The 71,538-nt window shown below is 39.5% G+C and overlaps 5 protein-coding genes and 2 long non-coding RNA genes across 9 annotated transcripts in view; 3 read left to right on the top strand and 4 right to left on the bottom strand.

Annotated features, from left to right (window-relative positions):
* Positions 1-1,141, bottom strand: part of LOC5512343 — a 2,817-nt gene extending 1,676 nt beyond the window's left edge. Inside the window, exon 1 of the mRNA XM_001632635.3 lies at positions 986-1,141. The gene's annotated coding sequence lies outside the window, so the exon portion shown is untranslated. The remainder of the gene's footprint in view (positions 1-985) is intronic.
* Positions 1,142-4,245: 3,104 nt separating this feature from the next.
* On the bottom strand, positions 4,246-6,692 carry LOC125570184. Its single transcript, XR_007312552.1, has 2 exons — positions 6,406-6,692; positions 4,246-4,598 (listed from the first exon to the last, which is right to left on the bottom strand). It is a non-coding gene; the product is annotated as an uncharacterized LOC125570184 (long non-coding RNA).
* A 12,122-nt stretch (positions 6,693-18,814) lies between these two features.
* LOC125568999 lies at positions 18,815-21,412 on the bottom strand. The gene is made up of 2 exons (XR_007312391.1): positions 19,408-21,412; positions 18,815-18,923 (listed from the first exon to the last, which is right to left on the bottom strand). It is a non-coding gene; the product is annotated as an uncharacterized LOC125568999 (long non-coding RNA).
* Positions 21,413-36,151: 14,739 nt separating this feature from the next.
* Positions 36,152-42,602, top strand: LOC116618239. The gene is made up of 8 exons (XM_032381735.2): positions 36,152-36,885; positions 37,405-37,667; positions 38,162-38,276; positions 38,676-38,913; positions 39,271-39,299; positions 39,613-39,920; positions 40,970-41,021; positions 41,255-42,602. The coding sequence occupies exons 1-8, from the start codon at positions 36,594-36,596 to the stop codon at positions 41,362-41,364; spliced, it is 1,407 nt and encodes a 468-aa protein (XP_032237626.1). The 5' UTR covers positions 36,152-36,593; the 3' UTR covers positions 41,365-42,602.
* Positions 42,603-46,709: 4,107 nt separating this feature from the next.
* Positions 46,710-54,013, top strand: LOC5512319 (fibrous sheath-interacting protein 1). Its single transcript, XM_001632601.3, has 13 exons — positions 46,710-46,776; positions 47,023-47,101; positions 48,230-48,278; positions 48,413-48,432; positions 48,559-48,882; positions 49,051-49,303; positions 49,954-50,135; positions 50,254-50,355; positions 50,854-50,945; positions 51,755-51,863; positions 51,982-52,015; positions 52,354-52,469; positions 53,293-54,013. The coding sequence occupies exons 1-13, from the start codon at positions 46,754-46,756 to the stop codon at positions 53,593-53,595; spliced, it is 1,686 nt and encodes a 561-aa protein (XP_001632651.2). The 5' UTR covers positions 46,710-46,753; the 3' UTR covers positions 53,596-54,013.
* Positions 54,014-58,363: 4,350 nt separating this feature from the next.
* On the top strand, positions 58,364-62,361 carry LOC5512321 (5-hydroxytryptamine receptor 4). Its single transcript, XM_001632603.3, has 3 exons — positions 58,364-58,429; positions 58,786-58,919; positions 60,817-62,361. Exon 3 carries the CDS (start codon positions 61,014-61,016, stop codon positions 61,854-61,856), a length of 843 nt encoding a protein of 280 aa, XP_001632653.3. The 5' UTR covers positions 58,364-58,429; positions 58,786-58,919; positions 60,817-61,013; the 3' UTR covers positions 61,857-62,361.
* A 401-nt stretch (positions 62,362-62,762) lies between these two features.
* LOC5512346 (creatine kinase, flagellar) lies at positions 62,763-71,019 on the bottom strand. Of its 3 annotated transcripts, none has more exons than XM_032381738.2 (7): positions 70,846-71,019; positions 70,471-70,504; positions 69,681-70,159; positions 68,227-68,517; positions 67,749-68,002; positions 64,316-66,080; positions 62,763-63,763 (listed from the first exon to the last, which is right to left on the bottom strand). In XM_032381738.2, the coding sequence occupies exons 1-7, from the start codon at positions 70,871-70,873 to the stop codon at positions 63,138-63,140; spliced, it is 3,477 nt and encodes a 1,158-aa protein (XP_032237629.2). In that variant the 5' UTR covers positions 70,874-71,019; the 3' UTR covers positions 62,763-63,137. The 3 variants fall into 3 exon arrangements, with proteins under 3 accessions (XP_032237629.2, XP_048584320.1, XP_032237630.2); XM_048728363.1 differs by having other exon boundaries at positions 69,681-70,263; positions 70,846-71,017; XM_032381739.2 differs by having other exon boundaries at positions 69,681-70,043; positions 70,846-71,017.
* Between the last annotated feature and the right edge of the window lie 519 nt (positions 71,020-71,538).

The raw sequence follows: 71,538 nt of genomic DNA, 5'->3' as shown, positions 1-71,538 counted from the left end.
CGTCATGATAGGTATAAGCGTAATACAAAAAAGTGAGGTTTAAACCCGAAGAAAAAAGTAAGAGAGAAGCATGACAGCTAGTAGGACAAGTATATAGACAAGTTTCCAACCGGCGATAGAAACCGGGTCGACGGACAAATTTTCTTAGCTATAAAATATTCAAACGTCAGTTCTCTTTCTCGCTTTTAATTTTCCTGATCTAAATAAGGAGAGAGTGAGTTTTAATCAAACCAGAGAGCTGAAGAAACTAACATCAGCCAAATCAACCAAGGACCAAATATTATAATTGACATCAACAGAAACAAACACAAAACTGCTTGCGAGTGTGTTTCCAAATTGGCAGATCTAGCACTTTCAGTTTTACCGTTCCTTGGTGCGAGAAAAATAACAGATTGTGTAGAGCGAACAGACTATTACTGTTTTTTAACTTTACGGCGAAAAGAGGAAGATCTCGTAAGTTTGAAGGAATAAATCAAGAGTTTCAAATTTCGGCCTAAATGATTTCGCCGCTTGCTTGGACTCAGATGACAGCGACATTGCAAGGACGTGGATCTCGCTGTGATAACACTTTCGCAACCTCAGCTCATTCTAGCTTGAAATAGATTCTTTACTAAGAATAACCCAAAGGCTTATAGAAACATAATAATGAGCACTTAGTTAAGCTAGAAAACACAAGCCAAAGCGACAAAAAAAGTAAGACCTTTCAAACGTACTTCGCAGCTGAAAAAAAAATCTCAACCGATGAAAATATAACTTTACTTTAAAAAGTGGAGGCTAAAACACCGATGTTCTAAGATAATACACCTTGCTTTAAGGCCATTTAATAAGTTTGTTCGAAAGCAAAATCTTTACCGAAAGTCGAGAACCTAGGTAAGTACGTATTGCGTTCGTTGAGAAATGGCAAAAGCATCAATTCACGCGAAAATGGCAAAGGAAGCAAAATTTTCCAAACCTACTACGACCAACTGAATAAAAGATTGCTTACCGTGTTCTGTTTTCGCTTTTAGCCGTGCAGAAGCAGAAAAACTCTATACTGCCTTTGTACGGCGTCCTGTTATTGTAGCCTTCTTGCAACAGATGAGCGTTTGACAAAGAAAAATCTTATTTTATACTCGTTGTTAGTGTGACGTCACCTGTCAATCACTTAGACAAAAGGTTTTAGAACCCTCAGCCTATCATATCGAGGCACAAGTCCAAACAAATTGATCGGTCACGTTTGGCAAATACTGACTGTATATTGAGAAAATAATCATTTAGAGATGCAAAACGTATATCACGAACTCGACTCTTGGACAACGAATCCACACCGCTTAAACTAGAAGGAAAAATTGATTTAATTGCATCGTTTTCTAGCGATTGTTCCAGAACTTTCTAGAAACTATAACCGTCTGATGAAATATTCTGGAGTTTTCTAGAACAGAGCGTTCCTAGAATATTACACAGTCGCTTTTAGAATAAGTAAGTCACAAATTATACCCCAGAGTCGAGTATTTTTTCATTTTTTTTTTTATATTTTATTTTTTTTCCTTTACCGCATCAAAATAATAGCCAACCTTAATGCTATGAGCATAAGATTAACTCTTTTATCTAGATGCCAGACACTGGCTAGAGGTGAGACATCATGTAAAATCTGACGACAATCTCAAAATCCATTCCTGATGGAGTCCTTGTTACTTTGGCCTATTTTGACCCTTGTCTTTGTGTACAGCACGTTCAGCGAGCGATCCATATGACGCATGCAAACCAACCGACACACAGCCTTAGAAATATTTTTAGCACATCTGTCTTGCCCGGTATTCAATCTTAGAAAACGTACCATCAACGCCTCCAAAATAATTCTGCACGACAGTATTCTGTCTCCAATTAATGGCTGCGAAATAAATGTTTTGTGATTATGTGACATTGTTGACGGAAGCTAGAATGTGTGACATGTAATGTTATTCTCACGAATTGGACGTGACTTATCTGATTGATCAAAACGTTAACTCGCTAAATCTATTTTTCTCGAATTTCAGTTCTCACTGTTATGGTATACGCATAAAGTGGCAGGAATAACTGCTAAGGATGTATTTTGCAGGCGTAAATTGAGCTCTATGTAAATTGCAGACCCTTTGGGCTTTGGTCACGTTCGGATGATATTTCGAAGATCATGGCGTCGTGCCATCTTTGAAAACCTTTCAAAGGCAATCAATTTGTTTGACCTATAACGCAACACGATAATGATTCGTTGATCGCCTTTATCTAACGTTTGCCCTTTAACGACAAGAAATGCGCAAGAATTCTCTCAAAAATAAAACGCGTTTTCAAAATGGTCTAATTTTAGGACATAGAAATAGACGTATTGTTGACATGCTCGAACTTGATTTTCTAAACCTAAGGTTATCCATTGTTCATATGGTAATAAGAATCATATGCTCGTCTGTTATTGAAACTAAAGTACTTTATCCAAATGAAATATCAAAAGGAGCGGCTAGAGGCTTGTCCGACTATACAATTGAGCAAAAAAGAACCGTTCTTTCCGGATTTCCGTTTCCGCTATAGGAGTATGACCCCAATATTCAATAACACTTTGTGTCCTCCATAGACTTTCCTGCTCTTTTGACTTTGCTGGCCTTGAAGCATCAAAACAACACTGAATGCATAATAAAGAATTCCAGAATAGACATCTTCTTCTGACAAGTAAAATTCGCCTAAATTTATTTTAAATATGTATGAATTAGGCAAAGGATGGGAGTAGGATTTCCGGTCCCGGGCTTTGTAAAACCTTTGACACCGGAAACCTGCTACAATTTAATTCCGTCAAAGAAAGACCACAGAAAGAACCTGGTCTTTTTTTTTGTTGTTAATTTTTTTTCGCTGATTTATCGAAATACTCCTGTTACACGGAATAAGAGGTCATTACTCAGTTTATTGAACTTGGTAATGGCAATACTCCAATGACAGCCAAAAGATCGCGCATATTATTAATAAATTTGAGAATACCGATGAAAAAAGGTTAATCGATTGGCTAAAGCGATGTGCTAAAATACAATCATTTGCAAACGTTTTTATGTTTCAAAACTTTTGGCATTCAAATTTACGTGTTTATCATAACCAACAAGTAACAGTCTGCGTTCTGCGTTATTCGTTCACATGACCTGGGTTTTTTATTTTTTTCGGGTGACCTTGAGCTTGGTTTTGGACTGGTTGGAATAAATACAATCATCATGCAGAAAAAAGAAGACACAAAAGGCTCAACACAAGAAAACAAAACAACGCACTTTTGTTTGTTAGTTTATTTTTCTTTTTTTCTCAACCATGATAGCGCTCGTTTCATTCCGCCCAAAAACCCGGCGGATAAACAATCTCCGATCTCGTCGGCTGATGCTCTATTTACAGCGCTGAACATCAAATAGAAAAACATACACACAGACTACACTTCAACTTGGATGTTACTAAAACGAGGAACGGGGAACGGGGAGCGGGGAACAGGGATCTGGGAACGAGTGATCAGCGGTAGGGCACAGCGATGTAGCAACCTCACGTGCGTCTCTTTGGCTCTTCTCTTGTTAAAATGGATGGTAAGTGAAATCTCTGACTCTGTTTCTAAGAATTATGAATAATTCATGCGCCCATTGAATCAAATCTAATACGTTTCTCTTATTTTAGATGTGATAGAGATCAAGTCAAGTGAAAGGTATGTTGAAAGGGATAATATGATAATAATGATATAATAATGATGAGCAGCTTTCAACATCAATAATCATAAAAATACTGAAAATAGCACCTCAAATTTGTAAAGAGTGCTTTTCATCACTATGGGATGAGAATTTGAAGTCATGGCAATGTAGGATTGCAGAAATATCCACGGATTCAAAATCTGTTTCCATAAATCTCTTTTCAAGTTAACCATTGCGATTTTAGCTCGCACTAAACTACCCAAGCACACTGTTATCATATTATCCCTTTCAACATACCTTTCACTTGACTTGATCTCTATCACATCTAAAATAAGAAAAACGCATTAGATTTGATTCAATGGGCGCATGAATTATTCATAATTCTTAGAAACAGAGTCAGAGATTTCACTTACCATCCATTTTAACGAGAGAAGAGCCAAAGAGACGCACGTGAGTTTGCTACATCGCTGTGCCCTACCGCTGATCACTCGTTCCCAGATCCCTGTTCCTCGCTCCCCGTTCCACGTTTTACTAACATCCTTCAAGCTTTGGGGCAAATGATAGTTGTAAATATAGAAGTCGTTCAAAAGATCAAGTTTCGCATTTTTGGGCTTCACGATTTCAGCTGTCACACTAGAAAATATTTAACCTTGGCCATGTGACTTTCTCTAGCTAGGTGTCAGTTCTGTGTGCACGTTACTACTAGTTGTCTCAAGATTATTTATTAAGCCCTCTCAAAGCATACGCTCATGTGCAAAGTGGATAGCCCTCTCAAGTTCAGTGTTACGGTGTCTGGTAGGGGGGCGAGGCAGAGGCGTCTTGCGACCTAGAATAACCCTAAAACCAGTTTAACCGGGTTATTTTGCCTGCGAGTGCTGCTAAGTATATCACCTTGGCTGCTGCATTTTAATTTCTGTCCATCATCAGGGCTTTTTATTTCTACGGGAAATGACAAAAATGAAGCTTTGTTGATGCATTGAAGCTTACTCTTCGATTTTCTGAGAAACATTTTTACGATCAACATGAAACGCGCCCTTTATACGATCTAAAAGTCTTTTCTGTAAAAGTAATCGTATGCAAATATATCGTTTCTTTTATGCTCTAGCTGTGCACAGCATCTCTGATGAGTGAAGCAGATACCAAATCAAGGTCAATATTTTTTTTCTTGATTGGGTTTCCATCTATTTCAATTGCTGATGGAGTGTTTCAAAGTAATGCAATAGCCGCATCTGATACGGCGGAATACTACCTTGGTGACGTATTTGAATAATTTGAACACCACGACGCGTGCAAAACTGCACGGTAATGTTATTCTGATTCATTAAAATACACAATAAACTAGTAATCGGCTTCTTTAGGGGTCTGCCTAGAAGCGCTCTTTTAGTTAAGCTTGGAAGTCAAGGGGGGGATATTTTTTTTCGGTGGTGCCATCATTCCTATCTACATTTCAATGAAAATCGGTGGTTACAATAAAAAGCAGTGTAAAAAAATGTTTACACGCTGGTGGTAGCAAGGGAGCAGCTAGTATTAGTAATCAGTGGTGAACAGAGCTTGTCGCACGATTTCGCCCTGCGCCCTTATTTCCCTTATTGGCTTATATCAAGAAATCTTTGATTCTCTAAATGCCAATGGAAAGCCATTATAGTGCTATTGACATTACTTTATCGAACTCAAACTAAATTTTTTCAAATTGCCTTTTCTGGTGTTGATATCAGCTGCACGTAAGTTGTGGATGTATATTAGCCGTTTTGTCAATACTTGCGACTAACTAGTGTAACGAAGCGTTAAGTCACAAGACATTCACGAGTGAATTAGGTTGTGACTTAGAGGTAAATGTGTGCGCGCCATTTATCTAAAAAAATCACGTGAGGTAAAACTATAAAACTACTTATTAATGATCTCAATATATTTTGTAAGAAATATAAGAGATATATTATTCGTGTTGTTTTTATCTGATCCCTCTAGCCATAGTTAGGCTCCCTCTACTAAACTATGCTCTAGCTTGGAAAAACAACGTAAAACAATAGACCACAAAACCTCATCAATACAGTTGAATATGCCTCTTGAAAACAAAAAAGGATGATTCGCTTGATTTGTAGAAGAACAGACAAGGAGCGAATCCAAGGATTACGTCACGTTTATTTGGCTACTACTGTATTGTTTTTTGGGTAGTAATAAGGATTGTGGGCGGGTCACGTTTATCCCTCTTTGAACATGTTGTTGTTGCGTCACAAAGGGCTGGCTGTGGGTTGGTCTTTGGATGCTTTTGACCGTAAAAAGGGGGCTTTACTCAGTGCACGTTTGTAGTGTAGCATAAATCACTCTCTTGATATCGCTGATATCGATGTAGAAACAATCATGCAAGACTCCTTATAGAAGCAGTGTTTGAATAAGATCTAGACAAGTCAGCTATCACATGACTAGGTCACTGGATTACTAATATTTCCTTATACAGAAGTTTGTATTATCACCGAGTAATTAAACTTTCACTCAAAATCCTATTTATTTAACTTTTCTGCATATCGTTTACCAACATGCAAGAACTTAAACTCAGGTACCTGCTATACCGATTGTATGTAAGTCCGCTTTGTAAAGGAGGAAAACTTGCGCACTCTGTTCCCCTGTTCATCCTTTTATCAATAAATACATTGAGAGCACGAAATGCTTTAAAAGCTGCTGCATAAAAGACGGGCACAGCAATGCTATTATAAATTTATATTAATAGTACTATTCCCTGTTTCCTTACCTACTGAGATGTTTGAAGCTTTTTAGATCGAGTAGAGCGTCGCCTTTTTATGGTCCGAGCCAAGCGGGCGGCTTCAAAGGAGACTAGGTTTGCACATGATTACACGAATTCGCTTTGACGTTTTTCTACTAAAGCTTTTAAAATTATTTTTGTTGTGTCCAAAGTTATATCGTCAAGCAAGATTTCGTTTAATTGTTTAATTGAATTGTAATAGAAAAAAAAAAAAGACTTTTCGTGTAGTAGGTGTGAAAACTAAAAGAAACTCATGCAAGATTCCGTGTGTGAAGGTTTTATCAGGTGGAGACGGGACAAACAACAGAACAAAAGGCTGATAATGATTACGATTTACTGTAACAATGGCGCAGACAGCGAATGGGGGATTCTGCGGGTTTTATACAGGTTAATCTACATGACAGTGTTACTTTTGGGACGAAGTAAATCATTTTCTATATATTCTCGAGTGATACGAAGAAACGTAACTATAGTGACAGCCAGAGATCTCGAACAGATAGAATGATTATCATTTGTTAGAATGAAATCATTATATTATTTTTTAGCTTATCACTTAACAATGAAATATAGTAAATACATTGGCTCCTCCGCAGGCATCGCTTTGCCCAGAAAGCAGCAGAAAAGAAACACAGGCGCTCGGGATTCCTGTGGTGATGCGTCGAGCGGTCCACGCGTGAAAAGGGTACACATACAGTGTACGCTTTTGGCATTGTCCCCTACCCCCCTTAACAAAGGAATTTGTCGACCACAGGAATCCCGAGTCTCGGTTTCTAACGTTCAGAGACGCCTGCGGAGGAGGCTAGTAAATACACATTCATGAAGAAATTATAAAACAATTTATTCAAACATGCACAATGCTTGGATAGTCTTTTGGTTCCCCTTTCCAAGAGGGTACAAAAATCTACGTCAGAGCTGGACTCACTTGTTCTCCGGTCCTGGTGATGATGTGGGAGTGTTGCGTAGGGGTAAAAGCCGGAGACAGGATATTGCCACCGCAAGATGTCTTTATGGAGGAGCCTGGGTGTAGGCCGGTGCGCGGTGCGCAGAAAGGGTCCGTAGGGGGTGCGCAGGGAACCCCCCCCCCCCCCCCGCATAAGTGCTCATTCAGTGCTTTAGCTGATGTTCGAGAAGGCGGCCGCCTTCCTCGAGACCGTGTGCCTAACCCAAAGCGGTCATATATAAAGGTTGGAGAGTTTTCCAGCCGTTCACAAATAAAAGCTCCCGCCCTCGAGGCACGACCACAGATAATCTGCGTAAACGAGACGTTGAAGTCCGGGTAAGGCGTGTTGTTCTGTTGATGTGAGTCTAAGCATTGCGCGCGCACTTCTCATGATTAAGAATATTTAACGCCAGCTTTGTCCGACTCTTTGACTAAGGGAAGTATGCGAAGCAGCAGGATGAATGTTTCGCCTTTGCGGTAGATTCTGGTTTACATTGTCATTAGAAGCTTTTAAGAATTCCCAATAGTAGCGAAAAGAGCGAAGACAAAGCGAAGCTGACCCATCAAGCCCCGGAAACACCTTTAAAATAAAAAATAGGGGAACATAGATCAGTTTTAGCAAAAAATCTAAAAGCCTGTGCGTTAATTTCAGGCTAAACAAAGTATGTTATCTCAATAACGTGCACGCCCTAAATGATACAATTTTCAGAGATTTGAACACTCTGGTCCAGCCCTGAGTGTGATATTAATCTGGTTAAAAAATCCTGACCACAAACGAAAATAGTAGTCCGACTGTGTACTTTGGTGAGTGCGTCTGTTTGGAGAAATTTAACGGAAAAATAATGTTGGAAAGAGGGTGACCGCTCAGTGGGGGCCCGCTCAACGCAGTTCATCCCTCCCTCTTCCTATCAGGTTCTAAGCTGTTCTGATTTGAGCAATGAATTCTTGCCGTTGTGACCTTGAACTGCGAGGCAGGCGCGTACCAAGGGTTTGCTGACGGATGGGGGGCGGGGGGAGGGAGGTGCGCAGTCAGGTATCATATGGAGAAAGGATATTATTTGACAAGACAAAGATATTCTGGTCTCTCCTGATACTGAAAGGGCCTCCCTGCTAAACAATGCATTCTATGCTGCTTTCACTGACACTGATACAGACCTAGACCTGCCTTGTGACCGATGCCGGAAATCCCAATTACAGGACGGGGGAGAGTTAAGCTTTTGGCGAGCCTAATACTCCGACTTCTAAAAAAACAGACAGAGGGGTGATCTTCGGCAAAATCAAATTTAACCCTATAGGATAGCACTTTGGGTGTGAACAACATAAATTCTTACCCCTAAGAGATAGCAAATTAGGTGTGGTCGAAGGCATTTTTAACCTTAAGAAATAGCAGAATCAGAAAAACCGTTTAACACCCCCGAGTAGGCATATGTTGATTGTTTTTTGGCGTTTTGAGCAACTTTTCGAAGGACTAGCAAACTAGGGCAACTTTTGCCTTCCTTGGCAACTTTTGAGCAACTGGTATAAAATCGATCCAATCTATCAAAAAGTTCGTTATTTCATCTAAAAATGGTCCTGGACAGTACTTACTCGTCCTACGTCTGCCCACGACATCTGAGCGGTTATATCGAGGTTGCAAGGGACGCTGGGGCAACTCTTTAAACCCACAAGCACATCGATCTCTAGGAAACCTAAAATCTGTGTGAATGAAGGGAAAAACAGGCAACGAAAGAGCTGTCCATAGACCTCGTCAAATGCAACATGCGCTACGGATCGTGTGATAGAGTTTCCAAAACAGCATTTCGTAGCGGAGAAAGGTAGTTTTCGTTGCAATGCGTGTATTGAGACAGGATCGATCAGTATAGGCTGTGAACTTTATCACGGCCTAAATCAAACTTTACTAGAAAATACGTATCCTATCTTATTGTTGAGTTAAAAGAGATTGATTGACAAATGTATTTATATTTTAATGATAAATTTAACATATTTGAATGATTGGAAAAATATTTTATGAAATTATTAAAATAATTAAACAAGTAAAGAAATATTTTTTGAGCATTTATCTAGAACAAACGACTCTAGAGAGGGAGCAACATTTTTAATTTCTTGTGGCAACTTTTGGCTATATTTTCAAAACTTTTCCCAAATTTACTAGTACAATCTACACATCCCTACCCCCGAGGGAATAGCAATTGGTCGAATTTTATACTCTTAGAGATAGCGAATCGGAAAAAAAAACGTTTAAAGGATAGCAGTTGGTCGAAAATTTATACCCTGCCCTACTTTACTGGTGTCCTCCTCCGTCGGGCTTAATCCTCACCAGAAAAGCCTCCTGTAGCAGCTAGCCTCATGCATTGTACCAATATGCCGCTTGCGGAATCACCCGGTATAGTAAAAGGCAGTAAAGATCGTGCCATAAACTACAGTATAATGTTAATCAACCATTATTGTTAATCAACCATTATTGTTTATTATTGAAAATACAACGGTTTATTCGAAAATTAAAAAATTACAATATACAAATTAATTCCGATACGTTATTGACGTTATTGATACGTTATTAATTATTATTTGAAAATATCTTGGTTACCCGCTTGAATTGGGCGACGGAAATAGATTCTTTGACTCACTCGGCATTGAACGGGAGCATAAAATGACGTCGTAATTGGTCTTCGAACTTATGGAACATGTGATTACAAGTCATCATGCACGACATCCTATATCATTTGCAACACGGATTTAGGCATATCTTGCGAGACTTAATTTCTCGAGTTAACAACTGCTCTGCACTCAAACATTGCATCCCGGAAGCAGACCAGCCTGATTGTGATGGACTTTTCCAAGGCCTTTGATAAAGTTTCTTATTGACTACTACTACAGGGTAAGTGGCAACAACCTACTGTGGTTGCCAACTTTCTTTCAAGACAGGAAACAGTAAGTAGTTGTTAAAGGAGCTGAGTCCTCATACTCCCCAGTGCTCTCCGGGATCCTTCAAGGGTCGGTACTAGGGCCAGCTCTGTTTTATATATATTAAAGACCTTCCGGAATACGTGTCATCAAATGCCCACCTGTTTGCAGATGGCACAGCAATGTTGCCCACTATCAACTTTGAGGATGACTCGTGGAGACTCAAAGATGATCTTCACATTAGAAAAGTGGAAAAGTGACTAGAAAAAAAAGTTTCAACCCAGTCAAGTGTGAAGTTCTTAATAAGGTAACACGTAAAAGGGATGGGATGGGATAGGGATTATGACCCTTAGTTGCAAGTATTTAGGTGTTCATATTTACTAAATATCTCAAGTGGAATTACGGCAAAGGGACCAAACCTCTTGGTTCACCAACCTTAAGAGAAAAAAGCCTACAACGCTCAGGGCATAGCCAGGGAGACCGCGCCCCCTTCCGAAGTAAATGTATGAGACAATCTAAAATACAGATGCATTGAAAGGGTTTTTTTGGGACCCCTCCTGTTAAATATCCTAGCTACGCCGCTGAAGCTATCCTAAGGCCAAGACAGAATACTGCTCCTCCATTTGGGATCCGCGCAGGCGTGTACACAGGGGGGTGCGCAGGGTGCGCGTTCACCCCCCCTTGGCGGCCAAAAAGTGGGTAATCTCTTATTAAGGAATCTTTAAATACCATGCTTTTTCCATGTAATACCTATGACTGCGCACCCCCACCCCTCTCAGCCAATCCTGTGTACGCGCCTGCCGCGGGAAGGAGTTGAGGATAATGGCAGTTGCAGGGTGTAAATAATACAGCTGCGAGCGGCGTGATGGGCCAAGAAACCATCCGTTGACAGCGTAACCAGTATATGCTAAACAATCTTGGATGGGACACACTTGCAAAAAGAAAGGCAATCTCTCGCATCGGCTCTTAACAAATTTACTGTAAGACTGAAGCCTACAAACTTTCTTTTTACCCTAGAACTATTTACTATGGTAGAATAGAGCGCTTTCCTTGTCAATCTCTGACATGGGGATTGGTAATTGTGGGGGATTGGCACCTCCTATGTTTCATATAATGAAACACACTAGTTTGGCGGCGAGGAAAATGGGCACTGCCCCACCCACCCCTAGCTACTCGCCTGAATGTACCTATGGCATACTCGAGGAATTCGGAATTGTGGTTTTAGTATTTAGACACTGACTCATCACATTTGCTGATTGTTGAAGTCATCCCCCAGACATAAACAGAACCCCTCTGGTAGGCGGACAGCTCCACATTCGCGCCAAATCGAGAACGTTTTAAATCACCATTCATTATTCGAGAACGTTTTAAATCACCACACACGTCATTTAAACATTCGCGCGCGGACTTGCGCGGATAGTTCCTTACGGGATTCAATAATTTCGTCTGCTTTCAGGTCAGATTTCCTCCTAATATATATGTATTACTACTGTTAGCGTAAATAAATGAACAACGATACAAAAACATGCACGACTGAACCCCCCCCCCCCCCCCCCCAACCTCGTCCCAAGAGCCCTCTCCCTTTCCTGTCATCTGGGTCTTCGGGAAAAGGCCCTGGGATCGGCCGGTCACGTGACTCCTTCTACACCCAGAAATGTAATAATAATAATGGGTGTAATAAATAAGCATAAATTATCCAATGTTTATCTTCAAAACAATATGGCGGCAGAGCTAAGAATTGTATGATTTTTCATCTTTTTGAAGTTAAACAAGGACGCGCCTGAAATGTAAAAGATTTTGAAGCAAAATAGTTTTCAGGTTTCGTTAATTTTACGCGCGCGCTAGACAATAGCGTCATATCAAACGAGCGACCGCTGTTTTTGAATCTTATTTTCAATCACATTTTTTGGCGTTTTTTTTTTTTTGTAGAAAACAAATCCCAACAGGGGCTGATAAGTAGGGGCAATCAACTGTATTATATAAATGTCACAGCCTTTCCTAAGATCAAGCTATTTTTAGACGCGTGCGCACGAACGGGCCAATCAGCTACCTTGACGTTGGTAGCGCGCGCGAGTGACGTGAGGCTGCACGCGCAAATTGCAGTTAGAAAAAATATTTTTTTATCCATCATCCCTCGGTGTTTGTTTGTTTACCAAAAGAATTGCAAGCTAGGATTCAAAGTCATAGGTAGGATTGGATTCATATTAAAGAAGAGAGCAACGAAAGTACCGAAGAGAGAACATAGCTTTTTGTCTGAGACTGCGCGTGCAGTTGAGCTCAGGCAAAACATCAGCACAAAGGTCGCATATGATTGGCTAATCCTCGCGTCTAAAAATAGCCTGATCCTACGAAACGCCGTGACACCTATGAGGGTGTCAGGGATGAGCACCTGATCCCAAGCAATTCTCTGTTATTCCCTTGTGTCAGGGGCTCATAAGTAGGGGCAATCAACTTCCCCACATTCTGGTATTATATAGGTGTCACGGCGTTTCCTAGGATCAAAACTACTCAAACCATCTCGATTGGAAAACTACTCAAACCATCCCGATTGGGAATCTAGTACTTGGAAAGGCAGATGGCTACTATATCACGTACATACTGTATATAACAAATGCTTTTTGCATTCTTTTGTCATGGAGTGAAAAGTTTAGCAATATTTACATTTTAAAAGGCAGGAGCGCACGGCTCACAAAATACGATGTCCTACACGAGACGAAAATGTGATCACTGTTTGTGCGAAAAAATATGGGTCCTTTAGCATTTCATCCAGGTTTTGAGGATCGCGTATTATTAAAATTATATGTGATATATACAAATACCTAAAGGACCCAACTTTGAGCAAGATAGCAAGCATTTAGTGCGAGGTGAAATTGCTGTTACCCACACCAAAATGGTGCCGTGTTTTTCTCACGCAAAGGGTCTATCTACGGGTTTATCTACGACTAGTCTAAAATTGCATATTGAATGCTTGTTATTGATATTTGGTCAGAGCACTGAGAGGACAAAGATGACAAGAAAGATTTGGCGATTACTACATCTCTACATCTAGTGAGACGGAACAAAATATGATGTTTACCTACACAAATATGCCAAAGCAAATTATATCACTGTTTGTGAAAAAAATGTGGGTCTTTAGCATTTCATCCAGGTTTTGGGGGTTACACATTATCTAAATTATATGTAAGCTATATCATATCTAAAGGACCCATCTTTTAGCGAGATAATCAGCATTTCGTACAACTAGTTTAGTATACTATATGATAGCTGCAATGATACCATGTTGGGGCAAGTAATGCAAAGTAAATGGCTTCAAAATTGCAAAATCATTTGAATTATCAATAAGTGGCTACTTTAAAATGCAAGCAGGATATACGTTTTATATCTGTATAAGGGTATATTTACATTTTGAGCCAGCTACCAAGAGGAAAACCACTGTATTTCCACGTTTAATAAAGTTGCAATGTAAAGACGCCGCATGTAGCCAAAACTGTTTTCTAACGCAAATTCACGCGAGCTCTCGCAATTCTCCTTATATGGTGATCATTTCGCGCCAACTCGAGCTTTATCCGTGACGGTCTGGGCAAATAGGTGTTTTACAGACTGGTATATTCAAAAGGCTGTAAAAAATCGGGGATTATGGGAAATCGGGTATTTTTAGTAATAAAGATTTTTCTATCATAGAAGATATTAGATATCGATGGATGAACCGTTTTGGAGGATATTGCTTTTATTCCTTCAGATGCACTTTAAAGATGGACCTGCGGTATGAAACATCGATGTTGTGCGAGGGCGCACCTGCGGTATAAAAGGCCGTGCCCGTGGGGAGATGGCGACTCACTCAAACCGTCAAGTAGTACGGAGCTCTACCAACTTTCTTTCTACCAACTTTTTTTCAGTGTCATAAACACTAAAAATTTTCCAAGAAATATTTACACTTCACCGAATCTGGTCAAAAGTCATCGAACGCGCGAAAGTGTCGACGTGCAATGCCCAGGGCCGACCCAGTGCACCTCGTCCATTCACGCACCACAGGATTACCAATGCTATCAATAGTGCTAGGTAAAACTATGTAGTGTGCAATTAGTATTGTGCTTCATATGCCCTTATTTCACCTAAGAAATATAACCCATTTTCATTATGAAATACATTAAAGGAATCAGTATCCTGCCACTTCAGCTAAACATAAGATGTACACCACAAAAGCTAATGCCCTGACACCCAAACAATGACATCCTAGAACCTAATGTCTGTCAGCTAATGCTGGCTATATCCCTTGGCGTACTATTCAAACTCGAATGTTTAGCAAGAGCCACCCACTGTATAGCACGACAGGAGCAAAAATTAACAACAAGTTACGGCGAAAACACTCGCCCCAGAGAGGTCAAAGGAGCTTGCGTTTGTTGTTTCCCCAAATAGTTACCACGTGCTACTATCATTGACTAATAAAAAGTTGTTTATATTATGCTTTATTCGAGCTTTGATGCCCCCCTTTGATAACGCTACCAGCCGCCATGTTGGATACTGATTAGTATGCATAAAAGGGGGCGGAGCGATCCCTTTTATACCGCGCGTTCGTGTTTAAATACGAAGCATAATTTATAAATAGTCTGGCACGTCAATGATCGCACTCATGTAGCCCACGGAAGCCAGTAGTCTTCGCCGTGTTCATGTTCGGAAAAAAATCAATCTGCTTTAGCAGATTGATTACTAGTAATTACTAGTAATTACTAGCAAGAACAGCCAATTAAGATACAACAGAATACCGTGTCATTTACATCAATGTCAAAAAACTTGTACCAGGACAAGTCTGCATAATGTTTTCATCAATCTGGGATTGGGAGCTGTTAAATTATCATAGTTTGGTTTTTCTTGGGATTTCTGGCTAGGAAATTGTCCTTGTACCAATGAGAGGTTCTCTCGCCATCAACTTTTAATGCTTCCAGAGCTTTACCAGGCTTGTGGTGATTGTAGTAATAGCTGATGATCATCTGCATAAACAGACCTGACTTTCCCTAGTTATAAAAAAATAGGTCATTTTGGTAGATGTTTCAAAGTAAAGGACCGAGCGACGATATCTGAGGGAAGCCCCTCGTTACCCCCTCCCATCCACTGGTAACGTTGCCTATTTTTGTCCTGTTTTTACGTTCAGTGAAATACGATCTCATCAGTCCGAGGGCTTGCTCGCTCAATCCATAAGCTTCTAGCTTGGCGATTATCAGCGTAGGATGTAACGAATCAAACGCTTTGCTCATGTCCGTACTGAGAATAGCTGTCGTGTGACCGTTGTCCCTTGCTTTTCTCCAGTCCTCAACAAGACGTATGAGGGTTGTTTCTCAACTATAAAGTTTCCTGTAAGCAGACATAAATGGGTCGAAAATGTTTTCAAACTTGGCTCCCAGCTGTTTCCCAATAATTTGTTCAAAGATTTTGTCCACAATTGTTAGAATAGTAACCGGTCTATAATTAACTTTATCCTGGGGATCTTCTTTCTTTAATATCGGTATACCCACTCGCCCTTTTTCCAGTCACTAGGCCAAACGCTGTCGCTAATCACTCTATTGAAGATACGTGTTAAGGAGGGCGATATCTCATTAGCAACGAGTTTTAGGAATCTTGGGGGAATGTCGTCGTACCCTGTGGCTTTAAGTGGATTAATGCTCTCCAAGGCCTCCCTAACTTCACTGTTCGTATTTTCAGTCGAACGAGTTACGCGCGGGTCGTTTGGATGATATCATGTCCACACTAGTGTGTTGTTTACACCTATTTCGTTCGCCACTGTTGAGAAGTATTTCGTAAACTCTCCCGCAACAACATGTTGGTCCTGAGAGATTTCGCCATCAATATTTAGGGAGATGCTCGTTTCATCCTCAGTCTTTGAGCTAAGGAAAGGTTTAAAAGTATTGAAAAACTTTCGTGGATTATTATTTAAGTCCTGCGAGACTTGTTTCCAATACTCTTTAATAGCTTTTCGCCTCAAGCGTGTGGCCTCATTTCTCCATTTCTTCATTAGTTCTCAATCAACCTCGCCCTTTTCTTTCCCAAACTTTCTTGCATACATTCGTTTATTCTGGATTGCCGCCTTCCACTCTTGAGTCATATATGGTACGTCTTTCTTTCTGACCCTCATTTTCTTGGTAGGTAGTTTAGATTCCAATACAGAGGTGACCCTTTCCTTCCAGTCTGTGTATAACTGGTCGACCGTTCCAGTGTGCGTCAATGGAAAATCAATTTCTTCAATGTCTTTTTAAAGCTCACTTATGTCTAGGTTCTTATAACTCCTGAACTTAATTACTTTTGATTCATGTTGTTTAACTTACTGACACACAAAAGCGTATACCATTCTGTGAAGCCTGAACATGTCCTTTTCATTTGTTAAAATTACGTCAATCAACGTCTTAGACGTTGGGGTTACTCGCGTTGGCTCGATGATTAGGCACGTAAGTTGATTGATTTCTTCTAAGTCTATTAAGATTTTGCCTTCCCTTTCTCGTGGTTTGAGTCTGTCCAGATTTAGATCTCCTAGAAGCGCCAGAGTTGGACAATGAGCCATAGCCCACGAAGTGACATGATTTAGCTCCTCCGTAATATTCAGCCCCTTCTTTCCGGGGGGGGGGGGGGGGGGGGGGGCTGTATATTCCTAACACCATGACACGTTTTCCGCTAAAGTTGACTTCCAGAGGTAGGACTTCAATCGTTTTATAGTTTCTGCTCGGCTTTATTTTCTTCGATGGTAATGAGGAGTGTACATAAGTTAAGATACCCCCTCCCCCTTTTACTCTATCTTGGCGATAAATACGATAACCTGGTATCTTGAATTGAGCGTCCGGATATGAACTGTCGAGTTTTGTTTCGGTAATGACTAAGACCCCCACCCGCAATTTCCCATTCATTAGCAATACTTCGTAGAATTTATTTTGTAGACTATTGATATTTAGATGGGCGACAAAAACTTGACTAGGGTGTGATCTTCTAGCCGCCGTCAGTTCTTATAGGGGGTCCATGAGCAACTCCACGTCCGGCTCCTTATTGGGCAAAGATGAAATGTCGAGATTATTTTGCCCGTTTAAGGGAAGCTCCGATAGTATGCACCTCGGGCAGGTCCAAGAGCGGGGATCCCGTGCGCGAATGGATTTAGAAATGATAACGGAGACTGCACAGAGTGCATGCGTCAATCCTTTACACAACTCGCAAATAAAGCGTTTATGATTTTGTCTCACGGTCTTGTCACATGTGTAGCACACTCTGTCAGACGAGGTCTTTGTGTTAGAATGTTTTGGTTTCTTTTTGTCATTTACTTTTGTAGCTGGTCCAGGGTTAAGATAGATATCTCCGCCCAGTATTAGAATCTGACGAGTGGCGATCGAGTTGGGATAGTATTGACATGGTGCCTTCGAGCGCTTGGGCTTCCTGTGTACATAATGCTTGCGTGACAAAAGTGACAGACTTGTCACTTGTCACAGCTGAGACTCCGAAATGTGATTGAGAATAGCGACGGAACAGCGCCAAACAGGCCACAATTCGACGTAGTGCAAGATGAGAGTACGGATATTCAATGCCATTTGATGATATAGAAGCTTGAATAAGGCGAGTTTGAATCGCGAGTGAATAATTCGCTTCAGTAGCTTCAAGGAGACTGCCTTTGTTCTGAATTGTAAATGACGAGGAGAACAATTGTCTTCTTGTATTAATTAACGAGATCTAACTTGGATTTTAAGCAAATTTAAAAAGTTGGTTTCTCCACTCCAACCTATCAACTGTTGGCGAAACTCCCACCAGTGTTTGCTTAAGATAACCCAGAAGATATTTCTTGGGAGCTACTTGAATATTGTTTTTGGGCCAAAAGAGCACAGAGCACCAAAACATGTCCGCACCTCATTATGCATCCACAAACACTACCCAGAAGCCTCAATATAGACCCCACTGCAGGAGAAAGCAGTGTTCAAGTATACTCTAACAACGGGAATCAAACTTTTGGCTGCAAGTTCAGCAATTACGGAAAACCCTGACCCAACGAATCTCCGATAACTTTACTGCTTATTGAATTTCAATATTCCTCTTTTTGTAAACGTAAACATTACGAAAATAGACTGCCGATTTTACGGCAGTCTAAAATAAAAGCGCTCAATTTGAAAAGGTTTCCCAAACGATATTTTACTTTCGAATACAGGAACTCATAAATCTAATATCAAACTTGGTATAGAGCAGGATATTTTGCTGTTTTGATCACTTTTTGCGATGCGACGTCTCGCTAACAAAACAAATTCAAGTTTCAAACTCCCCGCGGCCTTTTTGAATAAATGCATAATAAGTAGGTAAATCGATATTATCAAAAATGGTAATGTCTGCACTATGAATTGATCGAGTCTCGTGAGAGGACCTTCAAAAATATAAATCATAATACAAACTTTAGCGATAAAATAATACAATTTACTATTGTACAAACCTTCAGGTCATTTCCCATCTTATTGCAAAAGGGACTAGCTGACCTCTTTTTTTACATCCCATCTTATTGCAAAAGGGACTAGCTGACCTCTTTTTTTACATCCCATCTTGTTACAAAAGGGACTAGCTGACCTCTTTTTTTACATCCCATCTTGTTACAAAAGGGACTAGCTGACCTCTTTTTTTACATCCCATCTTATTGCAAAAGGGACTAGCTGACCTCTTTTTTACATCCCATCTTGTTACAAAAGGGACTAGCTGACCCCTTTTTTACATCCCATCTTGTTACAAAAGGGACTAGCTGACCTCTTTTTTTTACATCCCATCTTATTACAAAAGGGACTAGCTGACCTCTTTTTTTACATCCCATCTTGCTACAAAAGGGACTAGCTTACCCCTTTTTTTTTTACATCCCATCTTGTTACAAAAGAGACTAGCTGACCCCTTTTTTTACATCCCATCTTGTTACAAAAGGGACTAGCTGACCTCTTTTTTTACATCCCATCTTATTACAAAAGGGCTAGCTGACCCCTTTTTTTACATCCCATCTTGTTACAAAAGAGACTAGCTGACCCCTTTTTTTACATCCCATCTTGTTACAAAAGGGACTAGCTGACCTCTTTTTTACATCCCATCTTGTTGCAAAAGGGGCTAGCTGACCCCTTTTTTTACATCCCATCTTGTTACAAAAGAGACTAGCTGACCCCTTTTTTTACATCCCATCTTGTTACAAAAGGGACTAGCTGACCTCTTTTTTTACATCCCATCTTATTACAAAAGGGCTAGCTGACCCCTTTTTTTACATCCCATCTTGTTACAAAAGAGACTAGCTGACCCCTTTTTTTACATCCCATCTTGTTACAAAAGGGACTAGCTGACCTCTTTTTTACATCCCATCTTGTTGCAAAAGGGGCTAGCTGACCCCTTTTTTTACATGCCATCTTGTTACAAAAGGGACTAGCTGACCTCTTTTTTTACATCCCATCTTGTTACAAAAGGGACTAGCTGACCTCTTTTTTTACATCCCATCTTGTTGCAAAAGGGGCTAGCTGACCCCTTTTTTTACATCCCCTCTTGTTACAAAAGGGACTAGCTGACCTCTTTTTTTACATCCCATCTTGTTACAAAAGGGACTAGCTGACCTCTTTTTTTACATCCCATCTTGTTACAAAAGGGACTAGCTAACCTCTTTTTTTACATCCCATCTTATTACAAAAGGGACTAGCTGACCCCTTTTTTACATCCCATCTTATTACAAAAGGGACTAGCTGACCTCTTTTTTTACATCCCATCTTGTTACAAAAGAGACTAGCTGACCTCTTTTTTACATCCCATCTTATTGCAAAAGGGACTAGCTGACCTCTTTTTTTACATCCCATCTTGTTACAAAAGGGACTAGCTGACCTCTTTTTTTACATCCCATCTTGTTACAAAAGGGACTAGCTGACCTCTTTTTTTACATCCCATCTTGTTACAAAAGGGACTAGCTGACCTCTTTTTTTACATCCCATCTTGTTACAAAAGGACTAGCTGACCTCTTTTTTACATCCCATCTTATCGCAAAAGGGACTACCTGACCTCTTTTTTTACATCCCATCTTGTTACAAAAGGGACTAGCTGACCCCTTTTTTTACATCCCATCTTGTTACAAAAGGGACTAGCTGACCTCTTTTTTTACATCCCATCTTGTTACAAAAGGGACTAGCTGACCTCTTTTTTTACATCCCATCTTGTTGCAAAAGGGGCTAGCTGACCCCTTTTTTACATCCCATCTTATTAGAAAAGGGACTAGCTGACCTCTTTTTTTACATCCCATCTTGTTACAAAAGGGACTAGCTGACCTCTTTTTTTTACATCCCATCTTATTACACAAGGGACTAGCTAACATCTTTTTTTACATCCCATCTTATTGCAAAAGGGACTAGCTGACCTCTTTTTTACATCCCATCTTATTGCAAAAGGGACTAGCTGACCCCTTTTTTTACATCCCATCTTGTTACATAAGGGACTAGCTGACCTCTTTTTTTACATCCCATCTTATTGCAAAAGGGACTAGCTGACCTTTTTTTTTACATCCCATCTTATTGCAAAAGGGACTAGCTGACCTCTTTTTTTACATCCCATCTTATTGCAAAAGGGACTAGCTGACCTCTGTTTTTACATCCCATCTTGTTACAAAAGGGACTAGCTGACCTCTTTTTTTACATCCCATCTTATTGCAAAAGGGACTAGCTGACCTCTTTTTTTACATCCCATCTTATTGCAAAAGGGACTAGCTGACCTCTTTTTTTACATCCCATCTTATTGCAAAAGGGACTAGCTGACCTCTTTTTTTACATCCCATCTTATTGCAAAAGGAACTAGCTGACCTCTGCTTTTACATACCATCTTATTGCAAAAGGGACTAGCTGACCTCTGCTTTTACATACCATCTTGTTACAAAAGGGACTAGCTGACCTCTTTTTTTACATCCCATCTTATTGCAAAAGGGACTAGCTGACCTCTTTTTTTTACATCCCATCTTATTGCAAAAGGGACTAGCTGACCTCTTTTTTTACATCCCATCTTATTGCAAAAGGGACTAGCTGACCTCTGCTTTTACATACCATCTTGTTACAAAAGGGACTAGCTGACCTCTTTTTTTACATCCCATCTTATTGCAAAAGGGACTAGCTGACCCCTTTTTTTACATCCCATCATGTTACAAAAGGGACTTAGTGACCTCTTTTTTTACATCCCATCTTATTGCAAAAGGGACTAGCTGACCTCTTTTTTTACATCCCATCTTATTACAAAAGGGACTAGCTGACCTCTTTTTTTACATCCCATCTTGTTACAAAAGAGAATAGCTGACCTCTTTTTTTACATCCCATCTTGTTACAAAAGAGAATAGCTGACCTCTTTTTTTACATCCCATCTTGTTACAAAAGGGACTATCTGACCTCTTTTTTTACATCCCATCTTGTTACAAAAGAGAATAGCTGACCTCTTTTTTTACATCCCATCTTGTTACAAAAGAGACTATCTGACCTCTTTTTTTACATCCCATCTTGTTACAAAAGAGAATAGCTGACCTCTTTTTTTACATCCCATCTTGTTTCAAAAGGGACTAGCTGACCCCTTTTTTTACATCCCATCTTATTGCAAAAGGGACTAGCTGACCTCTTTTTTTACATCCCATCTTGTTACAAAAGGGACTATCTGACCTCTTTTTTTACATCCCATCTTGTTACAAAAGAGAATAGCTGACCTCTTTTTTTACATCCCATCTTGTTACAAAAGGGACTATCTGACCTCTTTTTTTACATCCCATCTTGTTACAAAAGAGAATAGCTGACCTCTTTTTTTACATCCCATCTTGTTTCAAAAGGGACTAGCTGACCTCTTTTTTTACATCCCATCTTATTGCAAAAGGGACTAGCTGACCTCTTTTTTTACATCCCATCTTGTTACAAAAGGGACTATCTGACCTCTTTTTTTACATCCCATCTTGTTACAAAAGAGAATAGCTGACCTCTTTTTTTACATCCCATCTTGTTTCAAAAGGGACTAGCTGACCCCTTTTTTTACATCCCATCTTGTTACAAAAGAGAATAGCTGACCTCTTTTTTTACATCCCATCTTGTTACAAAAGGGACTAGCTGACCTCTTTTTTACAGCCCATCTTATTGCAAAAGGGACTAGCTGACCTCTTTCACAACTATTATTGTTGATGCGCATTGGTTATTTGTTAGACTTTCGCACAGTTCCCCCCCCCCCCCCCTCTCGACTTCTCCGTCATTCCCCCCTCCCTACTAAACACTAAATTTGTGAGATATCTAAAAAAGGGCACGATATCATTAAACTGTACTTTTGTTCTCTCTTTTTACAGGGAAGTTTTTTTTTACTTCAAGTATTTCTACAATTTGTACCCAAAAAAATATTTAATACTGTTCAGCCGAGTACTTCTCCATATCAATTCATGGGCAAATTGAAGAAAATATTTCATAACAGAAAACTGCATTTTAATTAAATTAGCTGCCTAAGCTATGATACCCGTGAATGGTAAAAATTAAATTTACAAGGGTCGGTATCGTGTTTCTCTGATCCGACCTGTGTGACGCGTAGTTTCGCAGGATATGAAACCCTATGCAAATTCACTTGAATCACGGGGAATTTCTTACCGTTCTTCAACTAAACCCCCTCAATTGTATCTTAAAAGTATCTTTCAATACAGTGAAAATTGTATTTTAGAAATGACTACATTCTCATGGAAGTCGGATCTACAATATAGACTTTAGCCCTTAAATTATCAGAAGAATAAAAAACAACACTACACGGTGCAATGTTACGGTTCAACGTTTTTTATTAAAAAAAACATGTGTACCATAAAACATAAGCAGAACGTGCGAATACTACAATACATTGAAAAAATTTAAATAGATTTTATATACAGTATAATATACATATATATATATATTGCCTAGATAGCAACGTATCATAGGGAGAACTGTCTGTGGGTCGTTAATGTTACTCTTTTTCTCTGAAATCGATTCTCTTTGCAAAGTTGTTTAGCCACGGATCGCTATGTAAAGCACAATACTGCGGTGTAATGTTAGCTATTCGGTGCAGCTTTATTTTTTGAAGAGTTCAATTCGTCAAACAGCATTTGCATTTCACTTTTTGATTTCGCGAACACGGTCACGTCCGCTTGGCATCCCTCCACCACATCCGCCACAGAGAGGACAATAACCCGGCCGGAGTCTGTGTTGCCGTTTATGCCCCCAGTGTTATTTATATCATTCGCTTTGGCAATCAGTTCTTCGCTGGAGCAGTTGAATTTCTTCATGAGCGACAAACTGGATTTTGTGAATCCAAACTGAGCCATGTAAGGGGCGAGAAGAAGATGGGTGGTATCCCCGCCGACTCTGGGGTTGAGATCGCATAGGTAACGCCCACCGTCCTCTGTGAAGATCACCTCGATGGTGACGAGACCAAAGTAACCGTTTTCGTGCAGGTAGTCTTTCACCGGGATGACAAAGTCGTCGTAGACCATGTCCTTAAGGCGATCCTGGTCCTCCCATTCGACAATAGCAGAAGACCACTGGAACCCGGTGAACCCTCCGACTGTTGTACCGATCCATGTCACTTCTCCGCTCTTCGATACATAGAACTGGTAGCTGGGCACGTCCACGATTGCGCTCAGGCATTCTTGTAGAACGAACCCCTCTTTCCACTCGGCTTTGTCGATGACTTCAGAGAGTATGGCTTGGAGATGCTCGAGGTCGCTAGCGATTTGTGTACCACGGCCAGACCAAGACTGGTCAATCTTCATCAAGCACGGAAAAGACAGATTAGAGACGTTGATCCTCGATGGGGAGCACACGTTAATTTCAGGAATCGTGCTTTTCAGTTGTAGTCTGTAATGCGTGTCAGGATTGACAGAGTGTTTGTTCTCAGACATGCCCTGCATCGCTCCGGTAGTGACAACAGGGACATTATCGCTTAACCCCTCTTCAATAGTCTTGATCGTCGCGGGCGCAAACGCGGGCAGCCATTTCTTCCAGTGCGCGGTGAGGTTTTTGTCCGGCTGCCTGTCCATGAGTATCGGAACATCACTACCAGCCGTCGCGAGATTTCTCATCGGGAACTGATACTCGAGAAACGTCTGCGAAGGCGGAGGGTAGTCGAAAACTCGGTATTTTTTATCGTTAAGGAACCTGTAGTCTTTTGATGAGTATGTGGACGGCCAGGCAGGAAGAAAGTAAGCCTCGTTTAGGTCCTTTCTTATCAAGCTACTAAGCGTCAAGACTTCGTTCGCTGCCATTGCACACACGATATTTTGCCTCGAACGGCGCCTTTAGCTCTTCTTCGATCTGTCTCTCGAACTCCGTTGAAGTGATCTGTCTAGTTCGCCCTCCTTTTATATGCAAGGCAGCCCGAAATCAGTCTGACTCGTAGACTAAACCGGTTTGACCGGTTGCTACGCTCTGGTTCCATGTGCAGACGAAGACAGCGTGGGGTCATACAACTTGTCACCATATATTCAATCAACGCTGAATCCGCAAAACTAGTTTCTAGACATAACCATACGATAAAAAACCTTTATAGTTAAAGGCTGCCTCGCCCCAAACAAGAGACCACAAGTCGACGGCTATCTATGGTTCATTGTTTATTTGAAATAAACAATCCTACGCAAAACGCGCAAATATTACAATGTATTTAAAAAAAAACTTGTTCTAATATCTTTATTCTTTTCTTTAAAATCGGACTCGGATATTCTTAAAAATCAGTCATAGACATCCGACAAAGCACTGTAAAGTCGGCATTCGTCTAAACAAATATTTTTAACGGATATTTCAAGGCTAAAAGAGACGAAACATGAAGATTGCATAATATATTTCCGATTGACTATGCGAGGTTGCTGATGAAGAGCCATGATTGGTTTATTTGAAAGCTGAAAATATCTTGTTTTTCCTGTTTAGCATAAATAACGTACACGCATACTGAATAAATTTAAAAAAACTGGCTGCATCCGTGTTTTGAACTGGTTATAATAAACATGATTTAAACCGGTCTAAATAACCAAGGGTTTAAACTGGTATTGATATGAAGAAAGCTGAAAATAAGAAATTCCTGGGGGAAAAGCTGGTGTCTAGAACGCGAATGAAGAAATAAAACAAAGACAGATCTAGAAAGCGAAGCGCTGAAAGGAAAGATCGAAGACATCTAGAAAGCGACGAAGAACCAGGTCTTGTTAGGCTAAATTCTGATAATAAACCACAAAATTCACTCAAATTTGGCTGTGAAGTGCCATGTTTTGCGACGCGCTCTCCGTGTTTACTTGGAAAAACCGGTCAAGTTACTGACCTATTACCTCGTGGTCTCTCTAAGCAGCTAAAGTAAGTGCTGGCCGAAAACAGTCAAAACAATCTTTCGCGATTTATTCAAGAATATGGACTTTTTTCGGGGACAGAGCGAGTGAAGAGGTGAGGAACTGTGGTATTTAACCTGCGGAGCAACTTTATAACGTGACCTTGTCAAAAATAGTCGGTGTGTAGATCTTACATTTTAACAACTTCAAATCAAAATTTGAACTTTTGCACTTTTATACTATTTTGTTCAAAACTGGCCATTTTTATGCATTTGAGCATCAATCTTTTACTGTTTCGGTCCTTTTTCAAAATTTATGGCTTGTGTGATGACTGGGATTATCAAAGAACTGGGCCTTTCAATTATTACTTAGTTTGATGAAGAACTGTGCTAACAGGAGTTTTGAAGAATTATGTGAAGTATTTTGAAAAAGAGGAGTGTCCTTTTGACCCAAATGTGTATATCGGGAATGTTTGGGTGGTCAGTAGCGTGAGATGTTCCACTTTACGGCATGGAAGCCAACAGTATGAAAGCTCGCTTTCTACATAGGACGGTACTTTTAATTAAAATTCAATTTGTTAGACTTTATGCATGAAAGCTTCCCTTTAGCGGGGATCGTTTTGCTTGTTTCAAAATACGTGTAAGCTAATCCCTAGATAAACGGGAAAACTGTTTACATTTGATATGCTTGTGGTCAGAGAATGAAATACAAATGAGATATCATTATGGTACTTATCAAAGATTTCTACTTGTCATGGTAAAATATCAGTTTGAAAATGGGACAAATCATGTTGCCGTGTCAATGTGTGCAAATCGACCGTTATTAGTTGATTTTAATTGATGAAAAGTCGTTTTGGTTCCCACTAAAAAGAGCCGAAAACAGCAAACCATTTTGCTCTTTAAATTTTCCCGTTGAATCCATGCTGGAAATGTGATCTCGCGGTATCGCTACCCGGCAGCCATTTTGTAACTCGATAAATTTATCGCCTTGATAAATTTATCGCTAGCCGGCAGCCATTTTGCAAAAGACCTTGATGAACGGTATATTTTAGCACTACTCCTTAACATGTTCCAAACTAAAACGAGTTTTCAAAAGCACAAAATGCCTTAAAGTATAGGCCATTCTCCTAAAAAACTTAACAAATGTCCCATTTGATACTAAATTAATTCTTCTGAAAGTGTATTTTTTCCGTTAACACCACACCAGTTTTCACTAAACCTCAGTGTTTCAGACCAGTAGTCACTCACACGGACATATCATTTTGTTAAAAGAATATTTAGATGGATATCTATGAAAATGCTGCTCATCATAATTCAAATTCTTTTCACTTAAAAGCTTAATTCCCCCCCACTAAACCAATGTCTGGGACTAACAGGAGATCCCAAATTCCGGAACCCAAGTTGCACCTCACAGCTCGCTCGTCACTTCGCAACTCACAAAAGCTAGCTTCGCTCACTACTTTATCGCTCACTCCCAGTAATTGCTTGCCCCCAGAATTTTGCTCGCCCCCGGAGAGATCAACTTGGAGCAAGTTTACAGAATAAGGTTCAAATTAGCTTGCATATTCATATTTCACAACTGAGTTAACAGAACTAATGCATTGCTAAGAAATTAGTGGTTTAATAACAAAGCATGTAATTACCTAATATCCATATATGTTAAAATATATGCAACATTTACGCAGGAATATATGGGACAAATATGTCTGCATATATTTCGAATGCTTGAAATTGGTCATGTATGCAGCATATATGTTGCATATATTCATTATACACATAGTTTGCATATAAATACAGGACATATATGTCATACATGTTACATATATTTTACATATATACACATATTTACTGTTATATCCAAGCAATAAGCTTAAGTCTGATGGATAAATATATTTTATTTAATTGTACAATTCAATGTTGAATACAAATAAAATTGAACTTTCATAATCTCAATAAATACAGAGTTAAAAGTTACAAATTATTTTTGAAGTTATCCGAAAAAATATCTGCATAATAACTCTAACAGGATTGTGCCTGCAAAAGTTTTGCCTGTTTCCATTATTTTATATTTTAAATTTATATAATTTTTATTTTTAGGCTCACAAATAATACACTAGAGACTTATCTTTATCAAGCCTACAATGTCTGATATTGATGCAACAGAAATCCAGGCAGCCCAGCCAAAGCTCTAAGATCAAAATATTAGAAAATTAAAAGTCATAGTCAACAGAGTGAATTGACCATGGAGGTCAACTGAATTGGGCTATTCCAAATTTTATCCGCACACCCCCTGTTGAGGAAGTAGGAATTCCAGGGTGGGCCTTCATGAAAACCAGCTGGAATTCCGGGGTGGGCCCTAAAAACAAAATTCTTGGGTTGCAAATGACGTCACATCCGCCTCATTTGATATGCCAAAGTTGAAGTGGTGGTCAAAACAGACACGTGAAGATTGCCTACATTTCGTACAAGTGCCGTGCACCTGTTAAAAAATTGTCATATTTTGTGCTGTTTTCGAGTGTACAAATCGATCTATCCAAAAAGGGGGAAGGTTTCTTCAGGGTTCTGCGGAAATTTTTACGAAAAGGCGAAAGATTTACAGAACAACGGCGTGAAAGCTGCGAAATTTGTCTATCCAAATTAAAAGGAGCCGAGTCGAAAAACGCGAGAGTTTACAGTAATTAGTTTTTGAAAGGTATGAAAACCATCCCAATATCTTATTAAGATTTTAAGATATTATTCTTTTAAGATATTATTCTTATTAAGATATGTTAGCAAAAAAATACTTTTTGGTGGAAATAAAACTATAGACATTGTAATACTGTGTTTAAGTCTCCCTTTATTTCGCTTTTGCCGATAGAATGTCAGTACAGGCGAGTTTGAAGCCCGCTACGAATTGTATTTTTGTAATGTAAGAAAGCTAGCTGTCAGAACGAGACTACAAACATATCGGGTGTTGAACATGATGTCGTGATAAGAAAAGGTTGTTTATTTCCCTTTTATATACCGAAATGATCACGTTTTTTATTTTACTCATACATTGAAATTCACTCACTTTGACAGAACATGGGCTTCCTCCATGGTAACAGAGGTATCCTTCCAGACAGACATGACTAGACAGACATGACTGGTAATTACATTTTGTCCAAAGGAACTCAGAATAGTGAATTGTGATAACCGCATTATCCGAACAGAAAAGTCGGCGACTCTTTTCCCGTGAGAGAAAAGACCCTTGAGATTTAGAGAAACTTGAGAAACACTGCTAGCTAGGAAGCCTTACCCAAGAGAAATTGATTACACATAATCGATAGACACCCCCCCCCCCCACACACACACACACACACACACACAAATCCTGGCTATGCACCTGTTTGGGGAATATCTAGCAGCTAATTTTACTAGTCCTAATGCAACTTTGTTTAAACTTTCCTAAGTGTGACAGTCTGAATTTAGTATATGGGGCTTCGATGTGATGCATAAAAAAAAATGCAATTACTCATTGATTGGCCTCAAAGGGATATGCCAAGGACCAACACTGCCAATGGATTTCCTACTTGCATTTGGATCTGGAGTCGCAGCCATTATTTGTTGTGCCCTGTACAAATTTTGCAGGGTCTGTTGTCCAAACAGACAAGTCTTATTGACACATGTAAGTCATATAGTTTCATGATGCACATCAATTATATCTAATTTAACTATATCTACTTAGTTTTTTTTTTTACTCTATGTACATCATGGCCAGTATACAGCTCTTTACTTGTATATAATAACAGATAAGAAAGGGCTTAAATGCCTTGTTCATTAATGGACAAATTAAATCGGTGTTCTAGAATAACACTAATCACATTTGCTGTTAATTAAAGTACATTGATATTTGGCTTATAAACATACTTGCCATGGTAATATGCAGTTTCTAAAAAAATATTAGTCTAAGGAACAAGAATGTTCTTACAGAATATTGCACTATAAAAATATTGTTTTTGTTCCAACAGCATCACAAAACTCATTGCTAAAATAAGCAGCTGAGCTTGGATTTTGGTAGAAGTAGGCAAGATCCCTACTTAGTTTTAGCATCATCATTTTTTACCAGACAGGATCATAATAATTCCACCAGGAGACCCAAGATGTGTCACTTGGCACTGAGGTGTTGACCAGTGCTGCAAACTGAGAAATTCTCATATGCTTCACTCATGAACTTTCTCTTGCATGTATATCAGGCGAGTACACAGGAGTCCACATCCTTTTTCAATCCTGGGTACGTGCCTGTATATCATGCTTACAACCATTTCCACATTAAAAAGACGACAATGTAAAAATGTAGATGGTAGCCCTTTTTCTAGAATCCTGCAATACTGTCAAATTTACCAGAAAGTGGAATTATACAGCACCATAGTACGAGGTGGCAGGACATGTAACCCCTTCCCCCTTCAATAATTTTGAAAGCAATATAATTTCTACCTGTAAATAAAGACAATGGCATACCCCCAATATTCATGACTGTACTAAATATATAACAAATATGTGTGATTGATTGTGAATATTGTAATACTTTTGATGACAGAAGGTGAAATTAATTATACCCAGATTTCAGCAAGCAGTACATGTATATTCTGAGAAAATGGACTTTACTTACAGTAATAACAGTGCCTCAGTTGAAAGTCAGGAATGACTATAATGGATAAAAATACTCGAAGTGTACATATTATAAGAAATTTAAAATCGAGACAGCAAATGTACCGACAGAATAAGCTCATTGAGTAAGATATGTACTTAATACAATTAAATCTAGGGTTTTAAAATAATAAATTTAAAATTTGTAACTGATGTAGAGAAGCGATGGGCTTCAACATACTAAATAGCCTTAATAAAGCTTTTTTTCTTGAGTGATAATGCTGGTCCTTGCAGCTTAGTGTGAAGCGGCCATTCTCCCTGCCGTTTTGCAAAGTAGAGAAATCACATTTCCACCCTTTTGCAAAGTTATCCCGTTTTTCATCGAACAAAACAATAAATACACTTACCAGAAAACAATAATTTTTCATCCGTTTAATACCGAGGCCCTAGGGTTTCAATCATCCACAAACAAAAAGTTGTAGGACTGCATGTTTTTGTAAGCTTTCGTCTCGCTTGAAAAATAAAAAAAGGACTGCAAGACGAGTGAAGGATAAAAGTTGAAAATCTTTTGAAAAAAACTACTTTTTTAGAAGGGTCAACTCCGTTACAATATCACATCTTTTGAAAGTAATGCTATCAAATATCTAGACTTAAAGAGCGAAAATAATTGGAAAATACGGGAGAAACCGGGTTTTCGCCTACAGCTCATGTTCGCGCATTGCTGTTTTGACCACCACTTCATGACCGGAAGTAAATTCACACGCCAAAAGTCACGTGACTGAAACCCAAGAATTAGGCCTGGAATTCCAGGGTGGGCCTATAAATATAGCCTGGAATTCCAGGGTAGGCCTCTAAATAATAGAAATTTGGAATAGCCCATTGACAGATTTCCAACAAACAACAATAACAAGGGGGGGGGGGAATCTCATGTGGCATATCCAACATTGAATGAAAACCATGGATCTCACAGTTCAATCTATAACAAATAGGAAAAAACACTTAATTTCAGAGGCACCATCGAAAGCTAATGCTTTTTGGAGAGCAATAAGATCAATCAATAAGATGGCGAATTACCGATCAAAATTTCCGCTTTTTATCTAGCAAAACCGACGAAAATGTGAATTACAAACTCACTAAGGAAACTAAAACATTCCCATAAAGACTAAATTGGTCACTGTGTTCCCCCTTGTTTTCCACGGACTCGTATTTGTAACCTCCCTATATGTCAGGCGCTCAGTTGCTTGATATTTGCGTCCGTATAGGTAATTTTGACGAACGTCCCTATATGTCACGCGTCCCTGCATGACACGTCCCTATATGTCAGGTAGCGCTACGGACCCCGATATGGCCAAAGTTGCGCAATAATCCAAGAACCTTTGCGCCATAGTCGGTCCTTTCTGCATAATTTAAAACTGGGTCATGGCTGCCATCTTTGTTTTTAGATTCCAGCTCTCAGATCCATGTTATTTGTGCAGTTGAAGGCCTGATTCGCGATTTCATTACTGCATATATTACCATAGAAAAACAAGAAAAAAATCCTCTTAGAAATGGTATCTTTAAGGCTCCTGAGGTATTGTTTAGGGTAGCAATTTTTGGTCATGCAGGTATTTTTTAGGGGTTTTCCGACGAGCATCCCCAGCCTGCTGCTTTGGTTTGGTAACTTTGTTAGAGGTAAACATGTCAGTAGCCATGTGTAGTGTAAGATATGTAAAACTATGAAAGTTATTTTGGTATTTTAGTGCTAATTTTTTTGGTATTTTGGTCCTTCCTTTAGATATTTTTTTGTTTTCTTCCTAAAATAAATTTATCCCTCATTGAATGTCATTTTAATTTTATGGAACATTTTCAATGAAATATCTTTCTAGTGCTATGTATATGCTATAATTTCAAGTCTGGATATTCTATAGCCCTCTTCTTTACTGCAAAATAAAAATGTTTGAACAATATGATAGCATAAATAGATATTGTTATTTACTTTGCACTGAAATAAATGAAATAATAAATTTAATCTTAATTAATAGAAACTTAATAAACACGAAGGCGCAGTATAAAAGGGTGCTTTCATTGGAAGCATCGGCTCATTTGTCAATCAACCCCCGTTGAGTGAGGATCAAATTCAAGATGGCGGCAAAAGTCAAGTACAAAACACAGAGGGGAGAGGTTTCAAAGCGCTTCCTGATGTATAAAAATGCCAACTCTACCTTCTAGTCCGATAGAATGTGTAAAAAAGGAAACTCAGTGGAAGTAAAGCTACGAAACCAACGTGATTTATGCAAAAAAGGAGCAAACGCATGATCGGAAAACAACGCTTTCAAACCTCGACAAAAGGTGAGTTTTTTTATGCCTAAAATTTACTTTTCATAGCTTTAAAACTCAGAAGACAGGATTTTTTGCTAAACTCTGTTTTGCTAGAAAATGCATCTTGACTTTGTCCACATTACTGCCGATGGAAATAATGCAGGCCTTCTATAGAAAAATGAATTTATTTTCGGTACTAATGGTTTTGTTGTTGTTTCTTGTGTGATTTTTTGGTCACATGATTCTAGTATGTCCTTATTATGCAGTTTTCGGCGTCACGTTATTCTCGCCCCATGACAGGTTCTCCAATAGGGTTCTGGATTCCAGATCCTAGTGTGTGGATTCCGGATTCCATGTGGGTTTTTTCTCGTGGATTCCGGATTCCAGCAGCATGGACTCCGGATTCCATATCTCATTTTTTCATGGATTCCGGATTCCGGATTACCTGTCATGGGGCGATTATTCACTTGAAGCTTTCCAGCTCACCGAACTAGTAGTGTCCTTAGATGATCGATGATATATATATTTTTATATTATATTGTATATTGACTGCCTATACTGTTATTACTCAATAAACCAAACCAGCTGGATGGCTATCCTCCTTCATGTTGTCTCTCTTATTTCATAGTATAGACAATAAATATTTTCTATTCGGCTGAACGCAGTGAAAGAGAATTAGAAGATGTTGTTTGTAGATCAAATCTTGCTTTCCTCTTGTTCGTTTTTATTTATACATCGCCTCGAGCTCGGACAAGATTGTTTTTGTGGTGTGTGAAGTTTTAATTCTATTTACAAGCTACTATAATAAGTTGGAATTGGATCAGTCCATTATTTGTATTCTAGTAATTTTAACTAAACAGTTTGTCTGAATGAATTGGGGGCCAAACCTGCATGTTGAATCTATTATATAATTTCTAATCATTTATATGATTTCATCCTAGCTATACCCAAGAAGAAAGTCATGGTGACATCTGAATAATCAACTATAGATATATTCCTCTAGAAAAAGCAGATACATAGACATATACAGTATTACATTTTCCATGTGACTTTTAATCATAAACATTCCTTTTTAAAGGAAACATGTTTTGTTGCTATAAGATTGATTGATGTTTTACTAACTGCATTATAGATTATACTTTTGAATAAACCAAAATGCCTTGTCTTTTATCCATTCAGTTCAAGACTTCTCATTCTTACAGTAAAAGCAAGTGCAGATACAGGGAGGATATCCATTGAATGAAAACAGTAAAAGTCATGTCTCTATTTTGTATAATTAACTTATAAAGTATAAAACATATGTTTGGGTAAACCCTTTATAAAACTAAGGATCCAGACCGGTTTTGGACAAATAGAAACAAAAGCTAATTCAATTGCTATTATTTCTACATTATTTGTAGTCATCAAAGATTGCAAGATAAAAACAAAATACTATCTAGGTGCATTCTGATCCAAAAAATAGAAAGATAGACCCAATTATGGCTCAAACTCACTTAGATGGATAATTATCAGGCATTTCTTTAGTAGCCCTTCAGTGGTTTGGTGTATATATATGTGTAAGTTTACAAGCTAATACATTGTTATACAAAGGGTTATCTGCTGTTTCTGTGAGCCAGTTATGCACTATAAAATTTTTTTGAAACAAATGTTTTCTTTATATTGTATACCACTCCCTTGTTTTGTACAGTTTCTGTGAGCCAGTTATGCACTATAAAAACAAATATTGAAACAAATGTTTTCTTTTATTGTATACCACTCTCCTGTTTTGTACAGACAAATAGTAAGTGTTGCATTTTATTGGGATGGTACTTAAGCCCTACTTTTAACCCTACATCTGATAATTAGCACGAGGGCACAATGGTCTAATGACCAAGTGCTCTCCTAGAAATCAAATTGACTGCACTATGCTCCCTATTCAAACAGGTGTACTCTGTTTAGTATACTTATAAATGACAGACAGGGTGAGAGTAAGTTGACAAATTCCCTTAGCCTTTCTTTATGTTCCGGATCAAGAAGTCTGGTACTAACAGCAGGATGGCACCAGAGAAAGGACCCAAGGTAATGACCACACTCCCTGGATACCGCTGAAATATCTTAAAAACTGGGGTCATTTGCCGAAGCCTGATCATGGTAAACCAAGAAAAGTGAGAGGAAATGAGGCAAAATCGCTCCACGAAACATGTTTTCTAAACACGCTAAGAATGGCAAAATTTAGCTCTGTTTGTACCCCATTGCACGCATAATCCCTTAGGATAGACTGCTAAGCAATGACTGTGGTCATTGCGGGCCCAAGCTCACCAAATTCTTTCCTAGGAGAGTCGGGAAGGTATACATACCAAAAATGGCGTCGAAGGGAAAGGCGGGAGATTTGAAATCGCGCCGTAAATGTACGAATTCTAATAAATATGCATTTCTCGCTGCCAAGAAAGGCTTGAAGCACAAATCAAACATATCTTTTCTTTCATTTGGGAAATATTTTATTCGTTGGATATCAAATCATTAGATTTGGGGGCATTCTTTATTGACTGGGCTCGTAACGATAATGGCCGCCATGTTAGACTTTCTCTCCATTTGAAATATGGGGGCGGGGCTGAGGCCGTTTTATACCGCGCCTTCGTGTATAAATTGAATACCCTACACACCTCCTACAAACCATCCCGGATCTTTTTGTGGTGAAAAAAGAAACATATCTATAATATAAATAAATTTATTTTGAATTTTTGTGCGCGAAAAAATGCCGGCGTCTTTGCAAGTTTTTGACAACGCCTGACCTAGACGATGCACACGATTTCTGCGCAGTTGAGAGATTTGAAATCAAAATTTGCTGAACGGAGACTTGCTCTTACTTTCTAGCTCGTATTTTTGTTTTCTTCCCGCTTATTTTAAGGCGAAAACCTATCAAAGTGGATTCATCTTTTGACGAAGTACTCTGGTAAACAACAACAGCAGCTCTTGTGTCAAAATTGTGAAGAATGGAGATTGCAGGGTTGGATTTTAGTCGTTCGTTGAATTTTGCAGTGAATGAATCGTTTTGAAAGTTCACAAAACTTTTATGGATTTCATCAGAGTCCACTGAATCAAGAAGCTGTAGGAAGAAACTGTTAAAATCCAATATTTTATATGAACTTATCTTTGTATGGTGATGAAGAAAAGGGTTGCTGATATGCTAAAACGAGGATTTTTCCTAAAACACGCGGGAAAGCAAATGGCGCTTTATTGACTTCTCCAAGACCTGTGCAATTGATATCTAGCTTGAATGGGAAGGAAAAGGAGATTAAAAAGGCAAAGAAAAAAGTCATACTTGATGATGAGTTGATTAATTGTCTTGTATGATATTTTATTGCTCTATTTGTGGATCTAGTTGATTCAAAAGTTGTAAATATTCACTCAAAAGCATATTTTTACCAAATCCCCTCTTACATTTTATAGCATGTTGAGGAAGTACTTTCTCGTAATTTTGATGGAAAATCGCAAATGACATCACTGCATTTTACCAAACTAACCGCACACGGAAGTGATTGATATTTTTTTCCGGCAGATAAAATGGCTCTGTTTTACCAACTTCTTATTCATTTTACCGGCTATTTTTAGTATTTTGAGACATCGTTAGGTCGCATTTTGATGTTATTTGGGACTGATGATTATTATCTTTTGATAATGAGTCTTTTTATGGGTTTTTCATTTATTTTGAGATAGAAAACCGAAAATAATAGTTGCGTTAATGTTAGAGGCTCCGCACAGCTCGGAGGTCTACTGACAACAAAAGTCATTTTGCCCACGGGCACGCGCTTTTTATACCGCAGGTCCTTCTTTAATATGTTCACAACTTCCGGCTACGTCATTTGTAAGCAGCGAGCTAGGGCGTCACACCCATCTGTCACACACTAGTTTCCGGTTATATCGTCACGGGCATGCAGTCCCTACAGCTAGTGAAGAGCCGTCCTTATCCTCTCAGCGCCTATACAATACCGTGAAATATTTCACAAAGAAAAGAGCTGAACCCAATGGTTGTCTTTACCAATTGATGATGCTATAAAGTTTCTACTGGATCCACGTACAACTCTTTCAGCTGGTTTCACAGTAACCGATGTGACTTTCATTACAGAATCGCGTCGAACCCCTATGTAAAGGAATGCTTTCAACAACATTGATATTAATTCTCACTGTTGTGCTTTCTGAGGAGGTTAGAGCGTTTAACCCTATTTATAATGTGACGAGACAACTCAATGGCGATATATTCACAAATCCTGACATCCATTGTGCGAGTTGTTCGGAAGCAGGCGGCTTTAGGACTTCGGAAGGCTGCCGTTGTCAATGTTCTTTTGGACAGTCGACGTTTCTTGTGCATATGTTGAAATGTGTGACAGATCTAAATCTAACAACAAGCCTGCCAAGGACATTACCGAACAACATTATCACAGGAGGTGAGGCTGAACCTTGTCTACAGTCAACAATATGTTGTTGATAAGTTTTTACTTCTATTCGAATAATCTTTAGAAAGTAAAAGATTGACTGATTAAAGATGTAATGTAAGTACTTCATTCGTACTATAAGACTTACCAAAATATCCGCTAAGCAAGGACTGGACTGGCCCCTTCTTTGAAAGAATTTTAAAATTCTACCTTAATGTATTTATGACTGTGAATGCATATCTCCGCATTTTTTATTCTTTCATTTATTGGTTATAAACACTAGAGACTCACATACTGCATTAGAGCATACTTGTGACATTTATTAATTTTTTTCCGCTTTGTTATGCGACAGAATACTGCAAGGCTATATAGTGGTGTGTTTTTGGAAGGGTTCGGGAGGGTGGGGCACTGGCGTATATGAAAATATGTGCCCTTGCTACAAACTTGGTATTGAAAAACCACACACTCGCTACCTGAATAAAGTTTATAGTAACTCAATATATTTTGACATGGCCATTCTTTGTTTTTCAGACTCTATATTCCGGCTAAGTGCTAAAAAAGAATGCGAGACTTACACTACCCAGGATGCACCTGTGGTTAACCTGTCAATATCAGGAAAGCGCACGCTATGTGTGCAGATAAATGGTGTCATTGCCGAGAACACTAAAGACTGTAGCATTGACAGCTCAAAGTCCTACTACTTTTACGAAGGTGTTTGGAGACAAGTCTGGCCAATTGGATACCACCAAACCACATTCCATGTCATTTCTGGTGTTAAGGATAATGTTCTTCAAGTAAGTAAATTGTGCTGTTCTCCAAGGGCTGCAGAAGGGGATGTGGAGGCTAAACCCCCTCCAATGTTTGCAATTTTTTTAAGTACTCTACTGTGAGGAAAAGGTGATCTTGAATGTACTTGAATGCTTTTTCTTGAGCTTGGGAGCTCCACACACCCCCCCTCCCTTCTGAAGCACATCTTTTACAGTTGGGGTTAGCGCTAGGACAGCAGGAACTTTGGAGTAAATAATTATGACAATCAATGTATCAATATAATAATCATCTTGCTATAATGATACAAAAATTTGGGACAAAACAAAAGTACAGAAGACAAGAGATACCATATTTCACTTGCTATATTTACAGCCGCTGACTATTATGTTTGAATAGCATAAATTGGGTGATTTGTCTAATAGATCTTGACCTTAAGTCTCTTCCCGATGTGCATTTTCCAGGATCCTGGAATATTAATCAAACATCTTTTATATATTTTTTTTATTTCATTTGTTTCCAGTGGCAGCCCACATTTGGGCGGCAGTTCAACGGTCTAGTGTTTGCACTTTATATATCATGTAACAAAGGGACAAGGAATTCTGTTCTAGTTTTCAAGTCATCTGGATCCCGCTCATGTGAGTAGCCCTGCAGTGACAATCATGCGTATACTAATTGACATGTTGTAGGGAGCCTGTGAGATGTTTAGTTTTGACTCTATTAATGGCTGCTAATGTTGTGTTAAAAAATGAGCAATCACAATTCTCAATTGGAAGCAAACAAGACATTTTCTCCAAACCCATGAGGTATGGCTGATAGTTACATCAACGACAAACCAAAAATGATCATTCTACAAATATAAGAATAGACTCAATTTACAGCAGATAACATTTATACCTCAAACCTATAAAAGGGACATCCTGCATAATAAAAGGACTGGATTGTGAGCCTTCCAAGCCCGCCCTATAACTCGAGATGTTAAGGCCTCTCAAAAGCTAGAAATATAGCTTACTAACAGCTTGCTTTTATTTTTTTAGTTAATGGTGTTTTACCTACCCTTCTACCAAACCTGCCTTCTTCAACTGTTGTCTTCCGTACCTCCATATCTTCATCAACATCAACATTGCATATTACTGAGAGCCCTGGTGCTACTGATAGGAGTCAAGGAGATCCCGCCTCATCTCATGGAATCATTATTGCTCTTGCTGTAGTGGGGAGCTTGGTGGCTGTCATTTTTGTGGCTGTTTGTGCTTTTGTTCACAAATGCCGTGCAGAGTGAGTTTCTGGTGCTTTAATTAGTTATTAATCAATATATAATTCAGTTTACAGTTGGATGTAGACTTGGGGATCCACAAACTAGAAAATGAACTTGAAAGGAGATAATGCAGAGGTCCACCTCTTATATCCACCCTAACAGTTGCAGAGGGAACCCCTCCTCAGAAAAAAATCAAAATAAACATATAACAATTAATTAAGGTTTATTGTTTTAGGTCACTGCCACTACTGCGTCTGATACAAAAGAATCAAAAGGGCTTTTTAAAAAAAAATATCTACGTTACCCAAAATGTATAGAATTGTGTTGCTAAATAATAAAAAAAACTGAATTATTTATTTTAATGATTAATGTTACAGAGACAAGCGCAAGGGAGCTGGTTCCGAAGGTAACTATTGTTGTTTATTTAGGGTATTACCATAACCCCAAACATGTCTCTGTTAGTAGCAAGTGCAGTATGAAGTCCAACCCTTTGAAGGTTTCTACTGTGAATACTTGTTTTAGTGCCTGGTTTTAAAATACACAAAACTATATAGGTCAATAGCAATAACTGACACGATTTCTTACAAAAAGCCATCAAAAGTTAGCAGAATTACTGTTGTCAAAAAAAGAACAGGAATTGAGAGATAAATTTCAGATTCGGCAAATTGCGACACACTCATCATATTTTGCTTACTTCTGCGTTCTTTGAACATTTATAGTCAACCCCACATATGAAAGAGGCCCAGACCCTAGCATAGATATCCAAGAAGGCAATGCTGCTTCAACATACGACGCAGTAGAGCCCATGCCCTTACCTGCAAGACCATATCAGCCACTAGTGCGTAATAACAACAATGCTAGTGGCCATGCCTCATCCTACCAGGCGCTAGAAACACAGCAAGAAGTCTTAATACCACAGCCTTGTTACCAGCAGCCAAGTTCATCACTCCCTGCTAACACAGCGCCTCCAATGCGTCCAAATCAACATTTGTATCAGAACGTAACAATACCAGCGCTGCCAAAACAGGTATGTTGAATTTTACACCATACAGTTTGTTTACAGTTACAGCACCACCAGTAAACTAGTTTGCTACATAACAATTTAGAATGTCTCTATGCCTGTGCAAATGTCTTCTAGGTCCACAACATGAATAATTAGGGGGTTCCATTGAGCATGCAAGTTTTTTTGGCTCGGAATAGAGAAGGAGATAAATATTCTTCATACTCAATATTGTATTTCGGGATAGGGACAGAACTTGCTGAGTAACTGTATTTTAGAGTCCCCAAAGCTCCATTAAAACGAGAAATCACAGAATTGCTTATTGTCGATTTTTAAGCAAAGACATTGAATTTTCAAGAGGATTCGAAATATAAATAATAATTTGAATTCGCTCTTTGGTCATGTCTAATAGAAATAATCCATACCCCTGTCCTTTACGTACATATGAAGACAACCACTAAGCTTTCTTTGGCTGAATACAACAAAGGTGTATCTGCTTTCTCTAAAACAAATTGAAGGATAACGCAATGTGGCCTGAAGCGAAGGTAGAAAATGCGGACAAAAAAAATTTACATGGTCAGATTAGACTTGCCACTATGATCCCCATCATGCCTAAGTATAAGTCATGTCTCTCCGCAAATTTAAAGAAAAAGCATTGGTTATTTTTGAAAATTTATCGGAAAGTTTATAAAATACTGGTCTGTTCATATGTTAAATAACTTTAAATTGGTTACCGATAAATAAAGTAAAACAGTAGCACATCAAATACGGATGATTAAATATCTTCCTCCAAAAACATGAATAAAATTGGACGAGATTTGAGACTACTACACGTCAACTATATAACGAGTAAGTTAAAAAAAATGCTATAAAGAATTACTAACTAGCCTCCTTAATTGACTCGATGGTAAAAACTTTCCTTCCCTTCATGTTCTCTGCCGTCCCTACATTGCTTGCATCAAACTTCAACAAAATCAACAAACTATTAGGATCCTTAGGTGTGGCTAGGGAGGCTGGATGGGTGGTCTGTATATCCTTCATCTCACTAAAAATCCATTATTTACTTTATATAACAGTCAGAACCAGCACACACTGAGCAACTGGTCTGCACTAAACCTGGAGCAACAGGTATGTTTCTTCAGTAAGTTCTGTATGCTATTGTTGTTTGTGTGGTTTTAAGCCTATGGACTCAAAGGCAAATAAGGTCAATAAACACATTATGGGCAGTCGACATGAAAAAATCAGATTGTTTTCATGTTGGCCCTTGACCCATCCAACCACTTCCGAAGTTTGCTCAGATTTTTGGATTTATTTTTAACTTTATAAGATCCCTAACTAAACTTCGCTTTTATTTATACAAGGGCCCTTGTATGCAGTATGTGATGTCAAGCCACAAAGATCAGAAGACAAGATGATTGATTTTGCTAATCCTGGGTACAGTGAGCCAGATAGAGTTATACCTATATTGTAGCCGTGGCCAGAGATACTTGCTTATTCTAGAACACTTTTTGTGACAGAAAAAATTACTTGATGTTAAAAAATAATAATTCAGCAGAGGTAGAACATTATTCCAACTCTAAAAGCCGCATTTTTGGTGAAAGGCTTGTGACTTCACACTGTTCTTCAGGCCCAGAATAAATTTTTGGAATAACTTTTTCTATGGCAAGAAAAATGTAGGATTTGCCATATCGTAACTCTACAGCAGTTTTTTATGCACTATTTTAAGAAGCCATATAAATTTTGATAATCCTTTTGATATTTCAAAAATCTGTATATTTTAATTAAATTGGAATTTATTGAACTAGCTTGAGTCTAACCTGATCACCTAAACTAACACAAGAATAATAGCGGAGCCCCATACCTAAGAAAAAGTGATATATAAAACAAATGGTAACAAATATTGGCAACCCATGGTCTCGAGTTTTCATGACGCGATGTCTGTCTGTCACTAGAAGCAAAAACACATGTCACATGTGACGATGTCACATGACGTCTTCGATGACGTCGTCAAAAACAGAAACATAATAATATTTAATATTTCAAATTATTAAGCAAAAATAAGCAAAGATTTGGTTGTTTGGAGCTCCGCTATTAGGCAATGCCTAAATCTATATATTACTGTATTCAGGTGTAAGAGCTAACAGCAAAATATGTTGCTATGGGTTGCTATGGTTTTTCGTCCAATACGAAACGAATCATGTTCTGGCTTGTATCATTCAAAACCCTTGAAGCTTCTCATTGGCCAGTGGTTTCCAACGACGCCAGCTCTCTTTAAGATATTGGCCAATAAAAAAGCACCAACTATTATTTTATAGCCAGAGAGCAGTTTAGCTATTGGAAAGTATTAATAGGAGTTCACAGAATATTGGAAATCACAGTTAAGGTTTTAAAATCCATCTATATTATAATGGATAGTTTTTATAGTTAATACTGTTGGTACAACTTGCAGGAAAATATTCATTAGCTAATTTTAGGAGGGGGCATAAGGGTTTGCCGTGATGCAGTTTTGCCTTAAATCGGGCACGGTTTTTCGAATTTTATTCCACAGTACCACTGTTTCTATAGACTGTGCAGTTTGTTTTGACTTTGGTGGTTTAAGAACCTCGGACACAGATTATTATCTAGACCCTTGCAAGATATACATATTGCTCTTGTTATTTGTAAATATTTGTAGTTATTGATTATCAGTAAATATATTTATTCTTTTTATTTGGTTTTCTTTATGTTTGCCCCTCCTATGATAAATTTTCTTTAGGATCTCCTCTGGATTTTTCTCTCTCAAAACCTCTAGAATCATATTACAAATATAGTTGATATTTAACATGTTCTGATTTCTATTATCATTTTTGGTTCCCATGAACAGAGAAACAATGGAATTGAAATGATTTAATTTTTGGTATTGAAGCCCGCTTGAAAAATTATTTGGTATGCACCTGCACTAAAATCCATTTAGGATTTTTTTGTGCAAGTTAAAAGCATATTTTTTGCACTTCAAAGTTGAACAGCTGCTTTTGACTGGGGTTAATTGAGAATAACACAAGAACTTCCTTGCTAGCAGAGGCCCCTTTTCTCTGTATTTTGCTGGGCTGGCATCTCTTTTTCTCACGAACGCCAGCCCAGCGAAATACAGAGGTAGGGGCCTCTGCTATCAGGGAACACAGGAACTAGACATAAGTACAAATCATTTTATTGAATTAATATTCCATTCTTTACCTTACATAAATAAGCTCTTGGCACACATTGAATGATATATTTTTTTTAACTGACATTTTACAATGTAAAGTACACAATAGCATTAATAAGCATATTGAAGAAAACTAAAACTTTGAATTACACTCTTTTTTTGTCTAAGAACGTTTAGTTTTCAGTTGAGGCTGGGCTGACGATATAAGGCTGAATATGTTCTTAATGATGTTCTTAAATTTTAGTGTAACAGGGTGAATTATTCCTTCAATCTTCACACTTCTATCTTTGAGCATTTTGTGCATTGTTAAGAAACATCATAATTTGTTTATATAAATAGGCTCTGGTTTGTGGTTTTCCATAAGTAATAGTACATTTGTCTCCTTGTGATTTCAGATTTCATCCTTGCATTACAGTTTCAACATAAAATTTGGCATGACTCACAATTAGTTATTAGCATGTCACAGCAGGGCATTCTCATGCTCTAGAAACCCATCAAATAGCAAAAAAGAAATAGGAAGTACTCATGGACAATCCAAACAACATTAGAATTTTTTCGGTATTTATAAAAGGCGTTAATGATAAATCTCAATTCTTACCACTGCAAAATATATTATTTACAAAAAATCATGTCTAAAGAATATTTTTAAAACTCATTAAAAGACATTTCTTATTATATAAAACTGTGTTTAAAACGGGAGTATTTATACTAACATTTTAAGGGTAATACTATTGAGTCATACTTGGATTAGGTTAAGTATCTGGGATGATGTTGAAAGCTGATAGCAATTAATTTAATTATGGCCATACATATTAATGCCCTTCTTTTAGGGCTGCTTCAATCCAAACTATCACAAAATAATCCTGATAATTTTACAATGGATATATTTACACTTTTATCAAGCTGTTTTATGCAAAGTTATTAGAAATAAATAAATACCTCGTTAGACTATCTTTGAATATTTACTTGATAGTTTAGTGATAGTTTTGTGTTTACTTCAGCTTTGTTTTTTTGACTGTAAATCTAGGGACACCTTTAGGTTTGGGGATAAACTTCCTATTTTCTGTTATATTTTGGCTGTAAGAAGTCCCGTGCAATTTGAAGCCGTATAATCTTGGGACGTAATGTTCGGAGGTTATATCAGGTCTGTAATCGGGATATACCATAAAGACCATGTGAGGCAAACTTGTACCAAAATATGCACCATCGATATAACAGTATTTGAGCTGCCTTGGTTCATAAACTTCATTGCATTTGGGACAATAAATTTTGACCATTTCTTCTCCTGCTTGATCGGATAGCCCTATGGGAAGTACATTGGCATTAGAACAAAGCACGCGCGGGCAATGACCAAAATCACCCTGTAAATACTTGTAGAGCACTTTTTTACATCCTCTCTCGCTAAGAATATATCGAGCATGAATCAAACCGTACAAATGTTCGGCAGCTTTTGCCACTGTTTTATCCATTCCATTAGGCTGATAAGAGATTTTAGAAAATCGAACAAAATCATCATCGGTTTTGTCGGTTCTATCTAAGATGACGCTCAACGCCTGAGAAAAACATGACACCTCTTCGTCCAGCCCGACGAGATTGGACTGATCGCGAACATACTCCTTTTCAATTTCACAGAAGAAGTCGTTTCCCAGCTTGGTGCAAAATCGGTGGATCCATTCACCCGTACTTACATTACAGCCATTTTCTCGCTCGTGAAACAGTACCATTTTGTCTAAGTTCGTTTCCATGCTTTAGTGCTGCATTCGATTTTTGTTTCGGCGCTGTCACAAAAACCAACAGTCGCCCGCTAAATATTTCTCCAAAGCTTCTGAGTTCAGTGAAGCAGAATGGCTCAATAAGATTATTTTTCTCTGATGATAGCCAGTTTGAATTATCGTAGATCCTTTAAAGGGGAAAGGACGCGGATGCTCATTCAATGACAGATGCAAGTTGTGTAGACCTGTGCCGTTTGCCTTGCTGACAACTCACAATACACAACATAGCTTGTGACCTTTGTCATGGCTAATTACGCTGCTACTCACACACGCCTACTTAAACATTCACGAGCAAGCTACTCTTGCAGAAGAACTCTTCAGAAATTGAAGCGAATTCTGGAGGAACTAATGTGACAAACAGTGCTCCCAGCGTGGATAATGTGGAGGGAATCCCACCTCAAACTCACCACACCTCGACGAACCTGCCGCCATGTTGAACAGCTGTTCTCACTTTTTTGCCGCTGACTCATGGCGTGCTCACTTGCATATCTAGAACCGCAAACTTCCGGCATGACTCTAGATCTCTTTTCCCGGAATTTGCCGCCTTTTTAGTTTCCTCACTCGCCCTCCGCCGCATATAAAATAAGGCACGTTTCAATGTGTTCGATGTTGCAATGTTATAGGTGTCAGAATATTATTTTACACCGTAGGAACATAGCGATTAGCTTTTTATTATCACGACTATCAACATCATTTTGGTCTTTGTCTTTATTCTGTCATCGACATGCCCCACCCCTTACCCCACCAGACTTCAAGAGGTCATTACACTCGATCTCTTCACAGGTAGCCCAGGCAATGGTTGCTTGTCGTAGCTCGGAATTCGGCTGTTCTGAGATCGGTCTAGTAAAGCGTTTTTTTTTTGTGAAATGTTGTATCTTTCTTTAGTAGGGAGAGAGAAGTCATAAATTCCGTTGAGAACCCCCCCCCCCAAATCGTTTATAACACGTGAATTTGACAACAACAAGGCATGTTCTAAGTTCTAAGGCAATTTTATTGACAACATTTCACACACAAAAAAACGCTTTACTCGACCGATCTCAGAACAGCCGAATTCCGAGCTACGACAAGCAACCATTGCCTGGGCTACCTGTGATCTCTTTACTAATCATAATCATAGCATCTTCGAAATGTTCGATAAACAAATCCAGTTTGGTGGTTTGATAATTTTTGTCACTGATGTCCTACATCCGAACTGGAGGAATAGCAATATAGCTAAAATCATCAGCATTTTTTTTAAAGTATTTTTTTTTAAGTTTGGTGGTTGAGAACTTTTTGTCCGAACATCCGAACTGGAGGAACAGGGGCGGATCTAGCTTTTCGCTAAAGGGGGGGTTTGGCCCAGTGACAAAGGGGGGAGAGGGTATAATATAAGGCTTTCCGACAGCCCAAAGGGGGGGGGGGTAAACCCCCTAAACCCTCCCCCCTAGATCCGCTACTGAGGAATAGCAAATAATATGGCTAAAATGATTTAGTCTAAGTATTACTTATAGTTAAACTATGCGGAAATATGGCACAAGAAGAAAATGACACTTCATTACTTCATACCGCCGCTTTTTGACAAATTTACCGAGATAACTAAACTAGTAAGAATTCACATCGAGAGACCTCAACTTGAAGAAAAAAACAAGTCTTCGCCCCTCACAGAAACGCAGGAATCTCGCATAGCATCCTGGGAGCCGAGTTACTCGTCCCAACATTTTCCCGCGCGTATAATTGTGTAACGCCTGGTAAATTTCGTATATCAACGAACACTTTGCCGTTGTCATGTGAAGTTTTGCTCGGTTTTTGGCTAGCGAAATGTCTCAACCGGGGATAAAAGCTATTTTGAAGAGTATAGAAAACGGGAGGTTGTAAGTAAGCGCAAATAAGATTGTAGCTGCTAGAGCGAAGCTTAGGTTGCCAAGATGGAGGTCGTGTCGGAAGGGAGGTGAGCTACTATATTAAACTTTCACTTTAGTTCTTATCACCGTTTTGCATATACCTATGATAACCAATACCACACTCAAGAAGACATACTAAGAATCTATGATATGGGGTTTGTTGTATTACTTGAGATTCTGTTTTATTGGTGTTTTTCTCGGTTGTTGTTGAGCTGTAATCATACATTCAGCTGACAACTACGTTAAAGTTGTTTACACACAGTGCTAAGGAGTGAATTATTGTTTCTCTTCAGTCTTGAATCTATAAGCAGGCCTGCAAGCACAGCAAGTGATACCGGTAGATCAATTAGCAGCGCAAGCCGACTATCCAAGGTCAGTGGTGCTGTTGTCAATCAAATTCAAGTTCACACATAGCTGCTATATGCATCAAACTCTCTCAAGAGCCTTAGGTCTTCTTCTAGTGTATTACTTTGCCTACTTAAATTGATGTTGGGTAGAGTTATCTTGATCAATCTTTACTTAGGGGCCGTCCACACTAACACGGATTCCTTTGAATCCGTATACTTTTTGATATGTTTAGACCTTCCGTCCACCCTAACATGTGCGCTGGATCCAGCGAATCCGGATATTTTTGAAAACGCAGTCAAAAGTGAATCAAAATGAATCCGTATACTTTGGTCCGCAGTGTGGATGGTCGAATCCGTATCAAAATGGAAACGATGGCGTCATATCGCAGGCGCACGCTGCTTTAAGCATGCACATATCATAACAATGACGTGTCACCCTGTACCTTTCAGTGTTTTCAAACATTTGAATCCGTGTTAATGTGGACAGCTGGATCCAGGCGAACACGATGCGAAAACGATAGTGTGGACCCGAATTAAATGATGCTTTTCATCGAAATGAATCCAGATACTTTTGAATACGTGTTAGTGCGGACGACTTCTTAGAAACATACATTTTGCTGCATTGTGCACTAGTCGTTTGAAACCCCCACCCCATGGTCCCGGGAAAGTGTGGGGTTAACGTGGCCATTTAGAGCACTTTAGAACAAGAATATGTACGACGGGGTGGGGGGATTGAATGTTTTCAACTCTAAGAATTGTCCCCACCTTGGGGATTTGGGGAGAAGTGAATAGCCTCCCAAATATACTATGCAAAAGTCATGTCAGTTACTGGTTTGAGACACAAGTATGGATGATAACTAACGCCAGATAAATATAATTTATTTTTCCATTTTTTTGGTAACTGTTATCTTCATAGTTATTAGTACAAATTCGCTGCAGTGTTCTGGCTTTGAAAGATAAAGGCTTTTTTCAGATGACTTGTTGTCAGGTTTGACTGCATTTGACTGCAGTTTTGTCCCAAGGGGTGGGGGCTTTTCTCTATTTTGTACATGGTCAAAGTCTAATCCACCACCCTTTCCCTGGACCATGGGGATGGGGGTTTCAATTGACTAGTGCATTACTGTATGACAGTAGTACTTATATTATGTTTCAGATAAGTTCTTCAAAGGTTTCAGGTTCACTTGAGATGTTGCCTCCTGAAGGTAAGATCAAAACTGTTTTGTTAAAAAAAATCAGTTTTACTTATTCTCTTAATAACCCTTTTCTTTCCAAACAACAGTCAAAAAGGTATACAGTGCTGTCATGAACTTTAACTAATTCTTACTTATTTTTCCAGCTTCTGCACTTCCTGGTGAAGTAAGTATCAATTTGTTTTTATCCCATTCAATATCTATCTCATAGTTGTGTTCATTGAATAACAACTACACATATTATATCTATTTTATATTTTCTTATTAAAAAAAAATAAAATATGTGTGTTAGTTGTTCTCTGCTTTGGAAATGGATGTGGAAGTGGAGGATTTTGAAGATGATTTTGATGAAGACAGCTGCGTAGACAGCGAATCCTCGCTCACTGAAGATGACGCTGCTGACAACCTCGGTCCAGAAGAGTGTTCAGAGACTTCAAGAGTATCCACTTCAAGAGTATCTGAAGCGAGTGATCACCATAGTAACTCGTCTGACAGCAAGATGAGTGCTGATGAAGTTCCACAACTGACTTCAGAAGAAGATAATGTAGATCCAAAGATCCGAGAGGGTCTTGAGAAGATTAAGAAACTGGATAAAATCCTTGGTGAAAAAGTAAAGGTATGTTTTCAGGACCATTCAAAATGCTAAATATATAAATTAAAGGAATGAAATAGACTACTAAATAGCTGTTATAGCTACTAATGAAATAGCTACTAAATATCGGAAACCTTTTAATTGTTCTCTGAACTAATGCCTGCCTGTTTGATCATTCATTTGATTTTTCAGAAAGAGAAAGAAGTGAAGAGCCAAAGACACATGAATGAAAAGATGTGGAAAGAACAGCTAATGCAGATTGCCAAGTGTCCTGAAAGTGGAAAAGACAACCCATTTGTTGGAGCTGCAATACGTGCTATTGAACTTGGCAATGAAGAAGATTTGGGGTCCAGTCGGGTTGGCTCCGTCACACCTGTGTTTGCGACTCAGCCATTAAACACAGAAGAACTACACAGCACAAGGCACTGTGATTCTGCCACTTCAGGTACTCATAGTACTTAAAAGCAAGTGTAACAAATACCTTTACAATTATAATGTGAAAAAAGGAGTGATTTACAGTAGGTTGCAGTTCACATTCATAAAACTTAAAGAAATGTTGGTGTGACATACTTCAAACTAAACCCAAAATTGAAACAATTCAGAGGTTTGTGATGTGCAAATTATAAGTAAATAATTTTAAAAGTTCATCTGAAGGTTCTTTATAGCATAGCATATTTTAGGTTTGCTGTAATGCACCCGTAAAGGTCATATACTGCTCATAAACTCTCTAACATTTTAACACCTTACTGTTCTCACAAATTATGCTTAGTTTGATAAGAAAATTTTGTATTAATTTTGCCAATGAATGTAATGCACCAAGTGAAGAAACTGCATAAAAACTAACAAAATTTTGCACCTAATTTGTGAATCAACGAGTGAGCTTCGATAAAAAATGGTATATTATTTTTCCAATGAATATGACCTGTAACCTCAGTCAACACACTGATTTAAATTGCACCTACTTGCAGTCTGTCATGTAAATAAGAGGTTCTTGTTGGTCGACAAAGATGAAGTCATCCTATGTTGTTTATTACATATTATGTTGTTAAAATAATACAAAATATAATAACTAGGGGATGAATTGATTGTTTTCAGGGAGAACTACAGAGTGCTCTTCCCAATCTAATGCATTTAGTGAAAAGAGCAAAACACGGAGACATAGAAAGGGAAGCAACAAAAAGCATGATGGCTCACACACAGAAAGTGCAAAAAATGCCAGTAAGATGGCCACCAAGAGCAAACAGAAGGGGCAAGATTTTATCAAGCGCAATAAACAGGTAAATTGAAACATTGGAAATTCTAGATCTCCAGGACATGGATTCCTAGAGGTTTCCTTTTTGCTTACATCTCTGTTACGTCATTTTTCAAGCTCCATTTTACTTTATTTGTTTACAGTTAGCTGCAGATGCTGCTAACGTCATCCCAATGACAGAGGAAGAAAAGTCCCGTCTGGAGCAACTTCTTAGGGATGACAACACAGACAGTCTTGTTAATGAGGTGTGAAAAAAATGACTCATACGCTGTACATAATCCCCATAATCAAATTAGTATATACACCTAAACCTTGTCAATGGCCATTGTTGAATGGAAGTTCTACGCCCCTTGGATCCCAAAATATTTGTTCCAACTTCAGAAAAATATAAATAAAACATACAACTAAACATTTGATGCATTGCTTGTGTCTATTTTTCACCTATTTTTACAAATTATTACTACCCATAAACACCTTTCGGTCATAGAACTGCCATTTGGCAATTGCCATTTGGTGTTCGCGCTGACAATGTTGATTGAAATAGGTTTATATAATAATGAGGCTTTTCAAAGGGTGTGTTTGCCTTGCCTGCATAGCGGCTCGTAGCGGCCCAGTCTCCCTCCCCTTCCCTTGAGCCGCTACGCAGGCTAAGGGTGTGCTAGAACTTTGCAGTTTCATCCCAGTTTTTATTTACATTTACCAAGCTACTATATTTTATGTGTTTTTTGTTTGTTTCTACATAGAATCCTTTTGACAGTTCGACCCTCAGCCTGACGAGTGGGGTTGGCTTTAGACCTGACGAGGTGTCAGCACAAGCCCTTGCTGAAATTGAGGAGTAAGTTTGAGATGTGCAAAACATAGTATACTTCAAGAAGTTTTCCACATCCTCTGTAGAATCTTTCATCCTATCTCTTGGGGCCATTCAGGTTGACTTTAAATCAAAATTCAGAGACACCCTTATTAGAATTATTAGAAAGAGAGACAAGCACCTTAAACAGCCCTTGGGAGCCATACCTTTGTTATTGTTTTCAATTATTATTTGAAGGACATAATCTCCAAAATAACCAGCTAAAAACAAAGTTTACCAAATTCCATAGAAAATATTGCATTGGCTCCCAAATCAGCTGATGAAAATGGATGCTTTTTCTAACTTGGCTGGCAGAGGCTGTTTAAGTTCCCTTTCTCGATGAGAACAGAGTCAAGCAAGTTTTTTGTTTATCTCTGTTTTTTTTTCTCTCTTTCGTTTATTAACAGTATTACCTATTTTTTATGCAGCTTATCCTCTGTTGTCCTGCTTGCCATGTGATTAATGTATTGAGAAAGCCATAAACAATTTGTATAGTGAGGCATTTCAAGCCCTTGGTAGATGGTCAACATTTTGGGCATGTGTATGGCAGGGAGGGGCTGTTTCATCCATTAAGTATTTCCACTTAGCTTGTCGTGGTACTTTCTCCATTTTACGCATGTATGCTTTCTTCCACATGAACAGAAACTGAGAAGATTGATGGGGGGGGGGGGTGCAAACTATACCCCACCTTCCCTGGCTATGATCCCCCAAGCACCATTGAAATTAATGCTATTGGCATTTATACAATATGATTATTTTATGCTTGTAATGAAAACTTGTTCTTGTCATCTTCCCAGAAAGCTGCAAGCCCTTGTGCCATCTGATGAACTAGAACTGACATCCCGTGCACTTATTTACACACCTCTATCCCAATCTTCTGATAGTGAACACAGTACACACTCCAAGGTATACATGTCATCTATGTCAGGGGATACAGGCTGTTATGGGCTGGTAGTTTTTTATGGTGCCTTGGTATATTTATTTTGCGCCAGCTAATTTGAATTTGCCCTCAACTCTGTTTTAGGTTCAAGGGGATATTGATCATATAGATACTGTAGGTAAGTTGAGTTTTTACTAAGACCGGATTGCTTCATTGTTGACAGCCAGTAAAGGCCATAGCCTACTGACTCGCGAAAATATCCTGTCATTTTCGTGAGTCAGCGGCTACACGTAGGGTATAAATGACATTGACTTATCTGTCTTATTCTCAGGGCTTCTTTACATACTAAGCAAAAAGTCTTAAATAGTTTCAAAAATAAGATGTTTCTAAACTATTACACATGACAGCAAAGACAATAATTTAGAGTGGGTTTGACCTAGGGACTATATAATCTAAGTGTTGTGCACTTTTGTTTGTTGAGAATGTGCTGCAGCTGATAAGGTGACATTTTAACAGATATTGGTGAGAAAGTTTTACGAGAAGAAAAGGATAGTCGAGAGATGCATCAGAGGTTACAATTGATAGAGCAAGAGCTGCAAAAACTTAAGCTGCTTTCAGAGGATGAAACGGAGGTACACTTACCTATCAACATCCCTTTTCCCTTCCTTTCTTCTCCAGGAACAGCCTCAGTGTAGCTCATCTTAAATGCTGTATCAAACGTTTGTCCCCCTTTCCCACCATCCCCATGACATCACATGTGACCTATAGTAAGCTCATATGTGGTATGCATCAAAAAGAAGTATTGTAGCTTACCATAATTGCTCAAATAAATGCAATGGCATTAATTTTTTTTACATCCTATGCAGGTCACTAATATGGGGACATGAGATGTTCATTTCATCTCAAGTTAAAGTGCCCATGTCAGTCACACCTTTGTTATTGTTTTGATTTAATATTGGAAGCAACATAATGTTCTAAAATCGCCATCTTAAAATAAAGTTTGATACTTTATTTACCAGATTCAATCGAAAATATAGCATTGGCTTTCCCAAGTCAGCTGATGGAAATGGATACTTTTTCGCACTTGGTACTTTGCTAGGCAATGCCGGCTGACAGGTTTTTTTTTTTACAACATGCAAGGAGTAAAAAGTTTACCGAACCAAAACAAAACATGTTCAATGATAAAATGTTGTGTAATGTACACCCAGGGGGACTCTGATAAAAACAGACGGAGGTGATCTACAGCAAAATCGGTTTTAACCCTAAGGGATGGCACTTTGGGCGTGGTCGACAGAAATCCTTACCTCTTAGAGATAGCAAATTGGGTGTGTTCAATGTGACGATCACCCCCATCTACTTTGCTGAAGAGTCCAGAAACAAGCCCAGTGTGGAATTCTATGCAAACATGTATCAGTTGTTCAATATACTTTATATTTCTTTGATTTTCTTTTTTAGGACAAAATTTCTCAAGAGCTACTCCGAAAGCTTCTCTGTGAAAGTTCACGTACCACGTCCCGGAGTACAACAGTTGGACAGGCCGTGGTGTCTTCGCTTTCTAACCCAAGATACCCTGCTATTCAAGAAGGGGGCTTGATATCCGAGGACGTCACCCCCAGGCCACTCTCAAGCTTGAGTGGATTAACAGAGTCAGAGAGGTCTGGGGATAGGGAAGGAACGCCTAGCACATTACGGACTGTGTCGACAATGAGTGATGTCACTCTGACCTCGGTAACGGAAACACCACGAACTGATACGTAACCGGAAGCAGAGTATAATTTATTTTTATTAAATGCGATTTACAGAACCAGGAGTTACATTTCCCTGTCATGACAAAGATTTTCATTGAGTGTGAAAAAATTTGAGAAAAGTTGCTGCCACACAGGATAAGTTTAATGGTGTTTGTTTTTATTGGCACAGTGATTCGTCACTAGCGTTCATTCTTGAATAGGTTGAGACTTTGAAGGAGGTGTCGAAGCACTGATTGTCTGGTGGTAGGACTAACAATCCAGATGTCTGTCAATCAAATAAAAATGTCAATTAATCAGCTGTCAATGCAGCTGTCAATCACTCAAGTCAAGTCGCAAGTTCCATTGTCTGTTCTGTCCTCTTGAGCTCAAGTGTCAATTGATCAGTCGCTGTCAATTAATCAATAAACATGCAGCTGCTAATTACTCAATCCTCGTAAAAGGTCTCTTTCTTGAGCTCCCGCCTAATGACACCTGTCTGTAAAAGCTCCTTGGCATCTTGTCTTTTTATCCAAAAGTGTCCCCATGCTACTGCTATAGTATAGATCAGCATGGTTCCCACCAAGATGGAAGCGATGATGGATGCATGCTGGATAATAGCTTGGTGGAGCTGATGGTGTGCGGCCTTGGTTGCCCCGCCTATGATAACATCTTCCCTTGTGCTGTTTGTATCACTGATCATGTCTCCCTTTGCCTCTGTAATACGATATATTATTTTTCAGTGAAATTTTCTCCCTGACATGCATTGGAAAAGTGGTTTGTAGGGGTGAAATGGAAGAGGAAATGAGGGTGGACCACGGGAGTTGTGAGTAGGGGTAAGGGAAGAGGATAGTCCTTGTGGAGCATGGGAGTTGTGAGTAGCGGTAAGGGAAGAGGATAGTCCCTGCGGAACATGGGAGTTGTGAGTAGGGGTAAGGGAAGAGGATAGTCCCTGAGGAACATGGGAGTTGTGAGTAGGGGTGAGGGAAGAGGATAGTTCCTGTTGAACATGGGAGTTGTGAGTAGGGGTAAGGGGAGAGGATAGTCCCTGCGGAACATGGGAGTTGTGAGTAGGGGTGAGATAAGAGGATAGTCCCTGCGGAACATGGGAGTTGTGAGTAGGGGTGAGGGAAGAGGATAGTTCCTGTTGAACATGGGAGTTGTGAGTAGGGGTAAGGGAAGAGGATAGTCCCTGCGGAACATGGGAGTTGTGAGTAGGGGTGAGGGAAGAGGATAGTTCCTGTTGAACATGGGAGTTGTGAGTAGGGGTAAGGGAAGAGGATAGTCCCTGCGGAACATGGGAGTTGTGAGTAGGGGTAAGGGAAGAGGATAGTCCTTGTGGAACATGGGAGTTGTGAGTAGGGGTAAGGGGAGAGGATAGTTCCTGTTGAACATTGGAGTTGTGAGTAGGGGTGAGGGAAGAGGATAGTCTGTGTGAAACATGGGAGTTGTGAGTAGGGGTGAGGAAAGAGGACAGTCCGTGTGGAACATGGGAGTTGTGAGTAGGGGTAAGGGAAGAGGATAGTCCGTGTGGAACATGGGAGTTGTGAGTAGGGGTAAGGGAAGAGGATAGTTCGTTTGGAACATGGGAGTTGTGAGTAGGGGTAAGGGAAGAGGATAGTCCTTGTGGAACATGGGAGTTGTGAGTAGGGGTAAGGGAAGAGGATAGTCCCTGAGGAACATGGGAGTTGTGAGTAGGGGTAAGGGAAGAGGACAGTCCCTGCCGAACATGGGAGTTGTGAGTAGGGGTGAGGGAAGAGGATAGTTCCTGTTGAACATGGGAGTTATGAGTAGGAGTAAGGGAAGAGGATAGTCCATGCGGAACATGGGAGTTGTGAGTAGGGGTAAGGGAAGAGGATAGTCTGTGTGAAACATGGGATTTGTGAGTAGGGGTGAGGGGAAGAGCACAGTCCGTGTGGAACATGGGAGTTGTGAGTAGGGGTAAGTGAAGAGGATAGTCCGTGTGGAACATGGGAGTTGTGAGTAGGGGTGAGGGAAAGAGGATAGTCCGTGTGATACATGGGAGTTGTGAGTAGGGGTGAGGGAAGAGGATAGTCCTTGTGGAACATGGGAGTTGTGAGTAGGGGTAAGGGAAGAGGATAGTCCTTGTGGAACATGGGAGTTGTGAGTAGGGGTGAGGGAAGAGGATAGTCCGTGTGGAACATGGGAGTTGTGAGTAGGGGTGAGGCGAAGAGGATAGTCCGTGTGATACATTGGAGTTGTGAGTAGGGGTGAGGGAAGAGGACAGTCCGTGTGGAACGTGGGAGTTGTGAGTAGGTGTGAGGGAAGAGGATAGTCCATGTGGAACATGAGAGTTGTTAGTAGGCCAGTGGGGGTGAGGCAAGGGTAGAAAACATGGCAGGGAGTAGATGGAAGAGGAAAGCGTGGGTGGAACACATTGGGTTGTTAAAGAAGGTTTAGATGATAGATGATAGCGGTCACAAGGGTTAAGATGGAACAATCCGTTTCCCTTTTGTTGGAGTAGCGGAAGAAAGAGAGGGGGAGTAAAAAAGGTGATGTAATGTCTAGATAGAATAACGTGCTGAAAAATAGTCATTATGTGTTTGTGGAAGGAAGGAAAGGGATGGCAAAACAGAAGGTAGAGAGGGAAAGGGCTACAAAAGAGTGTCCCACAAATCCCACGTGCGTGCGTGTGTGTGCGGGGGAGGGGGGGGGGGGGGAGATTAGAGGGTCGAAATTTTTGAACCGGGAAAAATACCCTGTACTGCTAGGTACGTTTTATCTAGAACGTGACCAATACGAAATCCTCCTGGTTAATGAAATCCTCAAAGCTAAATATCCGTTTGCGGAGGAAATCGTCTGAGTTCGTAAAAGACACGAGAATATAGGGACACTTTTTAAAATGAATGGGTATAATTTCAATGATTAAAATAATAAAACTTAGATCGTTAGATTAAATTAGAGCCTTCTGACAATTAAAGAAGTCTTATTTAGTTGCCCATTATTTCAGTTGCTGCACAGGTGATCAAGATATGGATTACAGTCTCTAGTGAACCTACGGGAAAATTGAATATCATTTGAAGTTGTGTCTTGACTGTTTCCTCAATAAAGCTAGTTACATAAGCTAGCCTTTTGTGAGGTTTTTAAGGGGAATTGTAGCGCAGAAAGGTTTTCTATCGAGGCACTAAACCCCTTTCTCCGAGAGACTTATCCATCTCCTGTGGTTGCTGTTCTTAATTAAACGTTTTTTTTTCATAATGACTTTTCCTTTTTTATAAGAACCTTTTTTATAAGAACGTCCAGCCTGAGATTTCACCAAATATTAAGAACATGCTAAGGACATGCCGAGGCTGCAGATAACTGGATTTTTTTAGTCCTGATGCGTTCTAAAATGCAGAATCAAACTGTGCTCATAGTAACTACCTAGTTATTGTATTGCTATTGATCATTGCTATTGAGTATTCTCTTCGTAATAATTCTTGGGTATTACATTCTTATATACACTAAAATTTAATAACATCGTTAAGAACATATTTAGCATTAAAATGTACCAAAAATAAGAACGGACCAGCCTAAAAAATATAGGCTGAATATTAGACGTTTTTATAAAAAAGACTGTACTGCTTATAAAAATTCTTATCAAAGTTTAAATCTAAAACAAAATAAAATTAAATGGAGGACTGTCTTTTCAATAAATATCATCTCATCATCAATTTGATGGTGACTATGGAGGTTAAGAACAAGTAAGTAGACATCTTTCTAGTCCTAAAACTGCTTTGACTCAGTAATTTTGGATTTATAAGCTTCGCAGGGTGTTCGCTGAATAGAGGGAAATACTTGACAATTTCTTGTAAGTCTTCGGACAAGCATCATTTTCCATTTATTCGGGAATAACTTTATCTATTTTGTTCATGTTCTATTCTCGAGCACTTCTCGAATAAAAAGTAAAAGTTCATTTAGTTCACTTTAATATAAAAGAAAATCGCCAACGTTTTTAACACTGCACTTGGAAAATCAATCGGCTTCCAAGACCGTTAGAAAAAAACAACCATTTCTCTTCAATACACAAGAACGTAACCTGTAGACTTTTTATTATAAGAAAAGTGCTTGCGCTTTTAGATGTATAGTCGTAGTATTTTAAGCATGGAATAGACTTCCAAACAATAAACTCAATTTTGTCAACGAACTCGGTGCTCAGAATGGTTGCGAAAATTTTCTGTCACATATAGTCATATTTTATATATATATATATTTTATTAATACCGTTGTACAGGAGTATCCTATATACTCGATGCTCTTACTTTTCGAAAATTTGACAGAGTCGAATACCAGTTTTTGGTGTATAATATGAAAATAAGATATTTATGCTATTTATGCTACGTTACCCCATAGATGGAGAAATTCTGTGATTGTAAAACACTTATTGTCAAACACCTATCTATTTTATTCTATTTGCTAAGAAGCATCAAATATCGGTACTCGACTCTGACAAATTATCGTCTTTTTTAGGGCAAATGTTTTATGAGTAGGTGTGTGCGTTGTTGGTCCGCGCTACCCTTTTGACTGCCAAAAAACGGCCTATTTTTAACAGTCCCTGAATGATATACATTTAGCATAAAATATTTTCGCTATAAAATGTATCATTTACTTGATTTTTGATCTACAGTAGGCTCAACTAGGGAAAATGTAAATTAACTCCACAGAAATAGGCTAGATTGTGAATATAACTCCAGCAAAAAAAAACCCCGCAATTTCCGTCCATCACACAATGGACTAGGCTTTGATTGGCTCGAACGGACAATTTTAATCAGCGTTCCACTGTTAGTGTTTTTAGTGTAGCTAATAGCTGTTTGTTGGATTATTCTAAGACATTTTTCAGCGGGCACACAGCAAGACAGAAACACAAGGTGACAAACTCGGCTTATCTATGTTGCATTTTGAGGAATTACATTAAGATATTGTACAGGATCAGACCTTTTTATTTTTATCGTTTTTTATAACAAATATGTCTCGATGTTCTTTTAAGTATTTAATCAATTTTATTATTTCGCAAACCGTATTTTATGTCGTCGATATACACAACTTTATATAAATTTAAACTTACCTTATTATTCTATTCGTCCACATTACTCACAAATATGGTTTGGTTTCTTGAGCAAATAATTCACATCCCATTTAATTGTCCTGAAAAGTGTTAAACAATTTTAATGGTGTCGCAAAATCACTCTTTATAATGTGAGTTTATTCTTTCTTTTTTTTTTAGCTGAGTCGATCATTGATGCAAATTCTAAAGAGCCGGCTGACATCTGTCTCAATTTCACAAGGAATACATGAAAAGAAAACTAATGACAATTATGTTGCATTAGAAAGTACCCGTGAACAATAGGACTTTTAGAGGTAAGATTGTATACATATGAATACGCGGGAAATGATGACTTTTTTAAAGCTTTTCCTGAAAGATTCCTTGTGAAAATTAAGAATATGTGCATGCCTTATGTGTCACTCGGTAAAACGGATTTTACGACCCAAATCCACTAGCGAAACGCTCAACTGTCATTTCCTAAATTTCTCTCGTTAGACCACTCTTTATTAAACCAACCAACCAAAAGAGGCCAGCCGTTTGTGTAACATTAGTTTTTTTCTCCATCACCAGTCATCGATTTTTTGAACAACACCCATCCGATTACATGACAGAAGGATTCGATATATGGCAGGGAATATGCACACATTATGAACCTCTAATCACAGTGCTCTATATGCGTTTTTGCTGAAGCTTGCTTTTACAGTTGTTATAACTGTGTTATAAGAGCAATTCAGTGTACCATCACCTGTCGACTTTCGATTTCAAAGAGAACGCATACTTGGAAGACAATACTGTTTCGCTTCGAATTTATTTTCAAATAGGAGTCTTCTTAAAAAGAACACTGACCAGAACCGTGTTATGCAACACCTCGTTAACGAAGCGCAGTCCATCGTCCAGTTAAAGAGCTTTTATCAATCTCACCTTCGTAATTATTTTCATTCAAATTTGGAAGACAAATTACTTGAAGAAATTTCGAAATTACCATCTAAAAATAAAGTTTTATACGTTATTTTCCAATTTCGATCGAAGATATCGCAACACTTTTGCCAAATCAGCCTATGGAAATGGATGCTTTTTTCGCACTAGGTCTTTGCTAGGATGACAAATGACGGCTATAAAGGGATTGTAGTAGGATGTAAACATGTAAAAAGATAAAAATGGAGTGATGGCCTAGATGGTGTCTTTGTTATTCAATAAATGAATAAACTAATCAAGCTACCGAGTTCTCGCTACAAAATTGAATACTACCTAGCAAACGCACAACATGCCTGATGTTTTTTTGTAAACAAATCTTTCAGTCTATGTAACAGCGTTTTATGTTGCCAATTCACGTTGCGTCTATCCAATACAAGGTTCGCAGCCAAAAATACAATAACGAGCAAAAAAACCAAATAGCATAAAATGTCATAAGCAATGTACACTTGTTATGCAATCTCCCAGGCACCAAATGTGCTTAATGTCTCTATCTTAAGCTGGAAACGGGTGGGTATTACGTTGTTTACCTTTCCGTAATTTCTTCAGCTTCTCTCTTATCAACTTTCCGGCCCAGCAATATCACCCAACCCGTTTTATATCATTTTCATCATTCCGTTTTTAATGATCCGATTAAGATGGGGATACATACTTCAAATGTATCTGCTGTGGTTTTAACTGATGAATGAGTAAAATTAAACATTTAACACCGTTTTCGAAAAACCCAGTAAATAATTTATAGAGGAAATAAGCTTTTATTCTCTTTTGATATATTCGATGTCTTCTCTGGCACGTAAATAGGGGGGTAGTAAGATGCGTACCCCTCCCCCCTCGCTTGACCGTTAAAAGTGGGTCATCCCTTATTGAAGAATCGTCTATTATTTCACTTTTTCCATGTGACGTCTATAGGGTTAGACTGCGCACCCCGCCCAGCAAATCCACACTACGTGAGCGCTTCTCTCTATTAATATACCTTCAGCCGGGTACTCACCTAACAGAGTGGTTTAACAACATTGTTTCATCAAAGAAAGTAATTAATTCTCTATTCTTATTCCCTATCCTAGTTCTCTATCCCATTCCCTTTCCACATAAAACATGGAAGTTTAATATACCACCATTTAACCACAGAATTAGTTATTTTATCTTAAATCTCATTTTTCCATCTCTACTTTATTCATAAATGAATAATTTTGTGTTCCGTGCGAATGACAGATGTTTCTTTTTGTGTTCTATCCTCAGAAATTACCAACTACTCAAGATCTCCGTAGTCCTCTAATTCCGTGGTCCTAATTCCCCCACTTTCTCTTCAAGTATAATGGTGTCACGTAACCAAAGCACGCGCGTAAAAGCCTGTTTAACTGTTTGTAACTTCTCTTCGAATTCCACTGTCCTGGGTCCACGGAAGAGTTCGGTTTCTCTGGAGATTTTTCCCTCCCATGGTGACTCGCCTAGTGTTTGGTTTCCTCGCCTTGCTTGGCCTCCTGATCGTCGCGGCTAATGTCACCGTGTTTTTCCTGTTCTGGCGAAGGTCCTCTTTGCGTGTCAAGGCTAACTATATACTGGCCAGCTTGGCGTTCTCTGATTGTATGTCCGGCTTGCTGGCGATTCCCCTGTTGATAGCATGCAGTTCCATGAGCGTGTATGATGAGGTTGTATGCGTAGGAATGAGGTTTCTTGCTATCTCGACTATTCTCCACCTAACAACCGCATTGCGGGAGCGTTATTTCAAGATCGTCAACTCGTTCAGACATCGTAGCGTCGTTACAAAGTGCCGTGTGGTTATAGTGGTGGTGCTTATCTGGCTGTTGGCGCTAATAAGCGCATTAGCACAAACGACATGGAGCAACCACCCAAGAGCGAGCGAGATCTATCTCACCTATGACATAACAGTGCTTGTTGTCCTTGTAGTTTTGCCGTTCATTTCGATCATGGTGGCTTACACGAGTATGTTTTTGATAATAAAGAGAGGAAAGATGCGACGGAAGAAACTTTCCGGACACCATGCCGTCTGTCTTCCTTCCTCGAACAAAAAATACAAACAAAACGAGCGGAAAGCGGTCACTGTGTACTTCGTAATGGCGCTGTGTTTTGCCGTTGGGTGGTTCCCATACTTCGTTCTAACAATCTTAGATGACTTAAAATTCGAAATCGACATTCCGTTCTGGCTTACCGTTATGTTTCTCTATTTGAAGTATGCAACATCATTAGTGGATCCTTTGCTTTTTACCTTCTTTAAGGAAGATTTCCAGCGCGCGCTCAAATCGCTTCGCCGTCGATGAATGGGTCTCGGACTTTCAGTTTACCCGATTCTGTCTTCAAGACAACAAACACCAAGCGTCATGACAAGAAAATACTACTTAGCTCTTCACCAAGTAGCGATCACAAGAAGGTAACAGTTTTGTAGTTCTTTGAACGCGAACGCACGCTCCGGAGCTCCGTACAAAGAAAAAAAAAACAGTCAGGTCCAGAAGAATGTTTATAATACAAATGCTAAAATACAACCCCCTTTAAGGCGCAATTCCGAGTTTAGAACAGTATGAAGCGATAAAAACAGATAAATAGTCGATCGATCGAGGGAAAAATAAACCAAAACTGGTTATCGATCTAATCGTAAATAATTGATACATAATGATTTACACGGAATGCCTTGCACAGCGCTGGTTCTGAAGTGTGACAATTTACAAACAAGATGTCATTGATCCTTTAAAAAGAAAAATGATGCTAAATTATGCTATCGCTATTGTACTTTGCCTTCTATGATTCATTAAACGTCTAAAATTTAAAGATGCGAATTTGTTCTGACATTGACTCTACCAGGATTGTCTAACAATATTCGAGTTAAAGGGAAGGTCGAGTTATTCTCTGGAGATAAGAACACCCTTCCTCCCATTCACACATACACCCTCCTTCCCCCTACACACACCCTACCCCCCTGACCCTACACACACACCCTCCCCCCTGACCCTACACACACACCCTCCCCCCCTGACCCTACACACACCCTCCCCCCTGACCCTACACACACTCTCCTCCCTGACCCTTTACACACACACCCTACCTCTCCCTACACACACCCCTCCTAAACCTACGCACACACCCTCCCCCCCTGACCCCCACACTTTACCTCTCCCTACACAGCCTCCTCCCGGACCCTACACACACATAATTCTCGAAAGGACTAGTACTACAAGAAGTATATTGTTTTATTTTTATTCCAGCCAACTATCAGATTATTCCTGTCTTGGTATTATATCCGCCATATCTTACACAAATTAATGTTAAGATATCTTACGGTATCCTGTAATACTGTTATAACCTTTTGATACAAAATCAAGATTGCACTTAGATACTCCATCCTATCCGTACATCGCGTGAAGAGTATAAAAAAGCATTAATGCATGAGTTTGATATAATAAGGATTTGTATTATGAGATGTTTTCATGAAAAGGCATGATTCATACTGCAATTTCTGTGTGTATTGAGACTATGTTTTCTGATAGAAAACAACACTCGATTTCTGTACAATGAAAAAAGAATAATTGATCGTCACATTCAGTTTATCAAGGCATGAGCTCGTCAATAGATTGTCCAGCCATAAGTTTCTTCTCCATCTCAACCAGTATTTTGACCCCGTCAATCACTTTCTGCACCAACTGTACCTCGGAAAAGCCAATCCTGTCCAAGTTCGAGATATCAAAGGTGCCGTCAGTAGAGGCTGTGTCCACACCCCCAGTACCGCGCTTCTGGAGGCGTAGCTTTTCTAAAATGCCATCAAACCGCGCGTCTTTTGACACCATAGGGAGCTTGACGTGTACCCCTCCGCGCAAACCCGTCCCGAGGTTGGATGGGCAGGTCAGGACGTACCCAAGATGCTCATCCCACATGAACTCCTTCCCCTTGGCCTTCATGGCGTCCTCGATCTTCTTAAGTCCATTGCAGAAACGATGGAAGACTTCCCTCATGTTGCCTCCCTGCTGCATGGAGATGACCCGGGTGTGATCCTCCTCATTCACCCACACTAGGAAGTTCTTGGCATCGTTGTGCCAGATCCCGCGGGCGTCGGGCCAATCCCGCGCCATTCTTGCTGACAGGAGGAGGGGTGAGACGGGCTTGTCGAACAGGAAGTGGTCGTTGATCAGCTGCTCTTGCTCTGCGTCGGTCATTTTGGACAGCGGATAGTATTTTCCTGTGAGAAGGACAGTACATTTATTTTTATCACAAAACCTAGAATAACTCATCATTCGACTCTAATAAGTAATTAAATATAACCGAGGATGTGAGCGAGTGCATGTTTTGGTTTTACATGCGTATTGAATAGGCTGAAGAAAGAATAAAGTTTAATGTCTCATTAGAAGCATATTGATAAAAAGGACGTCATCATATAGTTGCTACTTTACGGCCTGTTTTCATGATCAGAAAGAAATGGGTGCATTAAAGCAAAGACAAAGCAATGACGTCTTTACTCACTAATGAGATCATGAAAGATATCGTCTAACTGATGTACCAATTTCTTTAAGAAACAGTTGCACCCATTGTTGTATTTTTGCTAAGAGTTTTTTTTCTTCTATTATTTTGGCAAAATGTGAAATTTCCCTTGCTAATAACGGAAAACCAGTTTTACTATATTAACATGATTCATCATCCTTGACATAGGCTTCCTATTCTTTGTTTGTTCCAATACATTATTGCTTTAAGGACGAGGGGAATGATGAATCAGACTAGAGAGAGTATTCTCTACCTTTAAGTGGCCCATCAAGGGTCGCCAGCGCATCCACCGTAATCTTCTCAACTTCCCGGCGTTCCGCGCGGGTACAGTGCGGCGGCAAACCAAGTCCCCGGATGCTGCGCCCAGTCCTTACACGGCATGACAGGACGAAATTGGCGTCAAGGTCATCTCCGCCGACCAGGTTGTCAGGGTTTAGGTCGGTCACGTGCTTGGCGCCTTTAAGGTAGCCGTTATGCCTCGCCTCGATGACGGGGTCCAGTAGTGCAGCAAATACTTTGTAGGTCTCTTCATCCCCCGCCACACACCCCACGGTGAAGATGAAGGGGTGTCCGGGGTTGTCCACGCCCGTCTGGATCACCCCGTCGAGGGTGAATCCAGAGGGTGTCTTCAGATTGCACAGTTTGTTGTACACGTCGCGTGTCAGGAACTTCGCCATGTAGTTGTTGTGCTTGCTCAGGTCCGGGAACCCGTCGCAGAGTAGAGCTGGCTTTTTGCCTTTCTGCTTCTTTTTTGATTGCTTCTTCTCCTCGGCTTCACGCGCCTTTGAGACCGATTCGACGATCATGCGAGCTTTCTTCCCAGCGACGACCGAGTGAATAAAGCTCTTGACGTTGACGTTGATCTCCAGGGCTTTTTCTAGCTCGACCATCAGCTTAACGCCGTCCACTACCGTCTGCACTTGCTCCACCTCGGATGTCCCTAGGCGGTCCGCGTTAGAGATGTCGAATGTCCCGTCTGTCGAAGCTGTATCTACGCCACCGGTCCCTCTTTTCTGGAGCCTGAGAGCTTTGAGTAGCGAGTCAAAGTCGTCTCGAGCGCTGAGCAGTGGAAGTTTGACGTGTACCCCTCCGCGCAGGCCCGTCCCAAGGTTGGAAGGGCAGGTCAGAACATAGCCAAGATGCTCATTCCACATAAACTCATATCCCTTGCTTTTTATTAGAGATTCCACCTTGTTCAACCCGTTGCAGAATCGGGCGAACACCTCCTTCATGTTGCCGCCTTTCTGCATGGAGATCACGCGGGTGTGGTCTTCCTCGTTCACCCACACTAGGAACGTCTTGTTATCATTATGCCAGATCCCGCGGGCGTCGGGCCAGTCCCGAGCCATGCGGGACGCCAGCAGAAGTGGCGAGACAGGTTTGTCGAACAGGAAATGGTCGTCGATAAGCTGGTCTTGCTCGGCCTCGGTCATAGTCATGAGAGAATAGTATTTCCCAGCTAAGGGTCCGTCTAGCTCTGCAAGGGCTGACGTTACGATCTTCTCGACTTCCCGGCGTTCAGCGCGACTGCACCAAGGGGGGAGACAAAGTCCCCGGATGCTGCGCCCAGTCCTCACTCGACACGACAGGACGTACTTCTCATCCAGGTCATCTCCGCCAATAAGGTTACTCGGATTCAAGTCCGTCTTGTGTTTTGCTGTCTTCTTATAGCCATTATGTCGTTTCTCTATGACGGGGTCGAACATGTCGGCGAAGACGTCGTAAGATTCCTCGTCTCCAGCTACGCAGCCGACGGTCATGATAAACGGATGTCCTGGATTGTCCACCCCTGTCTGGATGGCCATGTCCAGCGTGTAGCCGGTTGGAGTCTTTAGGACGCTCAGCATATTGTAGACGGCTGGGGTCAGGCATTTTGCCATCCAGTTGTTGTGCTTGGTGAGGTCGGGGAAGTTGGACGCCAGCATCTTTTGGGGTTTTCGGGGAATAATTCCATCAATGGGCTTGCCGGCCTCAAGGGCTTTCTCGATCTCAATCAGAGCCTTGACACCGTCTATAACCTTTAACGCCAACATTTACACAATCAACAATACTTTTACACCAATATTAAAATGAATAATACTTTTACTCCAACATTATAATCAACAATACTTTACAACAACATAATCAACAATACTTTACACTAACATTTTTATCAACAATACTTCAACACCAAAATTATAATCAACAATACTTTACACCAATTTTATGATCAACAATACTATTACTCGAACGTTATAATCAACAATACTTTAACACCAACATTATAATCAACATTACTATAACACCGACATTACAATCAACAATTCTATAACACCAAGTTTATAATCAACATTACTATAACACCGGCATTACAATCAACAATTCTACAACACCAACATTATAATCAACATTACTATAACACCAGCATTACAATCAACAATTCTATAACACCAACATTATAATCGGCAATGCACTAACACTGACATTACCAGCAATATTTATAACATCAACATTTTAATAAACAACACCTTTACACCAACATTATAATCAACGATGCTTAAAGGGTGTTTGGAAGTTAGGTTTCTAGGGAAAGTTTAAATTACCGGAGATTTGCTAGAAAAAGATTTTTACTGCTGAAATTACTGAAAGTGGACTAGTGATTCATTGGGCTACACATTGACGACGTCATTAGATGACGTCATTGGATGACGTCATTACAGCAGAAAAAAAACGCTTATACTGAAAAATCAATTTTTTGACCAATTAATGTGCAAGCTATTGGGGTATTTTGGGCATGTTTTTCATTTTGATCGGTATGCCTTATTCCATGCTCAGTTTTAACAAGAAAAGGTTAAACAATATTTCCGTACAAAAAATTGTCACGATTTTAAAAATTTTGGGTGCCATTTCACCCTTTTTTTGTGCGACCGGAAGTCGTTTTTAACGCATGCGCTGTGACACAGACTTTTTGGAGGCGCGGATGCCATCCACAAATCTAGTGCACGGCGCTCTCTGCCATGTTTTGTTTTGAGACTCGCAATCGCACGGAAAATGATGTTTTACCGCGCTAACAATGTTGGATATACTGGAAAAAGGTTCACAGGCGCTGGTTATTTTGATTGTTTGAGTGGACTTATTGATTTGAGCGAAAAACTTGTTGCAAAAGGGGGAAAAATGAAACATTTTTGACCGGCGAAAAGTTTGTAAACAAACGCGCGCGCGCCTTGAAAAGACGGCCATTTTTAAACCGGAAGCGATTTTCCCCCGCCTCAATTGCGGATCGCGTGTCAGCGTAGCAACCAAGGTCGTATAACAACCAAAATTCTGAACACCCTTTACACCAATATTATAGGAGAAGTATTCCAACACCAACACTATAATAAACAATATTTTAACACCGAAATTATAATCGACGATACTTTTACACTGACATTATAATCAATAATGCTTTTACATCAGCACTATTATTAACGACCATACGTCTTTTCAATCATAGAACATAAATACACAACACAGCAAAATTACCATCCAAAGGAAACATACAAATTGTCATACTTTCTTTGGAGAGATTTCAAATATTTGTCATCATTTTAAAAACTAAATAAAATTGTACAAATCACATGGCGTCAAAAATATTCTTACCAGTCTTGAGCAGGACAAAGGTGAGCCCTCTCTAAATGTATTTGCGTTAGCTCCCATAAACACACCTTTTGTACTTGTTCGACTTCAGAGGTGCCCAGCCTGTCCAGGTTGGAGATATCAAAGGTGCCGTCAGTAGAGGCGGTGTCCACGCCCCCAGTACCGCGCTTCTGGAGGCGAAGAGTCCTAAGGATGGAATCAAAACGCGGCTCCTTGCTGAGAAGGGGAAGTTTGACGTGCACCCCTCCGCGCAGGCCCGTCCCGAGGTTAGATGGACAGGTCAGGACGTACCCCAGATGCTTGTTCCACATGAACTCTCGACCTGGCGAGAGATAATTATTTCATTAAGACTATAGACGGGCACACTTAACCTGGGGCCCTTCCCTGTTGTGTAAGTTCAATAAATAAAAAGACTTGTTTTAGACGTACTAGAAGCAATGCCACCCTCTCCCTTTCCCTATCACTAGGCCTCTCACCATTTATTTAAGGCAGTTATCTGTGACGTCATTACACCTTCAGTTCGCTTGTCTGCTTGCCACCACTCACCTTTTGATTTGATAGCCTTCTCCACCTTGTTGAGTCCGTTGCAAAATCGGGTGAAGACCTCCTTCATGTTGCCGCCTTTTTGCATGGAGATCACGCGGGTGTGGTCTTCCTCGTTCACCCACACTAGGAACGTCTTGTTATCATTATGCCAGATCCCTCGGGCGTCGGGCCAGTCTCGAGCCATGCGGGACGCCAGCAGTAGCGGCGACACGGGTTTGTCGAAAAGAAAGTGGTCGTCGATAAGCTGGTCTTGCTCGGCCGCGGTCATGTTAGACAGGGGATAGTACTTTCCTTTGGAAAGAATTGTAATAAAAATGTCGACAATGTAGCTCTTTATTCATTCATCTATTTGATTTATCAGGGAAAGAAAGAGGTGGGAAATTTTCAAAGCACCGTAATCTGTTTGGATGTCCTTTCCCAAAAACACTCGCTTTTTGGCTTGAGACTGTATAGATAGGTACGAGGTTTGAGATTAATAGGATTATGACTAAAAGTAAATCCCTAAATCGTGCTAGATCCGGGGCACGCCCCACCCCACCCCTGCAAGAAAAATAATCCTGTTATTCAGGGTGGGACAACTTTTTGCATAGATTTTCTTTATGTTATGTAAACCGACATTACAAAAAGTGTTTTTTTCTAATGGATTCGTCTTCAAGATATGAGGCTTGAAGTGCAATTTTCAAATGTTCAAAGTAGAAATTCTCCTCGTTTTTAGGGAGAAGTCGGGCGCTGATCAGAAAGTAAGCCAACTTTGCTCGCTAATATCTAAATTTCATATCTTCTAAATTTCTTTAAAATTTGGAATTAAGCTTTTGGCCAGGGAACTCCTTGTATGCGGAATCTTGAGCTTATATATTGAGAATTGGAGAATTTCATGCCATTTTTTTGCTTTGTCGTTTTATTGCTGTTCACTGAGCAATTTTAAAATTATTTCTTGGACAAGCTGCAGAATTTGATAAAATCTGCAAATAACCGTAATGATGCTCATGTTATAATCTGTAAATAACCCTTATGATGCTCATGTTATTATCGATTTCCTGGTTAACCTGGATGAAAGTCATAAAGTCAGGTTTTTGCTTGGTCGTTTAAAATTGCCATTTGTTAAACAGTCGAATTTATTGATTTATCCATTTGTGACAGTTTCAATCTATAAAATGTTCAAGGTCGGGCATAACTTTTAAGTTAAGGAAATTGTCAAACAATGTTCACAGATACACCGGTTGTGTACCTTTGCTGACAATGATATTTATATTGAATGTATATTTTTGGAAAAATATGTACTATTATACACTTTTTTCCTCTTCTATGGGTATATGTAAAAATAACAGCAAGTTGTTAATAAAAGCGATTATATATTATTTTCCGATTTACCCCGAGCCTTCAGGCATCCTCCGCCCATCCCCCCGTAAGACCTTGATAAAAAAGATCACTAACATTTACATCCTTTCTCATACCTTTGAACTCGCCGTCCAATGAATCAAGCGCTTCAACTGAAACTTTCTCCACTTCCCGACGTTCCGCGCGGGTACAGTGCGGCGGCAAACCAAGTCCCCGGATGCTGCGCCCAGTCCTCACACGGCATGACAGGACGTACTTCTCATCCAAGTCGTCCCCACCAATCAGATGGTCCGGATTTAGATCCGTCTTATGCATGTCGGTCTTCCTGTAACCGTCATGCCGCTTCTCAATGACGGGATCGAACATGTCGGCGAAGACGTCGTACGATTCCTCGTCTCCAGCTACGCAGCCGACGGTCATAATGAATGGATGTCCGGGATTGTCCACCCCTGTCTGGATGGCCATGTCAAGCGTGTAGCCTGATGGCGTTTGCAAATTTGATAACCTCTGATAGACATCTTTTGTCATGCATTTAGCCATCCAGTTGTTGTGCGTGGAAAAGTCGGGGAAGTTGTCAGAGACAACCAATTTCTTACTGGATAAAAATATAGTGTCTTTAATTCAGTTTAGATTTTTTTCTCTTTCATTAGGCACGATATCAATAAGAACATTGTTTTTTCATGGAAGGCTGGAGATTCCCTGAAAAATGTTCATAAGTTATTTCTTGGGTATTTTTATTTGCAGAGAAGATAACGCATAATCTATTCCTATATATCAAATGGCGCCAGAAAATGAAAATTTAGTATTTTAAGTGTGTATGTTGTTTTGCAGACCCATTTCTCAAAGAGAAGCCCTTTGAATAATTAATTTTTTTACTGATATTTGAATACAGTAGATGGAACTTACTTGACTGTCTTGACTTTCACGCCTTTTACTGTGGCTGTGCAAAGGGAGAGAAACAAATCCTGTTGTAAGATCGCTATTTACACTATGAGTAAAAATTCTGCACTATATATTACAATCCTATTCGTATGCTCAACAATTTAAGTGCGAATTTACATATCATTCAAGATATTACAAAAATCAACATTAGGTTGAAAAAGTACTCTGTGAAGCTATACCACGCCTACGCAGACCAGTCTTTTTTACGTCTTTGTCTGTAACGTTTCTAGTTATACTATTCAATACATTGTTATAGCAGTGTTTCGTTATTCAGTTTAGGGTCGTACCACTAGCACGCAACGATAAATGCAATCTCGAAATCTCTCCTAACAAACCTACCAGTTGTTTTTGATGCGCCGCACCCCATTGTACTACTCTAGCGAAAACAACCCGCCCTTGAAGGAGTTTCCTGACAGGATTTCCCCCCTGCAGTTCAGTCAGATCTCGTAGAGCGCGTTCCGCGTGTAGAAAAACAACTGAAAATTTGCGCGTGAGCAATTAACGGCAAATCATGACGTCACTAGTCAGCATCATAAATTGCAGTCGATTTTACATAGAGGCATTTAAATGCTATTCAACAGACTTCGAGCTGTAAATAAAGCTGACAAATAACACGAAGACGAGGGGTGGTGACAAAGTTTCTGTGTTTACTAGGTTTGCGCGCGCATGCGTTTTCGCATTCTCTCTACGGGCGCGACACGCAGTCAAAACTTATCAGCTCGATCATAAAATCGAGCTTGCGCGCGCAGCAACAGACGTCCGGGGCGAAAAAAACGAAAAATCTGGGGTCTGGTTCGCAGTCTGTACTCATTTGCATAAGCCACTGTCCGGCGTCATCGATTCCATGCGACGTCATTTTAAGTCATCGTTTCACAGGGATGAGATAACTTTTCAAGCTTTCTACCTAGCTCAAGCCTGTACTTGAGCACAACTTTGAAACATTTCAAAGTTTAGCGTGAGCTTCTTTTTAGCTGAATTCTTCCACATTTATTTGTCAGGAAACGCACTAAAATATTGATATGGTAAAAGAGA

The sequence above is a fragment of the Nematostella vectensis genome, chromosome 1, assembly GCF_932526225.1.
Source record: "Nematostella vectensis chromosome 1, jaNemVect1.1, whole genome shotgun sequence".
NCBI classification, from domain to species: Eukaryota; Metazoa; Cnidaria; class Anthozoa; order Actiniaria; family Edwardsiidae; genus Nematostella; species Nematostella vectensis.
The sequence above is the reverse complement of the archived record's forward strand: the minus strand, read 5'-3'. Positions and strand labels throughout refer to the sequence as shown.

Bases quoted from the DNA above. Each gene is read 5' to 3' on its own strand.
- LOC5512346 (XM_032381738.2), bottom strand. From the start codon at position 70,873: ATGGGGTGCGGCGCATCAAAAACAACTG. The intron at 66,081-67,748 runs GTGTGTTTATGG...TTGGCGTTAAAG, and splicing joins AAGTCGAACAAGTACAAAAG to GTTATAGACGGTGTCAAGGC. The intron at 63,764-64,315 runs GTAGAGAATACT...TCCTTCTCACAG, and splicing joins CCTTGATGGGCCACTTAAAG to GAAAATACTATCCGCTGTCC.
- LOC5512321 (XM_001632603.3), top strand. From the start codon at position 61,014: ATGGTGACTCGCCTAGTGTTTGGTTTCCTCGCCTTGCTTGGCCTCCTG.
- LOC5512319 (XM_001632601.3), top strand. From the start codon at position 46,754: ATGGAGGTCGTGTCGGAAGGGAG. The intron at 48,433-48,558 runs GTAAGTATCAAT...TATGTGTGTTAG, and splicing joins CTTCTGCACTTCCTGGTGAA to TTGTTCTCTGCTTTGGAAAT. The intron at 50,356-50,853 runs GTGTGAAAAAAA...GTTTCTACATAG, and splicing joins CAGACAGTCTTGTTAATGAG to AATCCTTTTGACAGTTCGAC.
- LOC116618239 (XM_032381735.2), top strand. From the start codon at position 36,594: ATGCTTTCAACAACATTGATATTAATTCTCACTGTTGTGCTTTCTGAG. The intron at 36,886-37,404 runs GTGAGGCTGAAC...TTTGTTTTTCAG, and splicing joins GAACAACATTATCACAGGAG to ACTCTATATTCCGGCTAAGT. The intron at 37,668-38,161 runs GTAAGTAAATTG...ATTTGTTTCCAG, and splicing joins TTAAGGATAATGTTCTTCAA to TGGCAGCCCACATTTGGGCG.